The sequence below is a fragment of the Pavona decussata genome, unplaced genomic scaffold, assembly GCF_977016875.1.
Source record: "Pavona decussata unplaced genomic scaffold, jaPavDecu1.1 SCAFFOLD_175, whole genome shotgun sequence".
NCBI lineage: Eukaryota > Metazoa > Cnidaria > Anthozoa > Scleractinia > Agariciidae > Pavona > Pavona decussata.
Window position 1 is genome coordinate 2156646 of NW_028145586.1, and position 64799 is coordinate 2221444.

General features: G+C 38.4%; 1 protein-coding gene, 1 long non-coding RNA gene and 1 pseudogene across 26 annotated transcripts; 2 read left to right on the forward strand and 1 right to left on the reverse strand.

Annotated features, from left to right (window-relative positions):
- Nucleotides 1-1388: 1388 nt before the first annotated feature.
- LOC146463639 (uncharacterized) lies at nucleotides 1389-20558 on the forward strand. Of its 21 annotated transcripts, none has more exons than XR_014856843.1 (9): nucleotides 1815-2001; nucleotides 3594-3702; nucleotides 5256-5358; nucleotides 6683-6744; nucleotides 12586-12661; nucleotides 13006-13076; nucleotides 18411-19975; nucleotides 20051-20124; nucleotides 20190-20558. It is a non-coding gene; the product is annotated as an uncharacterized LOC146463639 (long non-coding RNA). The 21 variants fall into 21 exon arrangements; XR_014856844.1 differs by having other exon boundaries at nucleotides 18411-19939; nucleotides 20227-20558; XR_014856852.1 differs by having other exon boundaries at nucleotides 18411-19789; nucleotides 19904-19939; nucleotides 20051-20558.
- LOC146463640 (uncharacterized) lies at nucleotides 19396-36754 on the reverse strand. Of its 4 annotated transcripts, none has more exons than XM_085084159.1 (7): nucleotides 36394-36754; nucleotides 31198-31275; nucleotides 29393-29474; nucleotides 27321-27409; nucleotides 26486-26556; nucleotides 23709-23802; nucleotides 19396-21341 (listed from the first exon to the last, which is right to left on the reverse strand). In XM_085084159.1, the coding sequence occupies exons 3-6, from the start codon at nucleotides 29409-29411 to the stop codon at nucleotides 23787-23789; spliced, it is 195 nt and encodes a 64-aa protein (XP_084940285.1). In that variant the 5' UTR covers nucleotides 29412-29474; nucleotides 31198-31275; nucleotides 36394-36754; the 3' UTR covers nucleotides 19396-21341; nucleotides 23709-23786. The 4 variants fall into 4 exon arrangements, with proteins under 4 accessions (XP_084940285.1, XP_084940286.1, XP_084940283.1 ...); XM_085084160.1 differs by having other exon boundaries at nucleotides 23709-23799; nucleotides 36394-36749; XM_085084157.1 differs by lacking the exons at nucleotides 19396-21341; nucleotides 27321-27409 and having other exon boundaries at nucleotides 23741-23799; nucleotides 36394-36751.
- Nucleotides 36755-37818: 1064 nt separating this feature from the next.
- LOC146463641 (uncharacterized) lies at nucleotides 37819-53678 on the forward strand (annotated as a pseudogene). The gene is made up of 10 exons (XR_014856823.1): nucleotides 37819-37867; nucleotides 38576-40326; nucleotides 41817-42034; nucleotides 42464-42738; nucleotides 44153-44404; nucleotides 45314-45681; nucleotides 46713-46940; nucleotides 48639-49396; nucleotides 50443-50860; nucleotides 51428-53678. The product of XR_014856823.1 is annotated as an uncharacterized LOC146463641 (transcript).
- The last annotated feature ends 11121 nt before the right edge of the window (nucleotides 53679-64799 follow it).

Below are 64799 nucleotides of genomic sequence, written 5' to 3' on the forward strand. Positions count from 1 at the left end.
TCTCTCGGAGCAAGAAGTGACGGACCTTGGTCTTGCCTTGAAGGTGGGAGAGATTGAACAGCTTACTGCCTGAGCGCGTGAGGAGAAACACTCCATCTTCTGATACACTAAAGGCGAAAGACAGCAGCAGGGAGAAGATTATGTCGAAGAAGCTGGGGACTAGGACACAGACTTGCTTCACTCAGTTGTTGATGGAGATGTGGGCTGAAGATGAACCGTCGAACGGCACTGTGCCCTTCATTCTTCATGGAAAGAAGACATATGCCAGAATTGAGCAAAGAAATCTGAGGTACTTCAGTTGGCACAGTTTAAAGAAGGTAAGTTGCACTCCCTTCAAACCGGGACCAAGTGACGTCATCTTGTTAGCGGTCTTCCATCCCTCCCGTCATACCCTTACTGTTCCCTTTAGCCCTCACATGCATGTTCCTTCACATTCTTGTACCCAGAGTCCTCAGGCTCTTTTAATAATAACAATAATTGATATTTCAACAGGGTGATCCCTTCAGTCGTAGGACTGGTATCAACGGGGGCCCTGCATAACATAAAATAACCCGCGGTTGGTCGCCAGGACAGGCTCCGGAGAATTGGAGGAACAATAAATTTTTGATTGGTTGCCTCGTAACGGCTTGCGTTGTTTTACCGCGGAAATCCTGCGGTAATAAAATTCCAGTACCCCAGGGTCTCTCCTGCTCCTGGCGACCAACCGCTGGCCAAAGTGCCTGAGGACTCTGGGTATTGGTGTTTTCCTGGCTTTTTTGTTTTTTATTATTTTTTTTTTTTTTGTAAGGAAAGCCCTGGGAGCAAGGTTGGAAACCTGTAGTTCGTTGCCGCGCCGACTCTCTACATTCTATGAAAAAAACACCGAAAATTTCAATGTTTTAACTGCCCACATATTATCGGATTTCATCTAAACTGTGTCTGTGGTGGGTTGGCAAATGTCCTTATATACGATTTATTTTTGTAACTAAAACTGGATGTTAACTTTGTCCGAGTATTCATTTGGTAACTTTGTCTTCAGCGAATCATTTGCAATTATCCTCGGAGACCCATTGTAGGGGCAGTTAGTGGGGGACGAGAAAAGGTTGAAAAGGGCAGGGGTGTGGGGGCAAAAATTTCTATTTATTTTTCCTTGCCGAATTTTTTGCCGTCCGTTTCAACTTTATCCAGGGACTCTGAAGATGTTGAAAAAAAAGGAAAACTCGGATGATCATGTCAGCGTTTCCCAAGTTTTTTGCACAAGTAACTCATTGTAACAAATTTGAAATAATACATTAAAAAGAAAAAATAAATAAAATTTACTATCGTTATCCTTGCAGGCCTGAAGTGGATCTCTCTGAATCAAAGTGGCTACGTGGAAAACTTAGAAGAAAAAACAGTACTGCATCACTCTATTTAACGATACTTGTCTCCCTTCTTCAAATTTGTGCCAAAGTTAAAGCGCAAACAACCCAGGACGGTGATTCTAATTGTAGCTCTGGGACTGCTTGCGTTCGTCGTATCAATCTTATGACCTGGAGTGGGGTCCATAGAGCTTGTCGTAACTGGTAACAGCAAAGTAAAGTTCAGTCCATTCAAATCACTGTTTTCACCGTTTTCGTGAATCAGTGAATTGATCATCATCATCATAACCATCTTTATTTGCTATAAACACATTAGTTCTAATCTTATCTAAAAATGGTAAGGGATTTTCGCATGTTCCTGCGTCTTACGGGCCGCCGACCCGCGTGGATAACGCCCGGGTTGCGTGTAATTACCCATCAACCTTTGTAACCGGTTCGTCTTTCTTACTGCACATGTGAAAAGAAGGTAAGCAAACTAAACGCTGCAATTTTCGCGTTTATATTCTCTTTGTCAGCTCTCGTTTAGTAGTTTTGCATATACAGGTAAACCTAAATCACCTAGTTTGTCTTTCAGTTCTCAAGTTGCTTCACAATAGTGAGTTACTGAGCTAGCAGAACTGCACGAGAATGTAGCGGAGCTGAAGACAGCCAAGACAAACCGGTAAGCGTGAGTTTAAGACTCATTTAAGCTTTCTAAACGATCCTTTTCTCTCCTTTTTACTCTCAAGTGTTAATAGTTTTCTCTATCACGGGTAAAAAGTTGCGAAAATATAGTCAGAGTGTTTTCACATGACGTCACGGCGGCCATGTTGGTGTCCCAGAACAAAGAAATGGCCGCCATGTTGGTGTCCCAAACTTAACCTCTGGGAATTGAACTCTATTTTTATGCAAATACTTTATTTTGTTTCAGTAAACCAATATCGCTGGTAGTCACGTGAATGAAAACACTCTATATAGCTCTGACTATCATGTACATGTAACCAGGCCTAAGTATTAAAATATGTAAACATAACAAGACGCTTGGAGGCGTTCATGCGGGATGTTTTGGTCGATGCAAGCATTACCTTTGAATGGCTACCTACAGTCACAATTTGTTTACATGTACAGATAAATTATCAAAAGCATTCATTGGTGAGCTTGTGAACATAAACAGGTTTCACTTGGTTCCCTCTTGATGTCATTTAGTGTCAGTAATAGCGAGAGTCCGTTATAGCGGGGTGTGGGGATCAACTTCTGTCGACTTCTGTCAGCTGTTTATAGATAGATCTAGCTTGTCGGAAGATAGTAGATGTTAACTGCTATGCACGTAACACTGAAAATGGCGATAATTATGAAAGAAAAATGAAAACACCAGTCACTGCATGCACAAGTCTAATCTGCTGGTGTCAACCAGAGTCCTCAAGCTCTCTGGCCAGCGGTTGGTCACCAGGAGAGACTCTGGGAGTCTCGAGTGATGGCTTTGTATTGTTTTGCTGACGAAATCCCACAGAAAAAATTCCAGTACCTCAGAGTCTCCTGGATCATGACCAACCACTGGACAAAGAGCCTGAGGACTCTGGGTACAAGATTGGCTAGTACATGTATACTGTATGACTGAACCGCAGACTGTAGACTGTAGACCACAGACTACAGTCTACAGTCTCCATACTGCAGTCTGTAGACTGTAGACCACAGAATACAGTCTACAGTCTCCAGACTGCAGTCTGTAGACTGTAGACCACAGTCTACAGTCTACAGTCTGCAGACCGCAGATGGAAGACAACAGAATATGGTCTGCAGACAGAAGACTGTAGAGGCATGTTATTTTTAGCCAGTATACTGGCGTCCATTTACCCTGAACATTGTGTCTACCACTGTACCTGCCTTGGGAGAGATTTAACCCTTAAATCCCCAGTAGTGCCATATGGCACAAAATGCAATAAAGAGCTCAGTATTTGACCAATTTGTGAAAAATTTACACAACTAAAAGATCTTGGAAAGATCTGCGAATTGAAGGAATAACTTGAGACTTGATTTTCTACCGCTTCAACTTTCAGAACTTTTTCCCAACTGAGAGCTGCAAATTAAGCTATAGCCGATATACACAAGGAACAGGAAAATTTTAAATATCTTTCTCTTTTCGTTTTTGGACATTTCTCAATATAATCTATGATCTCATCCATCTTTGTGGGTGTAATTTGTAGCAAACTAATATCATTGTCTGGATTTGTGGTATTATTAACTTAGTAACAATTTTATTTATTTTTGTTGCAGGCGAGATCAACATGCTTAATTACAAACTACAAGAACAATAATGAGCTGCTGAGAGTACCTCATGTCAGTGGAATGAAGATGATCAGGGGAGCATGTGTGTTGTGCTGAAGTAAGATAATTTTATTCTTAAATTTAAATTAATGTACACTGGCCATTTTGTACAAATCCCTGGAGTGTTTGAGCCACAAGCTCACATAATCAGGAATCAATTTGTGTACATTATTATATGATGCAAAACACTGTCACAGGTCACACTTGTCTAGGAATTTAAATTAAACCATGTGTACTTATCATTGTCAAAATGGCTGAAGCATTCATTTTCTAAACAAAATGACAATCTTGACCTTTTGTAAGAATGGTTTCACAATTGAATGGCTGAGAGCAAAACCCACCCAAATGACTTTTCAGATCAATTTTTGTTGTTTTAGTCCAGATTCACCAGAGTTTTTGCCTGTGTCCTTGAATTCCTTCAGGAAACGTTGCTCCAATGTTTTAACTCTTGCTTTGTGCTTAGTTTGTGATAAAAAATGGAAAGCTTGGCGGGTATAAATTACTGCAAAGTAATACAACAACAACAGCTAAAAAGCAAATGACACTGAAACAGAAAAATAAGTAGAATGTGCAGTTCAAGAAAAAAATCCATACCCATCCCATGGAAGGTCACTGAAAATTCCTAGGGGAGGCGGGTCTTAGAGGCCAAAATTTTAGAAGCAACGTATGAAGCTAAACTGGAATTTCCTGGGGGGAGGGGGTACAAAACAAAGAACCTTCCGTGGGGGGAGTATGGATATTTTCTGGAACTGCACAATTACAGAGTATCGTGAAAAATTACAAATTTCAATTGGGAATTGGTATAGCTCTGGTTTGGTTATTTGAGTTTCCATGAAAATAAAAGAATATAAAATGAATCGGCTGCCATTTATGAAAAAAGGCCTATATGTTGATCGACAATCACTGATATCAAGTTTCAAACAAAGTAAAAGGTGTTTTAAAGTCTCACAATTTGATTTCTGTTCGCTTTGTTCTATTTTTGAACTGTCTTATAAACTCAAAACTAAGCAAAAATGATTGTGAAGTCCCCAACACAATTTTAGGGATCAATACCTGGTGCGCATCTTGCAACAACCAAATGCTTTTACAGTGTTCAAAGCAGCGCAGGTAATACATGTCTGTAGGTCTTGCAGGTCAACTTGTACTGTCTTGTAAAGGTGATCTTTTGTGGGTCTACATATAGTTTGATTTCCCACATTCCTCCATTTTATAATGCTTTATAATCATATATTTGTTTTGGTTACCTTGCTTTATAATACTGAGCTGAGTGACTTACACATCTTTTTGTGTAACAATTTTGGTCAAAAAGGTTTTAATTAGTGTAACTTTATTAAGCCCCCAGATTTCTCAAGGCTAATTCTGGGAGATGTCCATGTATCTGCAATTTTTTTGCCAGCACATAAATTCAAGACCACTTTCTATTCAAATAACTCCAAAACCCTCTTACAAGGGATTTTTAGTATTTCATCAGAACCAGAATATGGCCAATTGAATACACCGCTACTGTTAATTTATTGATTGTTTATATAAACATACTAGTATCTTAACTTTACTGGGTTGAACTTATCATGATGACAATAATAAATCTTGCATGATCTTTTTTTTTTTTAGGTAGGTGTCAGCTGTATATTTACTCACAAGGGTCCAATACTCAAGAATCTCGTGACTGGCAAGCATTACCCATGCCAGTAATCATGATTGGAGAATCAAGCAGGTAATGATCATTGGATGCATGTTAAAATCTACCGTCGAACCTGTATACATGTATAACGGCCACCCTTAGGACTTGAGGAACTGGCCACTTAATGCAGGTGGCCGCTTAATACAGGATCACTAAAAATACTCACTGGGCATGGTGTAATTTCAATTTTCATGGCGTATCATACAAAGCACTAAATGCGTGGAAACGATAGAACAAATAACACTCTTTCAAGCGATCAACACTTTAAACAAAGCTTAGTGCCAACTTGTAACTTAACAATAAATTGTCCTCTTCTCTTCTGCGGTATACACTACTGTATTTCTATGACTTACAGTTCACAATGAAAAGCATTTAACTATACTAAACTGCCGAGTATCAGCTTACAGTAGCTTTGTACATGCTATTTCTTTATAGTGATGGTGGATCGCATTTTAAACACAATAAAATACCGCATAAAATGACATTTGGCTTAGTTTCCATTCAAGGGTGGCCGCTTAATACAGGTAAAAATAACAAAAAAAGACAAACACAGGACTGCTATTGGGTGGCCGCGGCCGCTTAATAGAGGTGGTCGCCCAATACAGGTAACAAATACAGCATTTGTACGAGCGAAAAATCGGGACTTTGAAAACTGGCCACTTAATAGAGGGTGGTTGTTTAATACAGGGCCGTTATATACAGGTTCGACTGTATTTTGTTTATATAATGAGGAAATAGAACGATTTTCTATTGACTGTCTTGGAACCAAAACCAAAGTTATCTGAATATGCAACCAATTAACAACAATAATTAATACCTAAGTCGTAAATGGAGGTTGGGTGCCCAAGAGCTTGGGGGCTAAAAAACCTTTAGACAACCTAGCTAGGCCCACACAAGACAGCCAGCACAAACACAGCAACAGCTTACTGAGAGCATGTGTGATGGCGCACATACATTCATGTACATGCACTGCGACAGGCGCCTACTGACCATAACCCTGCCTGTGATACAAGCAGCCAGGATTGTGGCATACAGATGCTGATACGCTAATTAAATGCCAACGCTGATACACACCAATACACTGACAAATGCTAACATGCCAAGAACACTTAATCACCGAGAAAAACCACTATGCTAATGCTAAAACATGCTAGTAATGCCTATGATGCTGTTGTCTGCACAGACAAGAAAAACTCCTGCTCCTAGTGTTAACTAAGTTAAATTGCATTTAACTCCATTTAAATTAATGAAAGTTTATTTTATTTTAAGGTGCTTGAATCAGTGATAGTACATGTACTTCATTTGAAACGATAGCTACAGCTGTGCTTATTTAACAGTCTTTTATGTTTTGTTGAAGGTCAGCGCTGGTAAACACATTTGGGTGGAACCTCAGAAAGTTTTGTTTACCATTGACCCTTGGTAAGAATTTGAACTTTTATTAATAGCTTTATGATTTTAGCTTATTAAGAGCAATTCTCCAGGAAAGTGAAGCAAAGTTGGAAATGAAAATTTTTAACCCCCCTTCATTTTTTGTGTGGAGGTAGGTTACCTGGAGGGATGAACAAAAACAGCCATATTTGGATCGGCAGGTGTGACGTTGCCATGGTAACCGCACTTGATCACGTTGGCCTGAGGTCTATGTTTTGACCAAAAAATTCACTCTCAAATAGTAAAAATAAACGAGCCTGGTTCTCGAGTGCATGTGAACCAATTCAAATGAAATTCATACAGATGGTAGAGGCACTCTCCCAGTTTATAAAATTTGCCGTTAAAGTATTTTGGGTTTTATAATCAAGAAGACAATGTTCGTATTACCATGTTGCCTGTCAGCCATTTTGACAAGCAGGAAAAACAAGCACAACCATATTCGCAATTTCTCCGAAAGTACTAGTTCCCAAAAAACCAAAATAGCAGCAGAGCTTACATAAATATTGAAGTTTATAAATATCATAAAATCTATTTGGGGAAAATTATATTCTGACCATGGGTGTTGAAGACATCCGAGGCAAGTTGCAAAAAGTTGCAAAATTGGAAATGTTGAGGGCTCCAGTATTTGGCTCAAACAGGCTTTAGATAGAGAATATCAGCTTCAGAGGTTTTTTCATTCATCTTGTCTGTTATCTACATTTGATTGATTAGGTTTTGGCCAACGAATTTGATGAAATATAAATTGAAACAAAGCCTACCTTGCAACTGTTGGGAATTTCTTCAGGATGCTTTTGTCGTATAGGATGGATCTCTCCTCAGTTCGCTCGCTCCATTTTCTTGACCAAATCTTGCACAGACTCTAGCGGAAAGGACAAATATAACTGGCTAGCCTCGCCGAACATCTACTTTTAGACCAAAGGTGATGATGCATTAACCCGAATAAAGAACAGTCGAACTGGTCAAACACAGTCGTGCGTCGAGTATCGAAATAATTCATCAATACAATCCATCCAGGAAGTTAAATAGATGCATCAAGATCACAGCTAAGCAAATGTATGTCTGCGACGATTCTGAATGAAGTCTTTGGCTAAATCAAGCCGTACATTCGGTGATGCATGGTTGAGAAGCGAAGAAATCATTGTTTACGACCTGTTTACGACCAAACGTATGTAGACCAGAAATGCGAGGAGCAAAACTGCTGACCGGATGTACTTTATAATGCGATATATGCGCTTTTTGTTTGTTTGTTTTTGTAGCTTCAGATAAAGCGACATTGTCGCAATGGCATTGTCTCTTCTTTAGATATTTTTGGTACAATAAATCACTGATAGAGGGATAAAAGGACGACTTTTGATCCGCTTTTATGACTGTTTTAAAGTGGTGAATAAAGACGACAAAAAAAGCGCTTCATTGATCGTTTTACGCAACCACATAAGCCGCCCATGTTTCCTGGGTTTGTTTGGTTTTGCTTTTTAATTTATTGCTTATTGGATGTTAAGGATGGCCTGCATGTAAGATACGTCGCTGATCTGGGACATTAGCGTACACATTAGAAGTTACGAAGTTGGAATTTTTGACCCACCTTTCCTCCAGAAATAAATAAGTCTTCTCTAGGCCGATAAATTTTCATATTCAGTACCTAATACCTGCCCAAATTTTGGCATTCTTTCTGTTTGTTTATTTATTTGTTTGTTGTTTTTTTTTTATTTTTGGTGGGGGAAGGGGTGACCGGAAGTAAATTTGGCCGTCGATCAAAAACACTGTAAGGGAAATTTGCATATCATCGTGCGAAGGAAAATATCCTGGTCGGGACAATGGAAAGTAGTTCTTTTCAAATCCCAAAAGGAAGTGCAGTGGAAACAATTTAAAACTCAGTGAATGTCAAAGGGATATTTCCAAGCCTACGGACTTGGTATAAACCGTGATGAAATCAGCGACGAAATGGATCTTATTATTTGCCGTGCGGGTAAATAAATTTCACGTGCGAATTTTTCATTCTCTTGTCACGATTAGTTAATCATAACTGAAGTTGTAATTGCATTTTCACAGTCTAAAAAGCAATCTTTTTTTTGGGGGGGGGGGGGGGGTGCGGCTATTATGATCATGCATTCAATTTTCACCAAAGCTTCAGTTCAGCTTCATTTCCTTTGTTTTTGTTTTCATTCGGTTTTTCTGTTTTCGTTTTTTTTTTTCTTTTTTACTTTTTGTTGTTTTTTTTTTTTGTTGTTGTTTTGTTTTGTTTTGGCTTTCTTCACCATTGCCATTGTAAAACAACCCCATTATAAGAGGATATCATTACACTTACACCCGGTGTTACATCCCGTTGCATTGTGTTACATCCGGTCAGCAGTCGTGCTTCTTGGACTTCCGGCCTATGTGTACAGTTTATTCACCATTCTTGGCTTGTCGACTATCGCAATATCTGACTCGATTTTAGCCAAAAACGTTACTTTGGATTGTTCAAAGGCATGCATTTGCTTTGTACATTGATCTCGACACATGTACTTTACTTCCTGGTTGGATAATATTGCTAAATTTAGGTGCTCGACGGCAGAAATCGCAAGTATTACGACCATGTTTTGGACCTTGTTAACTATTCTTTGTCAAGTGTATGCGGGCTACTTGTATCGTCATCTCTGGTCTGAAACACGGCAAACTGGATATTTGATGGGAGTAACTGTTAGATTAGAGTCTGTGCTAGATTTGGTCAAAAAAATGGAGCGTGCGAAGGAGAGACACTGGAGAGAACCACGCGACGAAAGCATTCTGAAGAAATTCCCAAAACCTTCAAGGTAGGTTTTGTATCAATTTATATTTCATCACATTTGATGGCCAAAACCTTATTTACTAAATGTAGGTAGCAGACAAGATGATAAAAGATACTTTTGAAGCTGATTTTTTCTCTCTAAAGCCTGTTTGAGCCAAATACTAGAGCCCTCAAAATTACCAATTTTGCAATTTTTTGCAATTTGTCCCAGGTGTCTTCAGCACACATGGCCAGAATATAGTTTTCCCCAAATTGATTTTATAATATTTAGAAACATCGATATCTGTGTAATCTCTGCTGCTAATTTGGTTCATGTGGAAAGAGTACTTTCGGAGAAATTACGAATATGGTTGTGCTTGTTTTTCCTGCTTGTCTAAATGGCTAACAGGGAACATAGTAAGACGAGCATTTTCTTCTTGTTTATAACACCCAAATTATTTCAACGGCGAATTTTATAAACTGGGAGAGTGGCTCTACCATCTGTATGAATTTCATTTGAATTGGTTCACATGCACCCGAGAACCAGACTCGTTTACTTTTACTTGTTGAGAATGGAACTTTTGCTCAAAACATGGTCCTGAGGCTGACGTCATCTAGTGCAGTTACCATGACAACGATACATCTGCCGATCCAAATATGGTTGTTTTTGTTTATCCCCCAAGGTAACCTACCTTCACACAAGAATTGAAAGGGGGGTTAAAATTTTTCATTTCCAACTTTGCTTCACTTTCCTGGAGAATTGCTCTTAAAATACACTGTATATTTAATGAACGCCACGTATGCAGCCATGTTTCCCCTACATTTGTAGAGATCGACTCACAAGCGGAACGGTAGTCAGGGCAAAGACTTGCAGTGTCTGCCATTTTGAAAATGACATGAAAAGGAACCAAATGCAGTGTTTGTACTGTATGAGGATCTTGGCAATAAATACTTGAGATTTTTACAAAGCCTAAGGCTTGCATTCGCTTTTACGTCCTCCCTTGTTTTCTTATTTGTGAGCTCTTTTTCATTCTTGTTTTGTTTACATGTGCTTTGGAAAGGAACATAAAATGTGGGACACTAAGGGTAGAAATTAACTTACAGTGTACAGCACACAGATCAACAAAAGGTGTTCAAACCTGGCTAATCACTAATTAATAATATATCTACCTGAACTCCACTTGAATTATTTTGGCGGGCTCTTCAAAATTTATAACTTCCCTATCTAGTAGCCTGCAATGCAGGCGTATTTTTGGAGCGGGAGCGCTGAATAATCCTTCATTGCTGTCATCTTGGGCGAGGAAGCGCGAGAGGGCTGGAGCGAGTCAAAAGTGACCCTAAGGGAGAGGACGACTGGCTGAGAAATAAAGGAGGGTGGAGGGGGAGAGGAGGGAAAAATACACCTGCCCGCAATCATTGTTTGTTTGCAGAACCCGTACACTGGATAGACGGGGGCTCTGATTGGTGCGGTAGGTCACATATTGATTGATACCTGACAATCCACGGCAGATCGGTCCGCATGTCATTTCATTCCAGCTCCACTAGCACTGTGCTCAATGAAACCGTGTCTTTCAGAAATTGGAATATCACTTGAATTGAGCTCCGAACAAAAAGAAATAATTTTTTCACTGTTGTCGAGACAAGATGTATTGGCAGATTTTCCTACCGCCTTTGGAAAAAGCCTTACCTTTCCGTTGTCGGTTTGACTGGAGGGCATTTAAATTGATTTTATCGAGCAAAAGTGCTGATGCGATCCTTGTCCATCCTTGTCTGTCCGCTGAAAAGTGTTGTGAAGAAGCAACTTCAATGGGACTAACAAAATACGGATACCGACAAAAAGATATTGAGGATGCAAAAAACCGTTTATCATTGCTTCAGCGGAGGAGTACTGTCCGATTTTTCGATCGCAGAAAAAGGTTGATACACCAGTTGACCAGCAGCTTTGTGTGATAACTGTGGACGACTCGCATACTGTTCAGTTAGACCGGGTAAAGGTTTGTATTCGCATAGCCCCGAATAAAACTTTGAACTGATCTGTGCTTGATATTCTGCATTTGACCTTTGCGGCGCACAGCGTGACACTTGTAAATCTTCTGAAAGCGAACGCAGAAAATTAACTTTACTAAATCTTCTGAAAGCAAACGCAGAAAATTAACTTTACTAAATTTACTAATTTGACCGTCACACAGTAGTTTTATTCTTTCATGATTCTTTTTATTTTGCGACAGAGACAACTTTCACTTTATTACGCTTGATTTCAAAGTAGAAACTTAGATCACGCGAAGTACGTGACATGACTGCACAAGCTGTGGTGAATGAAGCCGGAAATGCACTGATCAAGCGCAACTATAAATAGGGGCGTTTGGCGATTACACAGGGTTTGCGGGCAGGCGTTTTTTTTTTCGCTCTCATTTCCTGCCCCCCCCCCCGTCCCCCTCTGCCTCCTTCAAATACGCGAACTAAATTTATTATTCAGTGCTCGCCCATGAAAACGCCTGCACTGCAGCCTACTATCTAGTTAATGTTCATTTTACTCATTGTGCATTTCCAGTGAGAAAAAAATCCATACCCACCCCATGGAAGGTCACCAGAAATTCCTAGGGGGAGGGCGGTCTTAGAAGCCAAAATTTTAGAAGCAAAGTATGTAGCAAAACTGGAATTTCTGGGGGGGAGGGAAAGTGCAAAACCAAAAAACCTTCTGTGGGAGGAGTATTGATGTTTTCTGGAACTGCACGTAAGACAGATTGTGTTGCAATGTACTTTCAGTTACTTATTTCTCAGCACACGATCACAAGATATATAGAATAGCGTATTGTTGTTAGAGTTAGCGCACATGTTCTTAGTTTTGTGACACTGTGATTACTCGTAGTATTTGTTACCCAGCCCTCCCACCCTGTGGTGGACAGAGATGGACTTTCATCTCATTTTCATTACAGTTATGGTGTGGAACTTTGTGTTTTCTCATCATGGTTGCCAGTAAATATTTTAGGGCCAGGATCAATTAACTAAGTGTTGTGTTGGTGTTGAGCTTGACAAACCTTTTTATGTTTAGCTTAAGTTTACACTTTGCAATAATTTTTTTTCAGGAATAGAAGAGCAAACAATACATGCAAGCATATGAGTAAGAATCGCCTCCCATGGCCATGACAGGATGCAATACAGGTATGCTCCTCATGTTTCTCTACCTCTAGACTATCCTGGAGAAAAATCAGGCACTACTGACATAGGACTTCTTGTTTAGCTTCTACTTGCCTTTTTTGATGACTTTTCAGAGGAACGAAAAATTTGTAGACAATAATTATTATTAATAGTGCCATGATTATGAAATCTCCTATAATATTTTCTAGCAAATACAGTGTATCTTTATGGGTGTAGCTTGGCTGCCATGTTGCATCTGCAAAGTTCAACTTTTATTCTGCATTTTGCTTGAACCAGTGATATTTTTTCATTTGAAACATTACCTACTGTACAGTTGTGTTTACAACTCTTACTTAATTTGTTTGTAGGTCAGATCCATGCCGGGAGACACATTCAGGAGGAACCTCAGAAAGTTTTGCTTGCCTCAGCCTGATCCTTGGTAAGAATTGAAATGTTTACTTTTTATTATTCATAATTTATTAAGCTTATTAGACTATGGTTTAATCAATAAAGCAAGGTTTTTGTCTGGGTTTGTGGAGGCCGGCAAACAAGCTGATAGATAGATCACTTGCAAATTCTGTTATTTTGAAAATTAGACCAAAAATATGAAACCAGTGTTTGTATAATATTATCGAAGACCTTCAGTTGACAATAAGTGCTCACGATTCTGACAAGGCCAAAGATCAGAAAAGCATGTCAAAGGAAATTGATAGCTGCAAGCAGGCCACAGTAGCAGCTGTAGGAGAAGTGCAGTACATTTGATGTTTAAGCACTCAATTTGAATTGGGGTAAATCTGCTCCTTCTATTTTCGTACTCGGCTGTTAAATTTGTTGCTTGAATTTCACAATTTTCCAAATCAAATCGAATCTTTAATGAAGAACTTTTAAAAGAAAAACTAACCAAAAAGAACACTTAAGGCATTGTGTGACCTGCAAGCATTAGTATTTTGACAAGCTAAGTACTGTAGTACAAATAAATGTAGGCTGTGTTTTTTATTGGTTATTCGTATTAGAATGGGATAATTCTTTGGCTCTGTCTCAGACATTAATTTGGGTAACATTGTATTGAACATGTCATCAAGTGCTTTGAAGTTTTTAAAGTCCTTGTTTAGATAACTTAGGTCAACATGTTTTTTTTCACGTCACCTATAGCTGTTTTGAATGAAATGTCTCACAAAACAAAAACAGAACTAGGGCATCTCATAACCTCATTTGGTTCAAGTTTGTTCAAAATCCTATCATCTAGGAATTTGTTTATTACATGTATCTTCATGATCAACTCTTTTTAATTCACAATAAATGACTGGGAAGTGAATTATTAGGCAAAAAAACAAAAAACAAAACAAACAACAAGGAGATATTGAAACACGTGGATGAAAACTCTGCTTTTCTGAAATTGCTTCAAACCAATCACCTTGGCATTGACAAATCTAAGTTACATTCATTTAAAAGTTAATGGCTCATACTGGGAGCTTCAATCAAGATACCAGCTATGGAAAACATTCAAATGTGGCATGGAAAACCTTTTTTTACAGCTGTCGGTCTGATGTTTTTAATACTCTGAGACAATTTATAGCAGATAGGGAATTAAGCGTGCATTTTAAATGCTAGTTGCAATAACTTAATAACTGCATAGTGCATTTGTACTTGGTCAAAAGAATACAAAAAGCACCTCATATATCTTCAGAGATGAATAGGTTTTTGTAGGGCTGATAATGTATTTAGAAGGAACTCAAACTATTTTTTAGAAAGATCTGAACTCAAACTGACACCAACTTCTTTAAATATTGCTAGGGGCCCTAAAGACCACCGTTTGTAAACCTTGTACAGGAATAGGATTAAAATTTAAGGACTGAAATGTTGAGGTATTTAACTGTTTCACTGAGTCCTCTGCTACATTTTTCAACGGTGGTTTGTGTCAAAAGCAAATCAAACCATTGAGTGACTTAAATAATTATTTCCTCACATTCTCTCAGTGTAATTTTTACATGACTATCTACAGTCAGTTCTTAAGTCTTTAATGGCCGGGCACAAAAAGATTCAAATGGAACAGAGAACTTTAGAAAACTATGAATACTGAGCGAATTTCATACAAGCAGGAAATCTTTTGAAAACCTGTCAATAGAGTAATTGTATTCGTATTCGTAGAGATATTTCAAAACTATTATATCAAATGGGAACCAGCCCAGGCATTTGGGGTTAAGGTGGGCCCGTAACCTAACTTTAGAAGTGAGACCATAAGTTCAATAAAAAAAGTTTATATAGCTGCTCCTTGCAAATTAACTGATTGGAGAAATGAATTCAAATCAAATTCATATCATTTACTAACCGATAGTATTTTTAAGGACTACTCTTATCCAGACAATCACACTAGAGATACTACTGATACTCCTGGGTTCAAACTATTTACTAACTGACAACATTAAACAGTATTTTCCAGGACAACTCTCACCCAGACAATCATGCTAGACAGACTACTGATACTCCTGGGCTCAATTCATTCACTAAACAACAGTATTTTTAAGGACCAATGTCACCCAGACAATCACACTAGACAGACTACTGATATTCCTGAGGATGGCACTGTAACCCGGCATAGGCACCTGACAAACATTTAAGATTTTGTGAATGATGGTGGAGTGGAGTCCCAAATTTTTGGTGTTACGGTCTGTCTGTAGATAGTAATGTAATTTTGAAATGAATACCTTCTGGTAGTCCTTACTACCAACAATGACAATGAAAGAAAATTAGGTCAGTGTCAGTTTTCAGTGAGGCGAGTTGCTGTGATGAGTGGAATGCTATCCCTGGTCTGCTTTTTGTCTGAATTGGGTACCATATTGGTACAACATAAATTTACAAAACTCCATTCCTTTGTACCAAAAATCTTAACTTAAGTATTGTCACCTGTCAGAGTCTATATTTTAGCTTCTGTTGAGTCTTATGAAAGTCAAAGACACAAAGACAAGATTTATCACATACATACATACACTGTTCATACATAATCTTTATTTAAACACGATGATAATCAAAGCTGTTAGCTTGTGGGGTCGTGTGTTTACTTCTAAACTAACCTAATCTACGTTACATTAGAATATTTCAGGTATAATAATAGTTTATAGTAGGTTAATAGTGGACAAAATTTTGTAGTTTATATCATGTGGTTGATGCAGATGTGCAGTTAAACTTAAAATCTTTAAAAAAGTGCTCAGCGGTGACCCCCTTTCTGAGATAGTTAAAGTTCGGGGACGCCGCTGCCTCCTTGTCGTTGTAATTAACAAAATTCCATAAGGATGAGCCTCTGTACGAGAGAGTCTTTCATATATCTTGACTCGCATATATATCATATATCTTGACTTGCACCTCACACCAATAATATTTGGGCTATTTGTTACCTGATAATTGCCAATGGCTCAGGCTTTCTATTATCAGAATGTCTGAATTAGTAAATACACGTAGTGGCACAATGCAACTTTTTCAGGTTACTTTCCTAGCTTGATAGTGCTGAAACCTTGTTCTTATTTTCTGTTACACTCCCAGCAGAGTTGCGGTACAAATTATGACCCATTTTGTTGAAGTTCTAGTCCATAATTGAAACTTTGTTTAATTGTTTCTGTAGTCAGAAAAGATTTCAGGCTGAGCAAACTGTCTTCAAAGTAAATTTTTAACATGTCCAACTTTTTCTCAAGCATTTGACTGTTTATTTTTTCCTAAAAACAGTGGGCTTTATTTTTCTCTTATTAGTAAGAATGCCTTTTCTGGTAAATATTCTTTCTAGAGTATTTATGCTTTTTCGGTGTTGCGTGGTGTTCAGGCTGTGTTGTCACGTTAAGACGTGAAGAATTAAAGCCGCTGCTAGCTTTCAGATTGATCAGTGCCAGTTAGAACATGAATTCTTAGTACTATTGTTAGGCTATTATTTCTCAAATCAAATCTAAGTCAATGGTGTGCCTTTAGTTTGGATATTCATTCATAAATGGAGGTACAGAAATGATTTGCCAGTCAAAATGTTTTTTTGTGCCAGTTCTCAAAACAATATTGACCCAGTCAGGAGATCCTATTGAAATAAAGAGGCAAGTTGTTTGTCAGATAATAGGACGATTTGTAATCTTGATTCAAATCATATTTGACTGATTGATTACAAGACTATGTAGCACTAAAGAAAGTGGGCCAACGGAGTTAATCACTAAAGATGTCACTTCAGGATTTCATCCATGGACTCAAAACATACAACCACATTGCACAACACCACAGGAAAGTACTGCTCAGAAGCTTTCATTTTGAATGGTCACACTTAACGATTTCATCAATGGACTCAATAGTTAGAACCACCTTGTACAGCATAATAAATAGCACCACAGGAAAGTACTGCTCAGTAGCTTTCATTTGAATGGTCACACTTTAGGATTTCATCCACAGACTCAAAAGTTAGAACCACCTTGTACAGCATAATAAATAGCACCACAGGAAAGTACTGCTTAGTAGCTTTCATTTCAATGGTCACACTTTAGGATTTCATCCACAGACTCGAAAGTAAAGCACGAAAGTAAAGCACCACCTTGTACAGCATAATAAACCCTACCACAGGAAAGTACTGCTCAGTAGCTTTCACTTGAATTTTTGCTCTCCAGAAAATCAAAAGTCCTAAAAGTAGGTGTTGATATCTTCTTGCATACACTGTTTTTGTTGACATTCTTTCTCACTTTGCAGTACAAGTTTGTTTTGGTTCAGTTAAGAGATAACGAATTTGATAATCGCAGTTGTTTTTTTTTAGTTTTGATGATCAATTACTCAGTACAAATGCCAAAATATTTAATGAAATTCCAGACGTTTTGGATTCAGTCCTTCATATCAGTGGAAGTTAAGTTGATGTTTGTTGAACCTTTATTCAGTTATTGTAGACCGTTTCATTATAAATTAATTGTTGTTTGTTGACTTAGACATGTGACTGTCGTGTTTCTGCCGTCGTTTAATTTAAGTTTTCTCCACGAAGCCTCTAGTGGATAAGTTTGCGCTTCTTGACTTAAGCACATGAGAGCCTATCTCTCTACCGTCGTTTAATTTAAGTTGTGTTATGACTTACGACGAATGGGGTGGAGGGGTTCCAACCACCAACCGGCCGTTTTACTTCTTTTTTTCTTAAACTTAGATTTGCTTTTTTCTTTTTTTTTTTTTCCGAAGATATGATTTTTAAACCAGGAATTAGTATTTTTTTCTTTAATTTTTTATTGGTGCACAATTTTTTTCTAAGGCACCAATTTAAAAATTAAAGTTAAAAAATTTCTTATTCCTTGGTAAAAAGTATCTTCGAAAAAAAGAAAAAGAAAAAAGAAAATTTAAGTTTAAGAAAAAAAGAAGTAAAACGGCCGGTTGGTGGTTGGAAGCCCCCCTCCCCATTCGTCTTAAGCCACAACACAACTTAAATTAAACGACGGCAGAGAGATAGGCCGTCATGTGTTTAAGTCAAGAAGTGCGCGCTTATCCACTAGGCCACGGAGGCTTTGTGTAATAAAGAGGGGTCAAATTTATCTAGTAGCTTGTGGGTCCGATATGCTGATTAGCGTTAATTAGTCATATTTTATTCATAGTCCGTGAGGAATTTTGCACGCTTTGTAACACAGAAAACAAACGGTCGAAACGAAAACAACATTTGCTACGGAAAATTATCCTTGAATGTCCAAGCAAATTTTTTCTGCAAAGCGCTAAACGTCAACATTTTCCTATTGAATGAGTTGTTTTTGAATCGTGTCATTTATTTGGAGTTAATTTCTTTCAGATGCGTGTCCATCTCAAGTTGGAGCTGAACACACTTACAAGAAGTGAAGAGGAAGGAATACTGCTTACATCGCCGTAAATACGTTACTGTTATTTAGATTGCGCGTAAATTAGAAGTTCCAGTATAGAAAGGATCAAGGCATTTTCGGGTCAAAAATTCAACTTTCATTTTAGGTTGAATATTCAAGAAAGTCATAGCGAATTTTTCTAAATGTTATGTTTCCGATAATAATTTAAGAACGCTAAATTTTTAGGGGACTAACTTTTTGGTGCAAGCATATATTGGACGAGACTTCAAAAATTTGAATTTCGCGCGCCGGCAAAATGTAGGCCCGATCTTTTTTAATTCTGGAACTTCTTTAGCTGTCTGTTAGATGAAAGAGACGGACTCGTTTAGAAACGCACGATGCGAATCTCGAAGCCAGTAATTTTCCACAAAGTTTCATGTTGTTTGTATTGTAAAGAGTCTTAATAATTTCGCCGGACTCATCTGACTACGTTCAGTGTTAATGTTTACGTTATCAGCTCGGTAGGTTTCTTGAAGATGTGTTTTGCTTACCTAAACCTTAGCGTTGAAAAGACTTGAAAATTAAAAGGTCGTGGACTAAACTTAACTTCACGAAACTTTAATTTTCAAGTCTTTTCCACGCTTTGGTTTCGGTAAGAAAAACCAAGTCTTCGTGAAACCTCCCGTGCTAATAATGTAAGTTTTAACACTGAGCTTAGTCAGTTGACTCTGGCGAAAGAATAAGACTCTTTGTAATACAAACAACATGGAAAATTACTGGTTGCGAGATTTGTATCAAACGTTGCTAACCGAGTCCGTTTCTTCCATTTAACAGACAACACTGCTAACTAATAGCTTCACGGGCTGAAGACGAAGATGAGAAAGGAAACAAGCTGCCAAATTCACCATAAAGTTAACTGTAAATTTCGTTTGGTCATGCTTTAAGATTTTATCCACAAACTCAAAAGGTAGAACAACCTTGTAGTATTCAATATACCTTTCATCTGGATGATTACACTATAGGATTTCGTGCACAGACTCGAAAGTTAGAACCCTAGGTTAGGGTTACAACTTTATAGTTTTGAACACGATACTATTATTGAACACTGTATTACAACTTAAGTTTTAAAACACTGTATTATTACAGTAGTTTTTGAACACTGTATTGCAACTTTCTAAAATAGTAGTTTTTGAACACTGTATTAAAACTGTACTATTACAGTAGTTTTTGAACACTGTATTGCAACTTTCTAAAATAGTAGTTTTTGAACACTGTATTGCAACTTTCTAAAATAGCAGTTTTTGATCACTGTATTAAAACTGTACTATTACAGTAGTTTTTGAACACTGTATTCCAACATTCTAAAATAGTAGTTTTTGATCACTGTATTAAAACTGTTCTATTACAGTAGTTTTTGAACACTGTATTCCAACATTCTAAAATAGTGGTTTTTGATCACTGTATTACAACTGTACTATTACAGTAGTTTTTGAACACTGTATTCCAACATTCGAAAATAGTAGTTTTGAACACTGTATTGCAACTTTCTAAAATAGTAGTTTTTGAACACTGTATGGCAACTTTCTAAAATAGTAGTTTTTGAACACTGTATTACAACTTTCTAAAATAGTAGTTTTTGAGCACTGTATTAAAACTGTACTATTACAGTAGTTTTTGAACACTGTATTCCAACTCTCTAAAATAGTAGTTTTTGAACACTGTACTATAACAGTAGCTTTTGAACACTGTATTACAACTTTCTAAAATAGTAGTTTTTGAACACTGTATTCCAACATTCTAAAATAGTAGTTTTTGAGCACTGTATTAAAACTTTACTATTACAGTAGTTTTTGAACACTATATTACAACTTTCAAAAATAGTAGTTTTGAACACTGTACTACAACTTTCTAAAGTAGTAGTTTTTGAACACTGTATTCCAACATTCGAAAATAGTAGTTTTTGATCACTGTATTAAAACTGTGCTATAACAGTAGTTTTTGAACACTATTACAACTTTCTAGTTTGTTTCTTACTAGAACACTTTCTAGAACAGAAGTTTGTTGTCACCAGTGAAGTCTGAAATCCAAATAAACTTTGTTCTTCTTAATTTTTGTTTACAATAAAGAATTTGGGAAAACCATCTACACTGTGTGCTGTCTGTTACATGGAAGAAACGGATTCGTTTACAAATGTTTGATACAAATCTCGCAGCCAGTAATTTTTCATGTTTGTATTACAAACAGTCTTATTCTTTCGCCAGACTCAACTGACTAAGCTCAGTGTTAAACTTGCATCATTAGCACGGGAGGTTTCACGAAAACTTCTTTTTCTTACCGAAATCAAAGCGTGGAAAAGACTTCCAAATTAAAGTTTCGTGAACATAGGCTGTTGTTTGAAGTTAAGTTTAGTCCACGACCTTCTAATTTTCAAGTCTTTTCAACGCTAAGGTTTAGGTAAGCAAAACACATCTTCAAGAAACCTCCCGAGCTAATAACGTAAACATTAACACTGAACGTAGTCAGATGAGTCCGGCGAAATTATTAAAGGCTGGTTTCCATATGATCGCAGATCGCAATAAGGTTTGCGATCATATGGAAACTACTTCTGCGATCTTGCGATCGATTTTTGAAGTCTCGCCCAATGTATACTTGCACCAAAAAGTTAGTCCCCTAAAAATTAAGCGTTCTCGAATTGTTATCGGAAACAAAACATTTGGAAAAATCCGCTATAACTTTCATGAATATTCAACCTAAAATGAAAGTTGAAATTTTTGACCCGAAAATGCCTTAATCCTTTCTATGCTGGAACTTCTTATTTACGCGCAATCTAAATAACAGTAACTTATTTACGGCGATGTAAGCAGCATTCCTTCCTCTTCACTTCTTGTAAGTGTGTTCAGCTCCAACTTGAGATGGACGCGCAACTGAAAGAAATTAACTCCAAATAAATCACACAATTCAAAAACAATTCATTCAATAGGAACATTTTGACGTTTAGCGCTTTCCAGAAAAAATTGCTTGGATAACCTGACATTCAAGAATAATTTTCCATAACAAATGTTGTTTTCGTTTCCTCCTTTTGTTTTCTCTGTGACAAAGCGTGCAAAATTCCTCACGGACTATGAATAAAATACGACTAATTAACGGTAATCAGCATATCGGAAACAATAGGACCGAAAAGAACAATAAACCCACAACCTACGTCTAGATAAATTTGACCCCTCTTTATTACACGAAGCCTCCGTGGCCCAGTGGATAAGCGCGCACTTCTTGACTTAAACACATGACGGCCTATCTCTCTGCCGTCGTTTAAATGGGGAGGGGGGCTTCCAACAACCAACCGCCCGTTTTACTTCTTTTTTTCTTAAACTTAGATTTTCTTTTTTCTTTTTCTTTTTTTCGAAGATCGTTTTTACCAAGGAATTAGCATTTTTTTTAACTTTAATTTTTAAATTGGTGCCTACAACACCAACAAAAAATTAAAGAAAAAATACTAATTCCTGGTTTAAAAAATCATATCTTCGAAAAACAGAAAAAGAAAAAAGCAAATCTAAGTTTAAGAAAAAAAGAAGTAAAACGGCCGGTTGGTGGTTGGAGCCCCTCCACCCCATTCGTCGTAAGTCATAACACAGCTTAAATTAAAGCACAGCAGAGAGATAGGCTGGCATGTGTTTAAGTCAAGAAGCGCAAGCATTTCACTAGGCCATGGAGAGTTCGTGTAGAAAACTTAAATTAAACGACGGCAGAAACACGACAGGTAATCGTGTTTTTTCTTTTCTACCCCCCAAAAAATCGTACAGGAAAAAAAATTGTCCCAAAATCGGCTTAATTTCACAGTACACAAAGAACAAAAAAATGAATTGATGCCCACAGCATAGATTGAATTTAAATGGACCTTTAAACATTTTAAATTCAATAACTGGTTTCTGAGTTAGCTGACTGAACGACTAATTCATCGAGAAATCCAAAACCCGAGATTGCCAAATTCAGTGTCCCTTAACCGATAGCAAGTGTGAACAAAAAAATACTACACAGTGAGAAAAAATGCCAAGAAAACCTATGCATGCTAAACGTTTCTTTGGTTCTATTTAAGATGTACAAGGTGGGTTTCACTTTCATATCGGTGATCTAACGTTTTGTTATACAAAGGAGTTCCAACTTTTGAGTCTGTGGATGAAATCGTAAAGTGTAACCATTGACAAAAAGGTTACTGAGCGGTTTTTTCCTGTGGTGCTGTTTATTATGCTGTACAACGTGGTTCTAACTTTTGAGTCCGTGGATGAAAACCTAAGCAGTACTTTCCTGTGGTGCTGTTTGTTACGTTGCTGGTTGTTACATTGAGTCTGTGGATGAAATCCTAAAGTGTGACCATTCAAATGAAAGCAATTGAGTAGTACTTTCCGGTTGTGCTGTTTGATAATTATGCTGTATGTACAAGGTGGTTCTAAATTTGGACTCTGCGGATAAATTCGTCCAGTCTGAGTGTTCAAATGAAAACTACGGAGCAGAACTTTCCTGTGGTGCTGTTTATCACGCTGTACAATGTGGTTCTAACTTTTGAGTCTCTGTATGAAATCCTGAAGTGTGACCATTCAAATGAAAGCTACTGAGCAGCACTTTCCTGTGGTGCTATTCATTATGCTGTACAAGGTGGTTCTAAATTTTGAGTCTGTGGATGAAATTCTGAATCCTTTCAAATGAAACCTTGACATCATTACCGACTAACTCTGTTGGCCGGCTTTAATTCTTAGTAATACTAGTCTTCTAATAACAATTGATAGATCATAGATCAAAATGATTATGGTCTGAACCTTACAGATCGCCCTATTATTTGACCGGCAACTTTCCATTTCATTTCAATATTGATTATTAATAGAAACTCACAGCTGCGTTAGTTATTGAGTGAACAGCTGACAGACAGCAAAAAGTGTGACTATCAGATGCTCTACCACTGAGCTACAGGAGACTCGTGGGAGCTAAGGTCATTAAACTAGTAGTTTTAGTTTTCTTGTTTGATTTGAGTAATGTACAACGCAGATGCGTAATCAAGTGCATGGCCACTGGCTGAAACCTAATAGGTTCCACGGGCTTTGACCCCCTGATTATGAGGCTTTCACATGCTTGAAAATTGTTCCAGTTGTTGTTTTATAGTTTTGCCTGATTTTATTTATTTTGTTTTTGTTTGTTTCGACAATAAAACACTCAGGTGAGACATGTACATAGAGATTTGTCAGAAACGTTTTGCTGTGCTTCATCAATAATTACATTTAATTTAATTAAAGTTTCCCTACCTCTGTTTTTCAATCCAGCTGATTGCCTTAAATTCTTGCTTGTTTGTTCCTGACAAGCCATCTAAAGGTTTCTGGCATTTATTTGGTGTACCTGCTTGAAATAAGATGAAATAAAAGAGAAACATACAAATTCAATAAATAGAAAAATAAATAAATAAATCTTTCAATAGATGAAATTTCAACAACAAAACATTTAAAAATATTCAATACACATCCTGCTACAAAAGTGGCCTATACAGTTGAGAATTGTGGTAACTCGAACCTCTTTGTAACTTGAATCAAATTAAAATTTTATTTATAGTTCCTTTCTTTTATCCATTTTACTCATTATTTTGACCGAGTGATTTACTCAAACTTCAGTGACTGTAATTAAATATTACAACCAATTTGCAGTTAGGCCTAGTTCATACGTTGCATTTCAGTCGAATATAATGCAGATGAAGTTAATAAAAGAAATTATATTCGTCGGTAAAGCGACGTATGAATTGAAGGGGTGCGCGGAAGAAGGCCCTAAGTGACTTTTGATGTAAGGTCAAATTCTCCTTTTATTTCACAAGCAGAAGTCACTTAGGGCTTTTTTCCAGGCACCCCTTCAATTGGTTCGTGGAATTAAATTTGTCTAGTACAGATAAAACGTCTGACATGCGTGTGAGTTCAGACGTCGAAGTTCAGAGGCATCAAATTAAAAGCATAAATTTGAAAATACATTAACTAAATATCAGTTCGTCTTTTTCTTGAATCTGGAATCATCGTAGTTCCAGCATCCTATGTTATTCAAGTCTGTTGGATTAAATTTGCCATCTAAATTGAATCTCTATTATAGTCGTCTTTCAGACGAAGTCAATTCGAATTAAATTCAACCGAATTATATTTGACATATAAACTAGGCCTTTTAAAAAACTTTCTTCTGACTGAGTTCATAGTTGCACTTGGAACAGTTGACTAATAGCTTTGGAAATTCAATTTATTAAGAACTAGTATTGCTTTGGTCATACCCCATCCCAAGCAGTACACAGTAATAACAATACTGCCCATCACTGTTTTGAAAGCCATTTTTTAAAACCATGTTCTCCCTCTGTCCTTCCAAACAAAACTAGACTGCAAAACAGTCATGATTTTTGCGCAAGTCTGTCATACAAATCCACGTGGTCTTCAAACATGGTACAGCGCAGTGTTGAATGGTTGACCATACATGTAGCTGCATCAAATGACATAGCATTGTGTGAAATAGCTCAATATGATGTCAAATGGCACAGTGTAACAACCTGTCTTGAAGCATAAAATTAATGTCTTTGGTACAGATCAACACAACATTGCTTAGTCCTGCATCAAATGTTTCAGTGTTACACCAAGCAGTTTAGTGTAGCATCAAATGGTTAAGTCTACCATGAAATAGTTCACAATGACCAGAAATGGTTGAGTGGCGATGAAACAGTGTAGCATGATGTCAACTAGGGTTGCCAAAACCACCAAAAAAAGACAAGAAAAGCAAATGGAACAGCGATCTGCAGGGGGCATGACATCACACATGCTACAATAACTAATAAAAATTCCCATGTGCTGATTGGCTCACAGGTATTGTCAATGAAAGTGCTGCGGCTCGTTGTTCCATTAACATGTAAGTTTTGAACATGATTTTATGGCCTATAAGAGTATAGATATGAGAGAATTAGAATTGCGCTTCATAACATAAACAGAGTCTTTTTTCCTTGCTGGAAAATATTTCACTGCACAAAATTCAGGCTTTCCAGATTGGTGACCACTCCAGCCCAGCTAGTTTAACTTTTTTTACCAATTTTTTTTCATGCATGCATGGCTCCCCTAAAATCCTACCAGCCCACTCTACACTGTACGTCACAAACAAAATAAACTGGCCCTTATTTTGGATGACAATAATAATATTTGACACAAAAATTTAGTATAATCCAGTATCAAAGGAAGGAATTGGCCTGGGACAAAAGTTATGTTTCACTTTGTACATCAGAAGACATATATCTTGGAGCCATCTGTTGCACAGAGTGGGTAAATTTGCTTTATCCAATAGCTGTTGATTAATCAAGATGTGTGTCCCTAAAGACAGCCCACAAAACCTGTTCTTGTAGCCTCTCTAATCTACAAGTGTCTGAGGCCCTGCAAAAGTGCCATACTACATGGCAGTAAGTGAGTTGGGGTCCGAAGAATTGCCGATTTATAGAGTTGCAACTTTGCCATGGTAGGTATCAGATTCCTTAACCAAACCATTTGATGCTACACTTATAAACTGCTTGTTGTAACACTGAAGTGTTTGATGCAGTACTAAGCAATTTTGTGTTAATCTGTACAATTATTAGATGTTACATCCTTGACCGGTTGTTACGCTGTGCCATTCGACATCATACTGAGCTATTTCACACAACACTGTACTGTCATTTGAAGCTACGGTCAACCATTCTTCACTGCACTAAGCCAATTCTCATGTATCATGAACGATGTGACACTGGATCATTTGCAATTACAATGTGTTGATTGAACGTTGGAAACTGGTCCATTCTCTGTTTGAATGTTAGATTGCAAATGAAGGCCTCAAAAGGGTGAGCTATTCACACTTTGACTTAATTGTTTAGCTATTTTATGTTCCACTTCCACATGAATTGCTGGTCTGTTTGTCTTTTGGCTACCTGACCATTTTGTTTTACACTTTTCTATTCCAGTAAAGAAAGTTGATCAGTTTGTACTAATGACTGGACATCCAACTTTTTTATTGTCTGTGCTATTTTTTAAAGGGTACTTTAACTTACCATCTCTTTTTTGTCTGTATCATTTGAAATTCTTGTATTTTTGTTGGTAATGGCAGCCACTGTTTTGCAGTCTAAAATTAAACAAAAGCAAAAAAATTAAAAAACTAAAGTTGGTACATGTACCTCAATCGAGAATCCCCCAATCATTGGAGTGGTTGATTTGCATTAAACAGCAACAACAACAACAAAATTGAATAAAATTTCAATCCTTGCCAAAAATTTCTTGGGACAGCTAACAAAATATAAACCCGTGCCTATTAGGCTATAGTCGATTTGTACTTAATTAACATTCTCAAGCTGAAGAAGGTTGTAGCAACAACCAAAATGTCCAGGGACATTTTATATTTTTAAAGCCAGTGCCAACATTTTATACAAATTTACAATTTGTACACTGGATGTACATGTATATTAACAGTCACCATAAGTGCTATAATTGAGAAATCTTTTGATCCCCTCCCCCTCCAATGCTGATGATGCAGCTTTAAGTCACCTGGGTCATGGAAGCACTCAGTCTGTGAGAAATCAACATTGTGTGGGGGATTAAGGTGGCACTTGGTGTAATGTTTTCATGAGACTGTCCCAAGATTTTTGGCCACCACGTTCACTATGATAATAATGATGATCATGATGATGACGCCAATATTGATTATGATCAATATTTTGTTGCAAAAAATTCCCTTAATTTGCTCCTCTTACACCGAGAACAGATCCCATGCCCTGATGACATGAAAATTTTTTGAATCACAATTTTATCACCTTATGCCTATGTGGACACCACATAACCACCAAAATAAACAAGCTAAAAATTAAAGCAACATTAACTACAAGTTCTCACCTCAATATTAAACAATGCCCTTTTGACGTTGATGGACTCCATGATGGATGATGGAGTGTGTCTCCATATTATCCCCATGCAGCATTTACCTGGAGAGATCAAAATTACAACTATGTTTAACTTAAGACATGCTAACTAGTGTTTCTAAATCAAAACTACAAGTCAACTATCACCTTAAGGGACATTTGAATGGTTCATGGTTCATTTATTTTACACTATTTACACAACATTAACATAGAAAGAAAAGTATCACAACAGATGATTACAAGATAAAAATAAATACAGTACAAATTATGAAATGTGTGTGGTGGTCAAAGTAGCAAAGGCTTTCTAGTTGACCACCACCTACTTTTAAGTAAACAAAGATGAAGATGGGGTTAAGTAACATGGTACTACTCTGGATAATTTGTGGGACTGGCATGCAGTTATATACTATCTAACTGAAAGCTCCGTTGAATAAAACAATCCAGAAATCATCAGATTTTTGCAGATTTTTACACCGAAAGGTCGTTCCGTTTTTTCGCTCATTTTTATAGTTAACTGTATTTCTAAATTTAATCCTATTAAATCCAAATTTCTTCCAAATATTGGAAAACAAAATTAGCTTTCAGGATCTGACACATTTTAAAGTGTTACCAGCTTTCAAATCCTTCCTCCGACTTCCTCCTTCATTCAATTCTTTTGTTGAAAAATCCCTTCTTGAAAATGATTTTGTGAAGGAATTGAAAGCTTGTAACACTTTCAAAACTTTTAGATCCTGAAAGCTAAATTGTTGACCAATCTTAAATGACGGGATCAGGCAACAAATTATTTATTTTCTCAAATTCTTTCAAGTAAGTTTTACACTATTTTTGTACCTTTTCACCCAAGTAGGATGTAATTTAATGTTTACGTTATGGCTGAAAGACTTACATTCATCTTCAAAGCTGAACCCACACAAATTAATTCTGAATCATTTCTTTTTTAAATCTAGTGCTCTCTGTTAGAAATTAGAACTTAAATTAACCTAAAGCAGTGCATAGTCTTTTGTCTAACTTTTCTTCTATGAGTTACTAGCAAAAGTCATAAGTTACTTATAAATTATAATTATTCACTGAATCTGCTGAGTTTGACAGCTTTAATTCACAAAATTATGTAAAATGTAAACCCACATTATAAAGATAATAATATTATAATTATCATGGCCATTTTCTGTGTCACTCTAGGCCTATCATCGCATGCTTTTCCAGTGAGCTCTTCAAAAGTCTGAAACATCATGTCCGGGCACAGGGTGAGCTTTAGCATGCAGTTATCAAACAATGAACCAAATCAAAACCAAATTATACAATATTAATTTTTTAACTGCAGACAGTACTGTTTCGGCCTTTTGGGCCTCATCAGTGCAGTACTGATGCTAGGATGGAGGTGAGGCTATAAAGCCACCCCAAGTGATCCCACACTTGTGGTATCAGCTAAGTCATACCAGAGCGCTCGAACTAGTATAAAACTAATTTTTTATATATATATGGTGTTTTGAAACTTCTTTTCAGACCTGCTTCAGGGAAATCTGCATCCAATTTCACACCAAAACATGACCGGCTTCCATTCTGACCATAATTATACTTAATACCATCAACTGAATCTAAATGTGACTGCATGATGTGGTGAAAACATTTTACAAAATGGTGTTTGAAACATTGTCATCCAACGTTTGAATTTGAATGAATGTTAGGCCAACTATTGCACTTGAACATAACTTAATGTAAGTACTTACTGGAAGCAAATTTGTTTTTACAAATTAATATGTTTTCCAATGAGTGAAATTTACATGTATCTGTCAATGAATGCTGAACATATTTTATCTTACTCAAAATGAAGTATAGTTTCATTCAAATTTCTGTCACAAAAACCACTAGCACACCAAAGCCGTTGCATGACAGCTTCTTTCAGCCAGTCAAACTTGTTTGGTGACAAAACATGGCATGTTTTAAACCTAGTTACTGTAGGTCAAGTTTTTTTTCCCACCATGTGGTCACTCTTAGATACAACTGATAGACCATATAATAAGGCATTGGAGTCCTTTGTCAACTCACCTCTTAAAAATGATGTCATGTGGAGACTTATAACTGCGTCTTGGTTTATACAGTTTCCATTCCACACCTGACTTTATTTTACCTTGAGGGAGACACGAGAACATTGTTATGATAAGCAACATAATGTGGGTAAAGAGTCCACCAGTTGCACGTAAAGGTAAATAACAGATTTTTTCTTTAATTTGTAAAATAAATGGTTTGAACCCAGGAGTGACAGTCATGTCATAAGTTCACGTATAAGTCTTCATAAATTATGATCATCCAGGTGAGTGTAGTCCTGAGAACAACTGTTTGAGGTGACATTGACTTATGTTTCGACAAGTTCTTCAGAGTCAAGTAAATTGTGGAACATTGGCAGATGGTATAAAATGTCTCTGGTTGTTGACATGATTGGTTAACGAAGTCTAGATATATGTTATTGGTCATTTATCAGTTCAGCTTTGATATTATTGGCTGTGAAGATTGTTAAAAGTGATTGGTGCATTTCGATCCATCTTTCGTTAGCCAAAAGTCTGTTGATCTATTGTTAAAGTTAAGTTGTCTGTAGTTTGTCTGTTTTGTTGATGTTATAAATTATTCGTTTGTAATGTGCAGGTCATTGTAGGCAATGGTTGAGTGGCATTTCTTCTAAGTTAGTAAAACAGCTTTCCAGAGTGAGTAATTGATAGTAATTTGTACTGTAGGTATTGCACTCGGCAGAGTCCCATTCGATTCAGAGTGTGGTTATTTTGTGAATGGTGTTCAGCAATGTGATTGCTGATATCACTATTTGTTGCTCATTTGTGTTCAGTCAGTCGTATATTCAAATTTCTGCCTGTTTTACCAAGTTAAGTGGCCTGGCAGTTGCGCCATTTGATCTTGTAAACTGCTCCCTGTCTGTGGCTCAGTTTGTCTCTGTCCTTTACGTTCATCAGTAGTTGTCGTTAAGTAGTGATAGGTTTGTGAGCTACACAGATGTTGTAGGTTTGTAGGATCCATGCGATAGTTTCAGAAGTGCCTTTGATGTACATGTAAGGTATAGTCACAGTAATAGTCATTGCTTTGTGAGAAGTAGGGTTGTAGGATGATTGCTCCAGTAGTCTGTCAGCATATGTTGGTTTTATGTAAACTATCGTACGTAATTTTTGTTGTTGTGATGGGTGACAAAGCAGACTAGAAATAAAGGTATTTTATCATTTTCTATAATCTCCTTAGAAAACTGTATGTCAGCACTCTGTCCATTAAGGTGCTCATGAAAATTGCCGATTTCAACTTTGTGCACAGCTGTAAAGTTTTTTTTACTTGCTTACTAAGACAGACTACATCTATGTACCATAACAAGTCAAGGGCAATAGTGTGTGTTCGAAAGTTGCTAAGGACTTGTTCCTCGATGTTTGGTAAAACAGACAGTTTCTGCTACTAACAACAATGGAAACTGGTGAGCCCATAGCTGCTCCGTGTACTAACTGCTTGTAGTGTTTGCTGTTGTACTGAAAGTAATTAGCAATAAGCCAGAGGTTCAGTAAGTCCATTAAGTCATCTGTAGGCAGTGTCGGTTTTGTTGTAGAGTTCTTGATGGCAGTGCCAGTACAGTCTAGAGCCAGTTGAAGTGGAATGCTGATAAACAGTGCTTTCAATGAAACGCCTTCAATAACACCCTTAAAAAATTAAACAATCCAAATAATACACTAATTGGTTAGAAGCCTCAACATCCCCATTGACATGTTAATGTATGCAACCCGTTGGGAATTGGAAGATCTTTCAAACTGGAAATATTACTGAGTATGAATAATCACAGTTCATAATATGAATTTATTATAACAAACCTCTTAGATAGTATTGTGAAGAGACTGGTGGATTTCGTGAGGAGTTCTTGACACCATTATATTATGCACAAGATTCACCTAGAGAGAGAGAAAGAGATGACAGATCTGTTAAGACTTGTGTCCTGACTTCAAACAAGTCATCTCAAAAGAAACTTTTCAATAGACATGTATGACATGTTCGCTTAGAACTCACAAAAAAATGAAGATCAACTGTTTGAGGGCTGAAAGTGATCACAATCAATGCAATCTCGTACCCAGAGTCCTCAGGACTCTGGGTGTGAGATTACAATTAATGTTTCCAGAGAAGCCCCCTACTACAACCCCCATCCCCCCACCACCTCACATTTAGTATAGCACAAAACTTGGATCGTTTATAGATTAAAGGGGTGTGCAGAAAAAGGCTGTAACTGACTTTTGTTGTAAGGTCAAATTCTCCTTTTGTTTCACAAGCAAATATAAGGCAATCTAGAAGGAGAATCTGACAATTTCTCAGAAGTCACGTTGGGCTTTTTTCTTGGCACCCCTTCAATTTAAACTGAGTGCATTCTGTTAAGAGTTAATGATGCTGAATAACGAAACAGTACCTTCATTATTGCACCCTTGAAAAAACTGCAATTGACCTATTAAATGACTTGCTCTTCTAATCCCTTAGGAATTGGAGCTTCTTTAATCAAAGGCTCCTGTGAGCCAACTCGTGAATGCAGATGACACATAGTAATTGAAATTTAGACGGCTACGGAAACTTCCTCGAAAGCTAAAAGAAATTAGCATACCTCAGTGACCGACTATCACGTAACGCGCAATCTGATTGGCTACACAGGTGCCGTCTATCGATCGATAGACGGCAGTTTGTCAGAGCTCGCACGATTTAGCATGCATCATTGCACAAATATATCAAAATTTATGAAATGTAAAGATTTTTTTGCTTCATAGATCGATCACTGAGGTATGCTAAAACAATGAGACGGCTCGCTCTCGGTTTCTATTGCCTTTGATAGTTGGCTCGGGGCTTCGCCCCTCGCCAACTATCAGCCGATAGAAACCTCGAGCTCGCCGTCTAATTGTTAATTATATCTTCGCCCGATTATGTAACGAAAAATAACCATTCTTGTACTATAAAAATGATGGCCAAATTATTCTGTACAGATTGAATAAGCCGATTATTCTGATGCGCCGATTAAAAAAAATCACGTGTTTTTTTATTCAAAGTTCATAGAAGCACGCCATGTGCAGCTACGTCATGCAAATTCGTGTCCCCGATAGTCCGGGGCTACTGGATTTCGCGATCGGGCTGGTGGATTCTAACCATCACTTGCCCAATGGGCAAGTGAAGTTTTTTTGGGAATTAAAATTACAAAATTACTGTAGGGCAAGCCGATCTCACAAAGGGAAATCTGTTCAACAAAGTATCGCATTACATTTCATGCCTGATATAAATGCGTGATATTTTTCCTTTGGAGTTCAGTCCACGCAATCCTTAAGTAAAAATAATGAACTATATATGACAAGCTCTTGCTAAATAAGAATTATTTATCGACCGCGTCCTTTTGCTTTCCCATAAATTACCAGTTGTAAATTTCGAAAATGAAACATTTTTTCCCTTTGAAACCTCTATGAAAGCTGGCAAGGTCTTAAAGTGTTCATTTCACCAGAAATTTGCATAATTTTGTTTACGACGTCAATGATGCGTGACATGGCACGTTCCGCTTTCGCGTGAAAACTGACAAAAATTAAAATTAAAAATCCTATAACTTTGCTCAGATTCAACGAAAAATCTCCATTCTTACACTAAAATGATTGTCAAATTATTCTCTACAAAATGAATGAGAGAATTCTGACGCGTCGTGAAAAAAGTTTTTTTTTCCACTAATTGAGTTTACGACCCCGGACTTTCTGAAAAACTGAAAAAACTTGTAACTTTGCTCAGATTGAACGAAAAATCTCCATTCTTGCACTAAATGATCGTCAAATTTTTCTCTACATATTGAATAAGAATTTCCTGATGCGCCGTGAACAATAAATGTTCGCGTGTTTTTTCCACTGATTGAATTTAAAACTCATTCACTGCGCACGCCCGAAAGTTAACGACAAAGCCGACCGACCAACCAACCAACCAACCAAGTCAACAGTCAGCTTTCGCTATAACTCGTTCATTGCGCTATGCGCATTCACGAGTTAAAAATGGAGTTACTGGGTGAATATTTCATGGTTTACATGAAATTAAATCAGACAAACCTCTCAGATAGTATCATGAAGAGAATGATGGCCCATGAAGAGTTTCCTTGTCATAAAATTATATACATGTGATTCACCTACAGAAAGAGATGAGATTATGTCTGTATGATGTCATGACTTTAAGCAAGTCAATTTCTAATAACTTATTAAATTAGCATAATTATGTTTATCAGCTGCGAACTACCCATTAGCTGTGAACTACCCATTTTCATCAAAAAATTTAGTCGCAGGAACCAAAATTTTTGTCCCGCGAATTCAAACATGGTTTGAAATTATTTGTGGGACAAGTCCCCGGGACTTGACAACTCAAATTATGCTGGTCCCTGCGTGTGAACTGTTTCTGGGACAAGTCCCTCCGACCAAATGAAAATAAACCAACCGCTGATCAGTATTTTCGCTCCCATAACCCCTTACGAACTCCGTTTCAAGATGGCAGCCGACGGTGATGTTGAAAAAGTATTTTAGTTTTGTTTGTTTTTAAGGCGTTGTTTGAATAGCTGCTGTTTTTCTGTTCTGAATCAGTAGTATACTGAACTCTAAAAAAGAAAAAAACCTTTTGTAAATGACCAGGGTTGTCGCTAAGCGCCGGCTGCCGTCGAAATTTGCCGGCTGGGAAAGAGGTCATTGCCGGCTGAATTTTGGGTGGCAAGCACTCGGTTAAAAGGGCAATGAACAGTTCTTTAGTTACCCACAATCAATTGTTCGATTTAGAATAATATATTTTAAGTGAAAAGGTTGAATAAACTCCTGACTACCTTGAGTATCGCTGCCATAAAGTAATTAAAATAAAGTCTTGTTTTGAGAACTTGTTTACCGTGTCCTCTTTCCGTTTTCTGCGTCCGCCATCTTGTCAACACAAAGCTTGGTAGCCCCCGCATTCAAGGCGTTGCGAAAGATTGGGAACGAGTTTGTTACCAGGTATTTGTGTCAGATCGGAGAAAGAAGAAGTCTTTCTCTGTAGCATGACAGAGAAAAAAAAACATGAAGGAAATCTTCGTAATGTTTTAATACAGCTTTTAATTGGTTAAATTTTATTGCTTATAACATGTTTATGCTCATGAATAGCAAGAGGAACTGGGCAAACGGAGGAACAACTGAACAAACCAGAAACCAAAAACCAGAAACGTAAATGGTCTGCCGAGTGCTCGCCGGCGAAAACAAACGAACGAGAAACCGAGTGAATGAACCCGCGAAACTGGATGAACAGCTGAACGACCGAGTGGACAGCTCTTTTGTTTGCAGTTCTAAGCGTTTACAAGAATCGATTTTCTGATATTCTAGTGCAAACTTAAAAGCACTTATCTTTTCGGAACGAATGGAAAGCGATGTAGCTTTTGTTCTCATTACTTTAATGTTAAGTAAATGTTGAAAATCTTACGCACGTATTTTCATTTTTAATGTTAGAGTTAAGTATACACGGCATTCATGAAAAACGAGTTTTAGTTAGATTAGATTAGTTGTAGTTAGGTTATTTCTAATTTTTATACTTCTGATGGATTTTACCGTGTTTAAATAAAGAACTATTCCTCTAGTGAGCTCACCAAAAAGAGAATTAAGACAACAGCATAGATTGATGAACTGAAGTAAAACAAAGCGCTGTCTGTTCAGAAGCCAGGTCTGTCATTCTCCTTAGGGGCACAGTGAACAGACTTGGTAGAGAGTTCAAGGAACGCCAAACAACGAAAACTACATGAAAGAAAAATGGAAACATCAAAGCGAGGGAGAAAATTTTGAGTAAATTCAGGGTGAATCTCTGTACAACACGTTTCAAACTGCGGCACCACAGCTGACCTTCTCTTTAATGGTTGTTTCTTTTTGCATAAAAGAACCCCTAGATTTCACCAGAGTGCACCAAATTAAAATTTTCAAAATTTCCTGGGGAGGTCCCCCAGACCCCCCGAATGGGAGGGGGCGACCCCCTCCCATACCTACCCCTCCATCAGCTACGCCGACGGCAGAAGCCACTTCACGCGTTCTTTAGCCGGCTCAATTTCTCAGCTAACCCGCAGACAAATTTCTTAGCTACAACCCTGAATGACTGACTAATTTCATAGATCGACAATGTGCTGTTTTATTAATGTGTACGTGTAGTTCTGGTTTCAAAGGGCAGTTCAAATCCCCCAAGCATAATATTTAATTCAGAATCTAAATTTTCGTTCGGTAACAAAGTTAGTGGATTTGTGAAAAAATGTGTAAGCTCCATATTAATTTTTTTTTTTTTTACTTGACTCCAGAGCAGAGGTGGTGGTGGTGGTAGAGGGGGAAGGGGGGGGGGGGGTTACTGTATAGATTTTGGGGTGGGAGTGTGCTGCAAGGACTCTGAAAGCCTTAGCCTATACCAGACCACATTCAGCCACATTTTGCCACCCTAATCTAGACTAGACACCAGAAGTCCCTACCTTATCCAGTGACCTGTTCCAGACTAATCTCAACACTCCATCAAAAGCCTAGGTAATTTTTTTCTCAGGCCATTAAGCCTATGAAGTAGTCTAAAGCCAGGCATTACTATCTTATGCCGCTTTACGCCAACGACAACGATCTGGATCGTCTGCCAGTACACCAAGCAATTTGGAAACTCAAAGATCCTCAGGGTAACCTACATAAAATGCAGCCTGGCTCAATGCTCCTGCCTTCAATTCAGCAGACAGCAGTCATTTAATCGAACTCCCCTGCTTTAAATCCCGGATCCACCCCCACCTCATGCACTATTTGGTCAAAGGTGGCTCTGTTTCTGTTTTCCATTACTTCTCGCCTTTACAAAATATTCATGTTAAAGAAATGCAACTTAGCAATAGAAAAAATTTCTGAGCTCATAAACTTTGTCTGACTGACAAAGGAATATAAACCTGTTTGTAGAAGGAATGCTAAACTGAGCAACGCAACTTTCTTGCAATGAAAAAATCACTTTAGTAACATTATATTAGCATTACCGCTTTGTGAAAATGGAAATTAAACACTTACCTTCCGCCAGCTAGTCCGTGTACAACTTTGGAAGCTTATCTCAATCCGCCATGTTGTCACATTACGACCAGCAGAATAAGAAACCCCGGTGGAAATAAAGCCGCAAGCAGCTAAAAGGGCTTCCTCTTTCATCCAACCTCGTGTATCCGAATTAAGCAAATTTCCAAAGGAGTTTTGTACATCCTGAAGTAGACCTTTAAACATACAAAAGGTCACAAAAAGCCATGCTTGTCGAATGCTTGCTTTTAAACCTTTCGCCATCTTCCCGCCAGGTCTTCCCATGAGTCCACTCGGGCTAAAAGACCGGGGTCGGGGTCCTGGGAAGGGATAGATAAATTAGGGACTTGTCCCTTCGTGTGTGCCGACCAAGTCCTACCCATTTCATCGAAAAATTTAGTTGCAGGGACCACAGGGCGCAGAGGACTCAAATTTGTTGTAAATGAGCGGCTATTTGTTGATTTAAGGTCTTTCCCCTAAAATAGAACCTACACTCAGATTTTTTCCAAACTTTGCCCATGTGTGGCTCACTACATGTAAACTGCAAAAATGAAATAAAAAGAGGGGGTCCCCATGCTTGTTCTTCAGCAACGAAGCATTGAAATATGGTAATTTCTGCATGTTTGGACAAAAAGGACTATAATAAAGCATTTGCCAAAAACAGGAATTATTTAATGAAGGGAACAGTTAACGGCTCATTTCATAGATTTTTTTCCCTGTTCATAAATCATTTTCAATGTGAAATCTGTTTGAAAACTATCCCTAACCAGTACTACTGAGATATTCAACAAAATAATCTAATTCGTTACCTCTGAAGGTAGGCCAAAATGTCCATTGGCTAGATATTAGGCGCAAAATTTGATATTTCTAACACTAGGATTTTCCTTAAATTTTCACGGTAGTTGGCAAACGATATTGTGGTTAGAAATCTGAAAAGAGAAAATAGGTTCACCGGGTTGGTTTTACAGATATTTCACAAGGCAGTGGTAAATCAATCTTCAAAACTGGTTTCTCCGCGAAGGGACTGGGGCGAGTCTTATGAAAACACCTTTATTTCCGCGCAAAATGCAAATTAAGAATTTTTTTGTCAGAAGCAAGTCAGATTGAGTGATACTCAGTAGTTAGCTAGAAATGAGCGTAAATTTTTATTTTGCCATTGTGCGCAGTAGAGTTGCGCACTGCAAAACAGGGGAATGACCTTAAATACAAGAACGTGATCTAACAAAGCGTCATGTGATCTTATTACGCGTCTGTTGAAACGCGTAATAAAATTGGTTTGCGCCGGAGAATTTAGCCGCTCAATTACAACAAATTTGACTCCTCTGCGCCCTGTGACTACTTGTCCCGGACAAGTCCCTGCGACCAAATGAAAATAAACCAATTGCTGATCAGTATTTTCGCTCCCATAACCCCTTACGAACTCCGTTTTAAGATGGCGGCCGGCGGTGAGGTTGAAAAAGTTTTGTTTGTATTTACAGTCAATCCAGGTCACGCGTGAACAGTAATTCCAAGAATGAAATGAACATTCGAATTTCTCTTTGTAATGTCCGGCGTGTGAATGAAATGTTGGACATCTCTCTGGAAATCGTTCCGAAAAAAACGCATTACAGTCAACCCAGGTCACGCGTGAACAGTATTTCCAAGACTGAAATGAACATTCGAATTTCTCTTTGTAATGTCCGACGTGTGAATGGAATGTTGGACATTTCTCTGGAAATCGTTCCGAAAAAGACGCATTAACTGAAAAAAAGATTCAAAATACTTGGGAAACAATTGTTATTCTTGAAATATTCAATTTTGCAATGTAAAGAAAAATTGATAGCTTTATACCGTCAATAAGCTAGGGAAATTTATACGGGAACTCTGAGATCTCGTTGGCGATTTTCAAAACTGACATGTAAATTTCAAAACTCCGTTCAAATTTCAAAAATATCGTTCACGCGTGACCTGGGTTGACTGTAACTGAAAAAAAGATTCAAAATACTTGGGAAACAATTGTTATTCTTGAAATATTCAATTTTGCAATATAAAGATAAATTCATAGCTTTATACTGTCAATAAGCTAGGGAAATTTATACGGGAACTCTGAAATCTTGTTGGCGATTTTGAAAACTGACATGTAAATTTCAAAACTCCGTTCAAATTTCAAAAATATCGTTCACGCGTGACCTGGGTTGACTGTAAGCATTTAAGGCCTTGTTTGAATAGCTGTTGTTTTTCTGTTCTGAATTAGTAATGTACCGAAATCTAAAAAAAAAAAGACCTTTTGGAAATTGTAAGTGACTGACTAATTTTATAGATCGACAATGTGCTGTTTTATTGATGTGTACGTGTATTTCAATGTTTTGCGGTTTTAAAATTTAGTACCTTCGGTTTCACTATTTAGGACCGCTCCTTTTTCGTTTCTACGCTACCCTGAATTTCAGTGACGGAAAGCGCCCTAAAATTTTGCTATTTCAATGTGTAACAGGTCCCCGCGTGTAAACCCTTCAAGAGACTTGTCCCCACGACTCGTCCCATCGTGTAAACCCTACAGCGGACTTAAGTCCCTGAAACAAGTCCCTGAGACCAGTCCCTTCGTGTGTGCCGACCTTTACTGAAAAATCAGCGTTTCTTTTGCCACTATTATGGATTCTTTTATAGATTGTTCTGTTCTTGTTGTATCTTCCTGACTCACATGACTCGCCGGCTCGCACATTAGGTAGTCACGAGTGAGAGTGTGATCCCTGAAACAGAAACCTTTTGCAGTTAAGGCTAGTTCCGCTCGATCATAGTAAGTTGATAGATCCCATGCTTTATGACTGCATCAACGATGAGAAGCTACAGCTTATATGCGACTCTTTTCCTGCTCAATTTGTTACGGACGGAGTTTTTATCGACCGCCCTTGTGATCAGAATTTCCCAAACAGGAAATGATACTTCGTCCTGCCTGGAGTCGAATGGAACGATGCCTTGCAAATCTGTAGGATACGCGCTGGGCTCTCTGTGGAACCCGCAAAACTACAATGAAACAGAGTTCATCTTTTCAATAGAGTATCACAATTATTCGTTGGAAGAACGCGTCATTATTAATCAGACTAGCGCAGCCAGAAGCCTATATCTGATCGGCGCCAACCCAGACCGTAGTCGATCTCTGATTACCTGCAGCCACACATCCGCCGGTATTGAGGTCGGAACTCGAGCGCAAAACGGAACAAACAGCCACACAACAAGAAACGTATTCTTGCAGAACCTCGAATTCCAAAATTGCGGACCTGACCTCGCGGCTGTTGTTGTCATCTGGAATTCTGTTGATGTCAACTTCACTAACTGTGTGTTCAGACATAATTCGCAAGCGGGAATTAACGCGTTCGATAGCGGAGTAACAATTGAAAATTGCCATTTCGTGAACAACACTTCTAATGTACATAATTCAAGCGAGCCGTACAGAGAGGGGACTACTTCGGCCGGTGGAGGTGCGGGATTTATATTCCATGATGCGAAAAATCTGTCTTTCTTAATCAGAGATTCTACCTTCGAAAATAACGGTGCGGCGATGGATGACTCAAAATACTATGTCACGCGGCCTCCATATGATCTTTTCATTACCCATGGTGGGGGCGTCCTTGTAGTCTTAAGAGGAAACACGAAGCATTGTCAAGTTGCGATAGAAAATACAAGATTTTCCCACAATAATGCAACCGTCGGAGGTGGGATTTACTTAGAGCAAGGTAACAAGGCCTCAGGAAACAAGTACATGGTAACAAATTCAAATTTTACGAGGAATTTTGCCGCACAAACCGGCGGGGGATTGACATTCGCCCAATGGAGCAACGACTCTAGCTTTATTACCGTGTTCAAGAATTGCATCATCACCGAAAGCAGGTCAAAACGAGGAGCTGGGATGAGTGTGTTTCTCACGAACTTTGATTCAAAGCCGGATGACTCTGTCATGAGGTTAGTCACTCTTTCTAGAAAACTACAAAAACTAGTGGTAGCAGTACAATCTCACCACCCCCCCCCCCCCCTTTATTTTCAAAATCATCAAAAAAGAAAAAGTTCTTGCCATTTTATCTACGGAATACCATAAAAAAAAACAGTAAAAGAAAAGGATAAACAGCACGAAAAAGGAGTGCTGTTTAAAAGCTCGTAGCATAGTAAACAATAGACTGCGAAAAGTTCCTAATTACTTTCTTTAGGGAAAGTAAAGCAAGCAAACTACGCGAATGCGCGCGGAGACGCGACGCGTGGAGGGTCCCAATATATAACGTTTTCCGGAATTTTAACTGACCGAAAATAGGGCTTAGTCGCTGGTTATTTTTAATTTTTTCATAAACAACACAAAAGGTGGTTTGTTGCTATTTAAGACCTGTATAGCTTGGAACTCAGTTGGTAGAGCACTACACCGGCATCGCAGAGGTCATGGGTTCGAATCCTGTTGAAGTCTGCATCTGATTTTTTTTTTTTCAGGCTCTCTTTTCGCAACTGCTGTGAATAGCTACGAGGGTCTTTCTTCTATATATGTTTCAAATTTATCTGTCATCTTGTATTGACTCCTGTCAGGAGCCATAATCAGGGATGGAGACCGTAACGAGATGCCATTTTGACTTGTGGGCGTGTCGCAATGTGTTGTACCAAAAAATCTATTTTTAAAAAAGATTGCGCCATATGCGCGTGCTTGCACGCGTGTAAACGGCCAGGATCGCGCGTGGAGAAATATAATTTTTTTTTCTACCAGTTCAAAATGGCGTCCAAGTTTTTAAATTCTGCCAGGGCATATCTCCTTGGTGCCCACATTTTAAGATTTAGACTCTCACAACGAAAAGGTAACAATTGAAAGAAGACGGGGAAAGTCGGAATAAGCGGCATATTGATCACATGACTTTCACAGTAAAGTAAAAAAGGCGCCAAAACGGTGGCGCTGCATGCGTTGCTACAGTTGAATGAATGAAAAAAGCTTACACTTTACGGATATGTACTCAGACACGAAAGTACTTTTTTAATGTTTTCTACTCAGCCAGGAGAATTTCTTGGAGTTGTCCCCAATGTTTTAGTTTACAGCTGTAGTTTAGTAAGGTACAGGGTAATAAAATGTTATTTTCACATTCAAAGTATTTACAAATTATGTAATTTTGTCGAAACCAATCTGGACTTTCTCTTCCATTTTTGATATAAGGTAGCAGTCCCACGCAAATTTGCGTGTATCCGCGCGGGTTTATGACGTGAAGGGTGGCGCTATTTTTTCTAAAAATAGATTTTTTGGTACAACACATGGGGACGCGTGGAGTCCGCTCTTACGGTCTCCATCCCTGATTATGGCTCCTGCTCCTGCCCATTTACGCGAAGAAATTACTGTGTTGTCAGCTGTGAATAGAAACGTTGCTTACCCCCTTTCTTTTTCCATCCTTATTTTCATTGCCATTTTCTCTTCGTTTCTTCTGTTCCAGGTTTGAAAGTGTAATATTTAGTAATAACACAGGACGTGCAAGCACAGCAATCCGATTCACAAATACGCTACCATACGGGATTCCAGTTACACCAGAATTCATAAACTGCACCATTAAAGACCACGACATGTCAAATTTTTCCCACACAAGTCCTTTAACAAGTTGGCGAGTCAACCTAGACTTTACTGGTACAAATGTTTTTCAGCGGAATAATGGAGGTAAAGAATTTTAAATCTTTTAAAAAAGATGACCCTGCCTGCGATGCCTGAAAGCTTCAAGATGAGTTGTTAGCAATCTCGTACACAAAGTCCTCAGGCCCTTTGACAAGCAGTTGGTCACCAGGAGAGACCCTGGAGAATTCGATCTTACATCTCTTACATCCAAGTAGACCTTAAGAGTATGCTTAAATCCAGAAGTTTCATTTCCCTCGAAGTTCTTCAGGGTATCGCCAATTCGCACTCGAAATGAATAAACGCTAAAAAATCTTAACAAATCGCTCATGTAAAGCCTTTTTTTATAAACAGATCACTTAAGTACTGGTGTTGAACTTATCATAGGCAAACCTTACTTGAACAAACACAAAACCAACGTCGATAAACAATTTGTTTACGCTCTATAAACTTGATGATGTTGTTGTTTTTGTTAAGGTGGGGCAGCTACCTTCCAGGATTGCGTCGTTTACGTCCACGGAAAGCTGAAATTTGCCAATAACACAGGGACTAATGGCGGAGCGCTGTTCATTCGATCAAGTCAAATCAAGCTGTTCCCGGGCAGTGAGCTAGTGTTCTTAGGCAATAAAGCCAGGGGAATGGGCGGCGCTATTTTTGTGTTGGAACATGTATTGGATGAGTTCACAAGCACGTACAACCCAGACTGTTTTCTGGCGTATCACAAACCACTTTTGCCTCCGTCAAAATGGAAGGTATGTGTCTTTTACATTTTCCCAAAGTGGGTAGTCTAAAAAAATAACCATCAGTAGTGACTTCAAATCAAACCTGAAGGAAAAGAGCAAATTTCGTTTTGAGAAATACAGAAAACGCACAGCCAAATAAAGAAGTACTCTCCGAGATCAGAAGCTCATGTTTAAATTGGTCACATTTTGGAATTTTTCTCCACGGAGTATGCAAAAAGTATGACCACCTTGTACAGCATAATAAGCAACACCACAGGAGAGTACTGCTCAGTAGCTTTCATTTGAATGGTCACACTTTAGGATTTCATCCACAGACTCAAAGGTTAGAACCACCTTGTACAGCATAATAAACAACACTACAGGAAAGTACTGCTCGGTAGCTTTGATTTGAATGGTCACACTTTAGGATTTCATCCACAGACTCAAAAGTTAGAACCACCTTGTACAGCATAACAAAAAGTACCACAAACACAAAGCTACAAGTAACATAAAGATGGCATTTAACATGCACTAAAATCTGTAGCCAGCTTTTCTGATACAACACGTTACAATACAATGCAATACAATAACATACAGAATATGATCAACTTTAAAAGTACGTGGTACATACCGAGTAGGAGAGATCAGAGAAGCTAGAACAAAGCGAGAAGAAAACAACCAATTCAACCGACAGGACATATACCGTAGATGACTCTAATTTAGGGCTCAAGACTAACGCCGTTGCCAACAAGTAAAAATTTAGCTTTGGCCAGAAGGATTTGCGTTTTCATGAGCGATGAAGTACCGAACGGAAAACAAAAATAAACATTATTTCATAAAAATCTCAAAAGCAAATTGAGGGAAGAGAAAATAAAACAAACGTCCCATTCACACCAAGGCCTTAACACATTTAAAAGCTGTTTAGATTTTCATTTTGTTGTTAAACCTGGTTTAATTAAACATGTTTTGTTGGTGTGAATGGAGCTAAAGACTATTAGCGGATTCCATATTGTACTTTATTTTAACGATAAGCTGAAATGGAACAAAAGAGAATTACGTACCTTCAGCTTTGTATGCTATCAGCAGGTGGCTTGACCTTGGGAGAAAGCAGTACGGCCAAGCTACAACTTCGATTAACTTTGGCTTTAAATGCTATGCGTGGAAGTAACTCTGGATAAATACTGTGCGAGACAAAACTGGCTAGTAGAAATGTTAGTTTGGATAGTAAAATCTGACCTCTCAGTAGCCACTGAGCTATTAAGCCAAAAAGCTAGTCTCGAGCCCTGCCGAGTCCAAGCTAGACCATGCCTGTCTTTATTAGCAGAAAGTGAGGCCTATGGCCAATGCGCCACGTATTCCTACTCCCAGGTTCTTAGTATTGCAATGTTCCTTTCTAAGTGGAGTCACCTAAGGCCGTTGTAAACTGTACCTTTGTCTTTTTTAGACCAATGTCTCATTCATTGAGAACAGCAGTAAGGTGAAAGGAGGTGCCATCTACATCTCTTCTCTTCAGCGCTGTGTGTGGGATGAAGACCCTCCTCATTATAATCCACAGAAGGCTCTCCGCTGGTCCAGTAACTTCGTATACGAAAGCAACTCGCTTATTTTGGATGAACGTCTGGATGCTTTAGATAACGACATCTCGACTGACACTAAAAGTTTCCGGTCGAACGTAACAGATAATACAACTATTAAGGTATAGCCGCCAGGTCAAGCGCTGCATGTTCGTCTATTTGTCTGCTCGTTAGCTTATCCATAATTTGATCCTTCCTTCCTTCCTTCCTTCCTTCCTTCCTTCCTTCCTTCCTTCCTTCCTTCCTTCCTTCCTTCCTTCCTTCCTTCCTTCCTTCCTTCCTTCCTTCCTTCCTTCCTTCCTTCGTCCATCTGTTTCTTTCTCCCTACTTGTTTCCTTCCTTCCTTCCTTCCTTCCTTCCTTCCTTCCTTCGTCCATCTGTTTCTTTCTCCCTACTTGTTTCCTTCCTTCCTTCCTTCCTTCGTCCATCTGTTTCTTTCTCCCTACTTGTTTCCTTTCTTCCTTCCTTCCTTCCTTCGTCCATCTGTTTCTTTCTCCCTACTTGTTTCCTTTCTTCCTTCCTTCCTTCCTTCGTCCATCTGTTTCTTTCTCCCTACTTGTTTCCTTTCTTCCTTCCTTCGTCCATCTGTTTCTTTCTCCCTACTTGTTTCCTTTCTTCCTTCCTTCCTTCCTTCCTTCCTTCCTTCCTTCCTTCCTTCCTTCCTTCCTTCCTTCCTTCCTTCATTCCTTCCTTCCTTCGTCCATCTGTTTCTTTCTCCCTACTTGTTTCCTTTCTTCCTTCCTTACTTCCTTCCTTCCTTCCTTCGTCCATCTGTTTCTTTCTCCCTACTTGTTTCCTTTCTTCCTTCCTTCCTTCCTTCCTTCCTTCCTTCCTTCCTTCCTTCCTTCCTTCCCTCCTTCCTTCCTTCCTTCCTTCCTTCCTTCCTTCCTTCCTTCCTTCCTTCCTTCCTTCCTCCCTCCCTTCCTTCCTCCCTCGCTTTTTTCCTTCCTTCCTTTCTTCAATCTGCCTTCCCTTCTGTCCATCTTTGAAAATTTTACCATTAATGATTCTTTCTTATCATTCTACTTCAGCTCATGCCTGGCGAACACCTCCCACTAAGTCTGCAAGCACTTGACGAGCTAGGACAAGATGTAATTACCACAGTGTTCGTTTCAGAGGACGACCAAGGAAACAGTTCATCGAAAATTGTACTTAACGATGTCTTGTACGTGCTTTTTCTTAATGGAACTGTGCCGTTATCATTTAGCGCACCTGCAGCGTTATACAGTGAAATAGAAGCCAAAGAAGTGAAACGAACTCTGCAGTTTGTAGATCAATATTCCACTTTGATAAATGGTCATCGTTTTTATTTGGAACTCCAGCCGTGCTACCCTGGGTTTACTTTCTCAAAAGATCGTCGAAAATGTGTTTGCGATACGAAAATAGATGCTATTCAGAGGTAAGCACTGCAATTAGCGTTGAAGATCTTTACAATTTTCTCAAGAAAAACTTGCTTACATCTCGGTAAAACTCTCGGTGGGCGGTGGGGCGGGGATGTTTAGGTATAGGGGTGCCGCTGGGGGTTGAACCCTGAACCTGTTTAGGACAAAAATAACCCTAAATACCTACCCTGTGCAGGACAAGGCCATCTAATAAAAGACCCTATTTAGATACTGAAAACAATAGCGCCAGTATCTAGTCCAAATAAACGTCTCCGATTGCTAAATACTCGACGACAGTCTTGCAGGTATACCCTGATTAGAACAGACTCGCTTGAAATTATATACCCTGTTCAGGGCAGAGGGGCCAAAACACATACCCTAGCCAGCGGTAGTTTTTGCAATTTGTAAATACGTCAAAAATATTTCCGTCTTTGGTCTTCTCAATTTTAAATCCCCAGGCAAAACACACGAACGACTTTACATGTAAAATAATGATATGAAATAATACATAGGAACTATGAAATTTGTGTTCAGCAATGTTACTGAATTAGCTCGCTTGCCTGCTATCTAGAATAGGCCTCTTCCAAGTTGCTGTCATCCTCGTTTTGAAAGCGAGGCTAAGTGCAAAGTTTTTATTATGAAAATAAGTTTTCATTCATATGAAAACAAAACTAATTTTCATTTGAAAAGCTTTGCACTTAGCCTTGCTTTCATAACGAGGTTTATATCAACTCGGAATTATTTTCACACGACCCCACAAGCTCTGAGCTTTAAACCCCATCGTGTTTAAATAAGGGATATGTATGTATGTATGTATGTATGTATGTATGTATGTATGTATGTATGTATGTATGTATGTATGTATGTATGTATGTATGTATGTATGTATGTATGTATGTATGTATGTATGTATGTATGTATGTATGTATGTATGTATGTATGTATGTATGTATGTATGTATGTATGTATGTATGTATGTATGTATGTATGGAATTGCCCTATTATTTTCGAATTTAAACATTGATTACTTCTATTCTTTCAACAACAGATGCAATAATAATGGTACCCTTTATCTGAAAGAGGGTTACTGGGCTAACATCTCGGAAACCAAAACCTTGGTAACATACTATTGTCCATTCAAGTACTGCAAGTGCAATCGCCAATCTGGGTATAAAGGGTGTTTATTTGATCCAAAAAACAGAAATGGCCAGTGTTCTAAAAACCGGGAGGGATGGATGTGTGGAAAATGTAAAGGAGATACCAGTGTTGGATTAAGGTAATGAACAGTTAGGGAGTTTTTCCATTTATCAGAATATGCCTGCCAAACCAGGCAGTTCGCAGAGGGAATACGCAAATTTGAGAACCTGGTTATACGTTAGACCTTTTAATTTTTCAAATAACGCGTAACATTTTCGCAACGTCCAAGTTTAAAAATTTTGTGGAATGATGCCAGCTTCAAAATGACCCATTCCATTACCCGACTAACCGGTTTGACCGGCTTGTTATGACAAATGGAGTGCGCCCTTAGACTCTGCTTCTCACGTGGCTCACATTACTATCTGATGGTCGCTGTATTCAACTCAACCAACTGGCTAGCGGTTTAATGAAGCTCTCTAATTTCCTGCCGGGAGCAAACACACGGTAAACTGAGATACTGAGGTCAGTAGAATAGTGCTTGTTCATGTCGACCTCCTGAAAAGTAGCAGAAAGGAAGTCCAATCTCCCTTGGGTGGCATTGAGATCTGGGTGTTCGAGAAGTAGGTACTACCACCTCGAATTGATGATGATAAGGTGACGGCGATGATGATGATGATGATGGCAATGATGATGATGATGATGATGATGATGATGATGATGATGATGATGATGATGACGGCGATGATGATGATGATGATGATGATGACGACTGTGACACTCCACCCATCTCAAAGCATTAGACACGGAAATAGAATAGAACAGCTTTACAGACTGGACATTAGAAAAACACAACACACTTGACAATAGAACAACAAAGTACAATAAGCATTTATTATTAACAACATCACAATTGACTGGACTACAGAACGACACAAAAGACTTGTAAATAGAACAACAAATCAGAATTTGTGTATGGAGCCTCAACTTTTCAAGTGTCCACAAAAGTCAGTTTTTTGGTGTTTTATCTTACCAACTCTGAGTGAGCATCATCTTTTCAGGCTTGGCACCCCAAAAAAGGAAACTTTTCAAAGCAGGGGACCACACGACGCACAAATAAACTGTTGTGAAGACGTTTCGTTGCTGGATCTCTTGTAGTAGAAATGCAGGTGCCAGACGTCACTTTACGTGTGAATGAACCAAACTGCTTGTGGGGCTGACGATGTTTGAATTCTTTGAGACATTGAGACTACCCCCTTGCGGAGAACTTTGCGCGCGCGTGATAACGTGACACGCGCGCGATATTTCAAATTTTTCAGGGTACAAAACTATATCGTTGAAAAGAACTTTTCAACGGTTTAGTTTTGTACCCTGAAGAAGGCAACATTGCCGAAACGTCGGTTTGAAATATCTTACAGCGTCTATTTTATAACATGTTGAATTCACATTTATTAATTACGCTGCGCAGTATTACAATCTATATTTCAAATTTTATGGTGCGTACGATTTGTTGACGCGTACAAGGTTTTAGTTTTTTTTGCAAGAGTTTGTAGTTTTCTTTTCACACTTTGTTGTTTCCCATTTTCCCGTTTATTTATTGGGATTCAATTTGGAGTTTGAGCCTACCATTCAAGGAGAACTTTTTCTTAACAGACACTACGGTAAAGGGCTTATTTATTTGGGCCAATATTTCAACTTGTACAACTTGTCTTCTTCAGGGCCAGGTTTGCAATGAGAAAAAATAACGGCTCACCCCCAAAGGCCGCAGTCTGTGTTGACTTTTTGTAAGTAATGATGCACCTTTAACATTGCTTCACCTTCATTTACCATCTTTCAACAGATGGAGCGAGTGTATAGAATGTGACAAATCTGGTTGGATCCTGGTCGCGGTCATTCCAGTTGTGATTGGCCTGTGCGTGCTTATCATCTGGCTCAATCCCGGCATCTCTAGCGAACTACGAGGACCACTGTTTTTCTTCCAAGTACTCCGATTTATTTTCGACCCCACCAGTGACGTAGGAGGACCCGTGTTTCAGATAACAGACATATTCAACTTCGGAGGACCATTCATCTACATGTTCAATACCTGCATTTTCCAAAAAAATATGTGATTTACATGCAATCGCGTTCGGCTACACAATCCCTCTGTTAGCCCTCCTCGTCTTTTTAATTGCTTACTTGCTCAGCGTCAATTACTGTTTAAAGTTTAAATTTCGTAGGCGCTCCATGCTGCAGTCGTTTTGGCTTCTCCTTCTCTTCGTTTACAACTATCTCGTCGAAACCTCGTGCCTGATCCTGTTTTGTCCAAAAGTTGGCGGGAAACACATTTTCTTCTATGACGGCACGGTTGAATGTTTCCATGGCATCCATCTTCCTCTAGGAATCATCGCTATAATAGTGTTGGTCTTACTGGTCATTCCTCCGCCCATACTGGTTGTTCTATTAACCAAAGGCTACTGGAGACTCAGCCCTCAGTATATGAATACGCTGATTAATAGCTTGCGCCCCGAGTGCCGTTGGTGGTGGTCAGTGGATTTGGGTCGTAGAGTACTCGTGGTTGCTACCTATGCCTTTATCCCTGATTGGCAGGTTAAAAAGGTGAGAAACTAGAGTCTCTTTTTGTGCATGAAAGTCGACTTTTCCATTCCCAACTTGCGATTTGGCTTCAGTGGTACAGATTATGAAAAGAGAAAGGTCAAAACTGGGAGGGGTAATCAGATTAAAGGTTTACGGCAAAAGGCAAACGTGATCGAGATTCCCGTTTGTGCTTTCTTGAAAAAATCAGTACACAGATAAGAATAGTGCAAAACGTTCTGACTTTTGATGCTAACGCAAAACACTCAATTTTTTCAATTTTTTTTTTCTGGCTACGTTTAGAACCTTTAGAACCTTTGTCCTTTTGTTTTATGTAGTGTTGCTTTGTCCGACATCCGCTCTTTCTGGAGGGATAGCTATTGTTTAGAAACCCCTCCTTCAACTGATAGAACAATAGCTGAACTAATTTAATTTATTTTTTATGTCAATACGTGATAAAATCACATCATCTCAACTTTTCATTTGTATCGTCTTTATATATTGTAACCGTTTATTTCCAATTTTTACTTAGCTTTTTACCGCCCCTGAAGAAGGTTAGTATTGTCTAACCGAAATTTTGGGCAATAAAATTATTTTAGCTGTCCGATCAGCCTTGCATTTAATTTTACGTTTTATTCAACATTGCTGATCCTGATCTACACAAAGATCCGGCTACACTTTGCTGCTGTTTGTACAAGTGGTCCCTGCACTTTTCAAGAGTTACCTTATTCAATACGTGATGCCTCTCTTCCTCTTTTTTTTTAATTTATTTATTTATTTATTTATTTTTTTTAGTCCGGTGTAGTGTATTTTCTTTGTGTAATAGAGTAGTGTAATGCATATTTATGCAGGTATAATCTGTGATGTATTATGCGTATTTGTAAAAACTGTAAAAACCCAAAAACAAATAAAATACAAAAAAAAACCAGTCAATTTTACTGAGAAACTGAAAACAGCGAGCGGCAAATATAGGTTAAACAATCCTGGTAAACATGGTCACGTGGTCTTTTCTGCCGTTTGCCGAACAGGTAATTCAAAGTCTATCCAACGCTTGCCTTCTGTTTTTCTAGATTGTCATGATCGTTGTCTCCATGGTGATCCTGACTGTTCACAGCAACTGTCAACCTTACATGCGATCGCGGGCAAACTGGACCGAGTCTCTGTACCTTCTGGTTTTATGTGTGTTGGCGGTGATGCAAATCGTCCCGGAAATTGTGGAGGATAAACATCAAACGAGTGTAAAGAGTTCCATGGTTCTACTGGTTATTGTGTTCATTCACACAATTGTGGTCTTCTTTTATAAGGCCACGCGCTTCTTCCGCGGGCGTTTTAGGTGTTGCGAATGCGCAGAAGACACAGTTGTGGATCGGAGAACTTATGAGGAGTTAGAAAACACGGAAAATACGCAGAGCTTGGATGCAGAGATTGAAAGACGAAGGAGCGTTATGGATACGATCTTTAGGACCCCAGCAAGACAACAGAAGAGTGGTTAGTTCTTGCTAAATTTTTAGTGTCTCCTAATATCATTAAAGCATAATTTTCTACAATTTATATGCCGAAAATTTGACTTTTACTCCGTCTTTGTTTTGCTCTATTTGCTGAGTCGGTTCTGTACATGCCATTTCCATTGGGCCCAGTCACAGAACTCCAGGAGGGCTGAGGGTAGCCGCACTGCGTAATGTCTTGCGTGACAGCTAGTTATACACAATAGGCCATTTCCGGGCATACACTTCATGGTAAGGTGAGGGTGACTATATGGGGGGTTAGGGTTAGGGTTAGGGTTAGGTTTATGTGGGTGACTATATGGTACCTTACCATGAATAACTTGCCAATTTCCGAGTTAAAATCGTTTTACAATTTCGTGTGATGACGCTGATGCTGAAGATGGCAGCCGTTTATAACGATAGCGATGTTGAAACCTACTGTGTCTCGCTTTGTTTTGTGATGTTGAACGCGAACCACTTTTCCCGTCTCTCCCTCTTTTGCACTCGCTCTAAAAGTTAAAGCATCGTCGTCATTATCGGCTCAACATTGATTTCGCCTTATGTTTTTTAGGTGCCAAATCATAATAGCAGATTGCAACTGGTGTTTTGGTGCACAAAATGGTACAAAGCCCTTCTGTGAGCCATAAACGACAGACCCCGCAAATAAGGAGAAGATAAATTTGATAAAAAAAACTTTTGACATTTATTTGCCTTTTTTCCCAATATATTAACAATGAAATCCATAGTTTAATGTATGGCGAGGTGAAACCACCAGGAAACCACCAAGCTTATAGTTGAGGCCACCTCGTACGTAACAATATGCTTACATAGATAGTGCTACAAGTGTGTGGCTTTGCCAATTCAGTAATTTTTTTACTAAAAACTCTAGCAGTTTTTTCTTAAAGTTGGGAAAACTTGACAGAGAAGTGATTGTAACAGGAAGGCAATTCCAGATCTTTGGACCTTGGTAAGGAATTGTGAATTTTTTCAGATTAGTTCGGCAATGATGCACCCCATAAATGTTGGCTGTTCTGGTGCTATAGCCATGAATTTGACTGTTTGTAAAAAACAAGTTGAAAAACAATGGAGGCAAAAGGTTGTTATGATAACAGCACATAAATTTCGCTATTTGAAACGTGTTGATTTGATAAATGTCTAAAATTTTTAATTTGGAGAACAAAGGAGCAGAAATGTGCTCTATAGTCTGAATTGGTAATAGCTCGCACAGCCCGTTCTTGCAAACAATTAATTCTATTTAAGTCAGTTACGTATGCAGACGACTATGTAGAGTTACAATAGGTGATATAAGGATAAATTAGCGAGTAGTACAAAATGAGTTTAGTTTTTGAGGATAGATAGAAGCGGGACCTGAATAACATTCCAATTGATTTAGAGATTTGTTTACATAAATAGCTGATATGATCTTTCCAAGTAAGGTGCTCATCAATATATACCCCAAGAAATTTATTAGCGTTGATTTGTGTTAAAAGTTGGCCACCAAGGGAGAAGGAAAAGTTCTGGTTACATTTCTTCTGCCAAGGTTTGAAAATGAGATGAGTCGTTTTCTTTACACTCACGGATAATTTGTTACATCGTAGCCAAGCTTCAATATTTCTTAGTTCGTTATTTAGTACAGATTCTAAGGTATTAGGGTTGGAGTGAGAACAAAAAAAAATTGTATCGTCAGCAAAGTGGAGAGGCTCTATCAATTCTGAGGCATTTGGGAGAACGTTTATGTAAATTATGAAAAATAAAGGGCCAAGAATGGAACCTTGCGGTACACCACATTTTATGGCCTGCATCGGAGAACAAGTTTGATTGAATTGAACAAATTGATAGTAATAGTCATAGTCATAGTTATAGTCATAGTCATAGTCATAGTCATAGTCATAGTCATAGTCATAGTCATAGTCATAGTCATAGTCATAGTCATAGTCATAGTCATAGTCATAGTCATAGTCATTGTCATAGTAATAGTAATAAAGAGATGTATTTCAGACATAGTTTATTGCAGAACGTTTTCATGACGGCTTAATTTTCGAGCTTTTCAGGAAGTATGTCGTTATTAAATTTTCGCAAATGTGTTAAATTAATGTATCTGATCAAGTGAAAGACAGATGAAATCAGAGATAGAGATAGGCCACCACACCGGGGACTACGTCCCCCACTCTTTTCGAACAGTGTGTGAATTATTAGGAACAAGTGCTGTAAGACGGGACCTACGGTTTATCATCCTTATCCGAGTTGACTAGAAAGTCTAACCATTTGCAGATGTCATTACAAAGGCAGTACTTTAGGATAAAGACCCTGAGTGTTGGTCCGGCCGGGGTTTGAACCCGCGACCTCCCGACCATAGTGGGGTGCTTACCATTTACGCAAACCACCCGGATGGAAATTTTCGGCATAAAAACGAAATGATTTAGCTTTAGATGGAAAACATGAAAAATGTATGAACATCAGCTGTAAATCCCAAAAGGAGCAATAAAAATGCACCACTTTGACCAGAAGCCCATTATTTCAGAAGAACTCCAAATGGAATGATGCGTACCATTTGATTTTCCAACTGGAATTTCCGGGTTTTCCATGTAAATGGTAAGCACCCCTTCAGTGCTCTCCTAACTAAGCTAACTGGTCAATCCAGTTATAGTGAGAGAGAGTTTAACTTTAGTGTGCATGTGGTAATAAAAAGGGAAAATTACAAAGATATTCAGTCTTGTGTGAAAAATACTCAGTTCCCTCTGTGAAACTTACGTGCCTGCGATACATTCTGATAGTTGTATGCTTAAAGGTCACCCAACGAGAACATTTACGTATCCTGTATTCCCGGGTCATTTTCTGCCCTTTTAAAAGCCAATTTGTGTTAGCCGCCTAACACAGTATAATCTGTTCAAAATCTTCAGCTAAGAATTTACATCACAGAAATTGTTTAGGGGAATGACGGAATCATGTCCCCGATCTCCGCGTGGATTTCCTTCTGCTGTTGCAAATGTTTGCGGGCCTTATTTCGCAGTTTGTGCAACACATTTGCCACAAAAGCGGTTAGTTTTAAGTGTTCCAAAAGTTTTAGGTGACGACATGCATTCGTAAAAGAAAACGGTGCTAGCCTTTCTCCGCAATTTATCCGAATTCCTCAGGCGCGTAATGCCTACAAAACAAATATTCCGCCGAAACGAAGAGTTGGGTGTCCATGTGTGCTTGCCGCTGTCTGATCAACCATAAAGGCGAGACAGGTGCGATTCTTTTTAGAAGTTTGTTTTACAGATGAAATCCCTTGAATTTTTCCTAGGTTTTGCTCTTGAGACACTTCCTTTCATACATTTTAAGGTCAGAACTGAATGGCAAGAAGCATGTTATTTTGATTCCCTTGCATTTTCAAGTGCAGGACACAAGTCTACACAGGGCCGTCAAGTAAATAGGGTGGTTCTATGGTTACATCTTGTTCAACAACGCTACAATGTGAATTACGTCGTACTGAGCATGTTTGGAATCGATATTTCAATACGTTTCAATTACAGAAGACGGCATTATTTTCATTCCGAAGGATCTGTGAATCGCACACGTTCGTTCTATAGGTCTAAAATATGACAAAAATTTTAGTTGTTTCTCTCACAGTTGGGTTTCCTGTCTTAATGAAGCAGTAACTCATACAGTTTATGCCATCTAACCTTTGTTATCAGCGAGACAGGAACACCACAAACAGCTGACTTCCAAGAAACAGTAAGTTATGGAATCTTTGGATATTTTCAATTATGTTTTCATCCTTCCGGGCCCGCGGGATATTTTCATTTCAATTAGTTACGTCATGTACATCAACTCTTGAGGACTTTGTTTACGAAAATACCGTTTGCGCTTTTCATCTCTTTGTTATTGATTATCAATTCTAAGTTTGAAGCTCACGTTTAAAGAAAATAAGTTAAAAATAAACCTATAGCTTCTTTTAAGATTTATTTATGTAAGCCTCGCATTACCGGAGAAGAAATCACTGCCACGCCGTCACCGTCAATAGACCCTTCTTCAAAATGGCGGCAACAGATTTGAATGAGTTTAAATTGAACTGAATGAAAGACTGATACCAGTACTGGAAAGAGCACCTTCACTTTAGTAACCTTGCAAAGTTTCAGCATATTAGGTGTTATACCAGCTTAGGAAATGTAAAATGAAATTTGACGAATTTACAGTCGTTCCTATGACTGGGGGTATACGTCATACCCCCAGTCATACAAACTTCTTTAAATTTTTCATTTTTCAACTTACATTTTCGCAGCTGATATTACACCTGATATGCTGAAAATTTGCAGGGTTACTAAAGTAACAGTGCTCTTTCTAGCGCTGATATATTTTTTTAACTTTAAATTATTTGAATTTCCGGCCGCCATTTTGTAGAGGTGCCGCCTGATTCAAGGCTTCTGTAGTACTGCCACAGAATTCTATAAATCCAGGCCGAGTTTAAGCCGCTCATTTATTATCTCTCCCTCATGTAGTTTTTTTCTGTTTCAAAGAACGGCGGGTTTTATATAGGTAATAGAGAGTGACTCGTGGCATACGATCAGTATCTTTTTAAAGGTATTAATATTAAAGGTCAAATATGCTAAATTTATATATCATTGTCAATAGGAAACAGTTACTGGAGCGACAGATGTTATCAGTAGAACAGGATGTCTTCGGTGAAAGCATATTAAAATTCTACAAAGCTCACGGTTAAGAAGAATATGTCAAAATTAAAGCTATATATATATATATTACTTCTTTTAGTTTCTTTCTTTTTATGATCCTCACGATAAAGAAATCAATAGTACTTAGTCGCTAAAATGATCTTTCCAAACTGTTCTTTAAAGAGCCACCCAGCATTTCACTTCCATGGATATCTAGGAAGCTTGCTAAAAAGCCTAAGAAATTCGGACTGAATTCTGAAGAAAAGGTAGCGATTCTGGCAACACTAACACGAGCCATTCAATGTCAAATAGTTTATTGAAGAATGGCAACAACAATGTGTCCTAACATATACTTATTACAACATACAATATGCTATTAAGTCTAACTTGAAAAGTTTGAAAAATTAAGTGTACCACGCCAGATACGAAAAACCACTAAAAAACCACCCTTTAGAGGTGGCTACAAATTATGTGGAAACGTATTCCCCATCTAATGCAGCAGCACGGAACCTCGAGGAATAGGTACAAATAAACCCAAAACTCCACAGAAAAAATTTAACTAAATTTGACAACAGCGAACAGGAAGACCGGCTGACTGAGCTTGAATGATTAATATTTCCGGCTAAAACGTACATTTAAAAATACTCAAAACTGTCCTTTGAGAATACTAAAACCTCTCAATCGTGCCATCAGAATAGTAATTTCTGACTAATCCATTGCTTATTCACTCAACCGTCAGAAAATACATTTTTCTTCGGTGTTTTATTTGTCACCTACGTCTGTTATAACATGGGCAAATTAAGTCCTTTCCTTTTCCAAGGCACGAGAATTGTGTTGAAGCGAACGAAATAAGGTTAGCTAGGATCAGTTTTCGGAAAGCCAATGATACCAGCTCGCATATTAAGGAGACAGGAGTCTGCTCCCTCCTTTCTGGGACTTAAAAAATTCAGCTAAAGAATCCAAAAAGACCAACCCGTGTTAGCGTACACAAATATCTCATTTTAAGTCCTCGAAACCAGAACTGTAGTGCGTAAGTAGAAGATGGGGCTTGTGCCATGAGGGTAGTGATTTTTTTTTTTTTTTGTTTGTTTGCTTTCGCTTTTAAGGAACATGGTCAAATGTGATAAATATATATCATCCGGTATGCAAACGCAAAATCCGTTATGGGGGCGACTGATCTTATCAACATAACCGGATATCTTTAGTAAAAGCATACTTAAGTTGAAGCCCACGGAGTTCCTGGGTTATTAACCTTCATAAAAGCCAAAAAAAAAAGGAATAAAAATGGAGGCGTTTGTGCGAATTTCCATGAAGGAATGATTTTCATGGCTTTGCTATTTAGCCCGTTATCTCATCCACTCCCAGTTGTGGGTAGAAAATTAAGTATTTCACCCACAGATTCGAGAAAGGTTAAAGTTATCATTTCTGTTATGACGAAGCACGTACATACGACCCGTTAATCCAACTCCAAAACGTCATCTCTACTTAATAGGTATCATAACTGTCATAACTATCATCTGACACGATATTAGCTGTTGTATACCGAGACATCCCCCCCTCCCCCTAAGTTGATACACTACCTTTCGTTATCTCTTCAATAACATCACCAGAAAGCTTGGCAACGAACTTCTTTGTGCTACGCTTACAACTCACTCCCATTTGCTTTTCAAAATAATTACAGACTCAATTAATCCTATTGTCAGCTTTATTCATGTACAAACTAATTAAATCTTAATTAGTTTTCGCCTTTTTATGAAATGTAGCAAGGATTGTGAAATCCCTAAAACGTCAGTTCTCGATCACATTTCTTGAGAACTAATATATTAAGATCTTCATACTTTCTTCAGTCTGCAGAAGCTAAAAGTCTTTTCAATACGACGATGAACAAATGCATATTGATTAAGAAAAAGTAAACTCGAAGCGGTTTGAATACTTATCCGAACAAACAATAAATACACACGAAATTTATTACATGTATTATTTAAATTTAAGGACAGAGTGTTATTTATGAGGCGTTTCTTGTCAGCTCAACAAGTTCTTCACAAAGAGCAGTCCGGTTTTTTTTTTTTACGTCAAAGTCAGATTATTTATTCTTTAACTTGATCTTTCCGGCGTATACTTTCCATTTTCCACTGCAATTGTTAATTTCTCGATCTACAGACTCTATAGACTGTCGGTTAAGTTTGTAAAGCCCATCCAATTTGAACACCTTGGCAAGAACGGACTGGAGAAACCCAGGAACATCTTTTGTTACAACAATAACATTATGCAGCATGAGAACGCAGCCGGGATAGGCGGGCACTACCACGAATCTTCAGATTGTTTTGAATACGCAAAAAAATCTCTACTTAAATCAAGCCACCCAAAAAAATACTTGCCAAATTTTCCTACCCAAAAAAATCCCAGAATCGATAATTTCAAACCCCCAAAAAATACCTTTGATCATCCCCGTCACTTGAAATCCGAAGTATCCCTTCTGGGACACAGATGTTTTAGGTTTGTAGGATCCATGCGATAGTTTCAGAAGTGCCTTTGATGTACATGTAAGGTATAGTCACAGTAAGTCGCAGACTCGTACCCAGTCGCTATTTATGTGTTTCGTGGGGTGAGAAGACTGGATACGAGGATGGATTGAGACGCGCGGGGTGTCATGGGAAGAGGCGAAGGAAAAATAACGACTGGCTGATTTCGATCCAATATGGCGCTTGTCCGAAGAGTGATTTCTTTTTTGTTGGCTTGTAATGTCGTGCTGCCGTAATGGCTTCTTCGCTGGAATATTCGCGGGAAGACGAAATATGACTGTGATACTAATTTTTGATCCACAATTCACTGAAAGAACTGTCCAAATCACCGACATCGTCTTCCCGCGAATGTTCCCGCAAAGAAGCCATTAAGGCAGCACAATATTACAAGCCAACAAAAAAGAAATCACTCATCAGACGAACGCTTTAATTAGCTCGTTAAATACCAAACTGAATTTTGACAGCAAGAAATGTCTAAAATTACTCTGCCTTCTTGAAAAAGAGCACTGCACGGTTCCACGCACGATTGCACAGATCTGTCAATCGAAATTTGCCAGTCGCTATTTTTCCTTCGCCTCTTCCCATGACACCCCGCGCGTCTCAATCCATCCTCGTATCCAATCTTCTCACTCCACAAAACAAGTAAATAGCGACTGGGTACGAGTCTGAGTTAGTCGTTGCTTTGTGAGAAGTAGGGTTGTAGGATTCATGATTGATCTAGTAGTCTGTCAGCATGTGTTGGTTTATGTAAACTGTAGTATGTAATTTTTGTTGTTGTCACGGGTAACTAAGCAGTCAAGAAATTAAAGGTATTTTATCATTTTCTTCAATCTCCTTAGTAAACTGTATGTCAGCGTTCTGTCCACTAAGGTGTTTGTGAAAATTGCTGATTTCGACTTTGTGTACTGCTGTAAAAATTTTTTTAAAATAATTTTTACTTGCTTACTAAGACAGATTACATTGCTGTAACAGCATCGCATCTATGTACCATAACAAGTCAAGAGCAGTAGTGTGTGTTTGTGAGGTGTTAAGGGTTTGTTCCATAGCTGCTCCATGTACTAACTGCTTTTAGTATTTGCCGTTGTACTGAAAGTAATTAGCAATAAGCCAGAGGTTCAGTAAGTCCATTAAGTCATCTGTAGGCAGTGGCAGTTTTGTTGTAGAGTTCTTGATGACAGTGCCAGTACAGTCTAGAGCCAGTTGAAGTGGAATGCTGATTAACAGTGCTTTCAATGAAACGCCTTCAATAACACCCTTAAAAAATTAAACAATCCAAATATTTCAAGCTTGTAAATAAAACACTAATCAGTAAGAAACCCCAACATCCCTATTGACATGTTAATGTATACAATCCCTTGGGAATTGGAAGATCTTTCAAACTGGAAATATTACTGTATGAATAATCACAGTTCATAATAAAGACAATTATGAATTATAACAAACCTCTTAGAGAGTATTATGAAGAGACTGGTGGATTTCATGAGGAGTTTTTGACACCATTATATTATGCACAAGATTCACCTAGAGAGAGAGAAAGAGATGACAGATCTGTTAAGACTTGTGTCCTGACTTCAAACAAGTCATCTCAAAAGAAACTTCAATATACATGTATGACATGTTCGCTTAGAACTCACAAAAAAATTGAAGATCAACTGTTTGAGGGCTGAAAGTGATCATAATCAATACAACTCGTACCCAGAGTCCTCAGGCTCTTTGGCCAGCGGTCGGTCGCCAGGAGAGACTCTGGGGTATTGGAATTTTATTAGTAGGATTTCTGTGGTAAAACAATGGAAGCGGTTAAGGAGCAGCAAATCAAAAACAGTAATTTTTTTCAAATTTTCCAGAGTCTCTCCTGGCGAAGAAACCACTGGCCAAAGAGCCTGAGGACTCTGGGTATGAGGTTGCAATCAATGTTTCCAGAGAAGCCTCCCCCCCCATCCCCCTACCACCTCACATTTAGTGTAACACAAAACTTAGATCAGTTATAAATTGAAGGGGTGCGTGGAAAAAGGCCGTAACTGATTTTTGTTGTAAGGTCAAATTCTCCTTTTGTTTCACAAGCGAATATAAGGCAATTTAGAAGGAGAATCTGACAATTTGTCAGAAGTCACATTGGGCTTTTTTCTTGGCACCCCTTCAATTTAAACTGAGTGCATTCTGTTGAGAGTTAATGATGCTGAAAAACGAAACAGTACCTTCATTATTGCACCCTTGAAAAAACTGCAATTGACCTATTAAATGACTTGCTCTTCTAATCCCTTAGGAATTGGAGCTTCTTCAAAAATGGAGTTACTGTGTGAATATTTCATGGCTTACATGAAATTAAATCAGACAAACCTCTCAGATAGTATCGCGAAGAGAATGATGGCCCATGAAGAGTTTCCTTGTCATAAAATTAAATGCATGTGATTCACGTACAGAAAGAGATGAGATTATGTCTGTATGATGTCATGACTTTAAGCAAGTCATTTTCTAATAACTTATTAAATTAGTATAATTATGTTTTATCAGCTGCGAACTACCCATCAGCTGTGAACTACCCATTTTCATCAAAAAATTTAGTCGCAGGAACCAAAATTTGGTCCCTGCTAGGGGGACTTGTCCCGCGAATTCAAACATGGTTTGAAATTATTTGTGGGACAAGTCCCCGGGACTTGACAACTCAAATTATGCTGGTCCCTGCGTGTGAACTGTTTCTGGGACAAGTCTCTGCGACCAAATGAAAATAAACCAACCGCTGATCAGTATTTTCGCTCCCATAACCCCTTACGAACTCCGTTTCAAGATGGCAGCCGACGGTGATGTTGAAAAAGTATTTTAGTTTTGTTTGTTTTTAAGGCGTTGTTTGAATAGCTGCTGTTTTTCTGTTCTGAATCAGTAGTATACTGAACTCTAAAAAAGAAAAAAACCTTTTGTAAATGACCAGGGTTGTCGCTAAGCGCCGGCTGCCGTCGAAATTTGCCGGCTGGGAAAGAGGTCATCGCCGGCTGAATTTTGGGTGGCAAGCACTCGGTTAAAAGGGCAATGAACAGTTCTTTAGTTACCCACAATCAATTGTTCGATTTAGAATAATATATTTTAAGTGAAAAGGTTGAATAAACTCCTGACTACCTTGAGTATCGCTGCCATAGAGTAATTAAAATAAAGTCTTGTTTTGAGAACTTGTTTACCGTGTCCTCTTTCCGTTTTCTGCGTCCGCCATCTTGTCAACACAAAGCTTGGTAGCCCCCGCATTCAAGGCGTTGCGAAAGATTGGGAACGAGTTTGTTACCAGGTATTTGTGTCAGATCGGAGAAAGAAGAAGTCTTTCTCTGTAGCATGACAGAGAAAAAAAAACATGAAGGAAATCTTCGTAATGTTTTAATACAGCTTTTAATTGGTTAAATTTTATTGCTTATAACATGTTTATGCTCATGAATAGCAAGAGGAACTGGGCAAACGGAGGAACAACTGAACAAACCAGAAACCAAAAACCAGAACATAAAAATGGTCTGCCGAGTGCTCGCCGGCGAAAACAAACGAACGAGAAACCGAGTGAATGAACCCGCGAAACTGGATGAACAGCTGAACGACCGAGTGGACAGCTCTTTTGTTTGCAGTTCTAAGCGTTTACAAGAATCGATTTTCTGATATTCTAGTGCAAACTTAAAAGCACTTATCTTTTCGGAACGAATGGAAAGCGATGTAGCTTTTGTTCTCATTACTTTAATGTTAAGTAAATGTTGAAAATCTTACGCACGTATTTTCATTTTTAATGTTAGAGTTAAGTATACACGGCATTCATGAAAAACGAGTTTTAGTTAGATTAGATTAGTTGTAGTTAGGTTATTTCTAATTTTTATACTTCTGATGGATTTTACCGTGTTTAAATAAAGAACTATTCCCCTAGTGAGCTCACCAAAAAGAGAATTAAGACAACAGCATAGATTGATGAACTGAAGTAAAACAAAGCGCTGTCTGTTCAGAAGCCAGGTCTGTCATTCTCCTTAGGGGCACAGTGAACAGACTTGGTAGAGAGTTCAAGGAACGCCAAACAACGAAAATTACATGAAAGAAAAATGGAAACATCAAAGCGAGGGAGAAAATTTTGAGTAAATTCAGGGTGAATCTCTGTACAACACGTTTCAAACTGCGGCACCACAGCTGACCTTCTCTTTAATGGTTGTTTCTTTTTGCATAAAAGAGCCCCTAGATTTCACCAGAGTGCAACAAATTAAAATTTTCAAAATTTCCTGGGGAGGTCCCCCAGACCCCCCGAATGGGAGGGGGCGACCCCCTCCCATACCTACCCCTCCATCGGCTACGCCGACGGCAGAAGCCACTTCACGCGTTCTTTAGCCGGCTCAATTTCTCAGCTAACCGGCAGACAAATTTCTTAGCTACAACCCTGAATGACTGACTAATTTTATAGATCGACAATGTGCTGTTTTATTAATGTGTACGTGTAGTTCTGGTTTCAAATGGCAGTTCAAATCCCCCAAGCATAATATTTAATTCAGAATCTAAATTTTCGTTCGGTAACAAAGTTAGTGGATTTGTGAAAAAATGTGTAAGCTCCATATTAAATATTTTTTTTTTTTACTTGACTCCAGAGCAGAGGTGGTGGTGGTGGTAGAGGGGGAAGGGGGGGGGGGGGGGTTACTGTATAGATTTTGGGGTGGGAGTGTGCTGCAAGGACTCTGAAAGCCTTAGCCTATACCAGACCACATTCAGCCACATTTTGCCACCCTAATCTAGACTAGACACCAGAAGTCCCTACCTTATCCAGTGACCTGTTCCAGACTAATCTCAACACTCCATCAAAAGCCTAGGTAATTTTTTTCTCAGGCCATTAAGCCTATGAAGTAGTCTAAAGCCAGGCATTACTATCTTATGCCGCTTTACGCCAACGACAACGATCTGGATCGTCTGCCAGTACACCAAGAAATTTGGAAACTCAAAGATCCTCAGGGTAACCTACATAAAATGCAGCCTGGCTCAATGCTCCTGCCTTCAATTCAGCAGACAGCAGTCATTTAATTGAACTCCCCTGCTTTAAATCCCGGATCCACCCCCACCTCATGCACTATTTGGTCAAAGGTGGCTCTGTTTCTGTTTTCCATTACTTCTCGCCTTTACAAAATATTCATGTTAAGAAATGCAACTTAGCAATAGAAAAAATTTCTGAGCTCATAAACTTTGTCTGACTGACAAAGGAATATAAACCTGTTTGTAGAAGGAATGCTAAACTGAGCAACGCAACTTTCTTACAATGAAAAAATCACTTTAGTAACATTATATTAGCATTACCGCTTTGTGAAAATGGAAATTAAACACTTACCTTCCGCCAGCTAGTCCGTGTACAACTTTGGAAGCTTATCTCAATCCGCCATGTTGTCACATTACGACCAGCAGAATAAGAAACCCCGGTGGAAATAAAGCCGCAAGCAGCTAAAAGGGCTTCCTCTTTCATCCAACCTCGTGTATCCGAATTAAGCAAATTTCCAAAGGAGTTTTGTACATCCTGAAGTAGACCTTTAAACATACAAAAGGTCACAAATAGCCATGCTTGTCGAATGCTTGCTTTTAAACCTTTCGCCATCTTGCCGCCAGGTCTTCCCATGAGTCCACTCGGGCTAAAAGGTCCTGGGAAGGGATAGATAAATTAGGGACTTGTCCCTTCGTGTGTGCCGACCAAGTCCTACCCATTTCATCGAAAAATTTAGTTGCAGGGACCACAGGGCGCAGAGGACTCAAATTTGTTGTAAATGAGCGGCTATTTGTTGATTTAAATACAAGAACGTGATCTAACAAAGCGTCATGTGATCTTATTACGCGTCTGTTGAAACGCGTAATAAAATTGGTTTGCGCCGGAGAATTTAGCCGCTCAATTACAACAAATTTGACTCCTCTGCGCCCTGTGACTACTTGTCCCGGACAAGTCCCTGCGACCAAATGAAAATAAACCAATTGCTGATCAGTATTTTCGCTCCCATAACCCCTTACGAACTCCGTTTTAAGATGGCGGCCGGCGGTGAGGTTGAAAAAGTTTTGTTTGTATTTACAGTCAATCCAGGTCACGCGTGAACAGTAATTCCAAGAATGAAATGAACATTCGAATTTCTCTTTGTAATGTCCGGCGTGTGAATGAAATGTTGGACATCTCTCTGGAAATCGTTCCGAAAAAAACGCATTACAGTCAACCCAGGTCACGCGTGAACAGTATTTCCAAGACTGAAATGAACATTCGAATTTCTCTTTGTAATGTCCGACGTGTGAATGGAATGTTGGACATTTCTCTGGAAATCGTTCCGAAAAAGACGCATTAACTGAAAAAAAGATTCAAAATACTTGGGAAACAATTGTTATTCTTGAAATATTCAATTTTGCAATGTAAAGAAAAATTGATAGCTTTATACCGTCAATAAGCTAGGGAAATTTATACGGGAACTCTGAGATCTCGTTGCAATTGGCGATTTTCAAAACTGACATGTAAATTTCAAAACTCCGTTCAAATTTCAAAAATATCGTTCACGCGTGACCTGGGTTGACTGTAACTGAAAAAAAGATTCAAAATACTTGGGAAACAATTGTTATTCTTGAAATATTCAATTTTGCAATATAAAGATAAATTCATAGCTTTATACTGTCAATAAGCTAGGGAAATTTATACGGGAACTCTGAAATCTCGTTGGCGATTTTGAAAACTGACATGTAAATTTCAAAACTCCGTTCAAATTTCAAAAATATCGTTCACGCGTGACCTGGGTTGACTGTAAGCGTTTAAGGC

Excerpts from the sequence above, each read along its gene's own strand:
- LOC146463640 (XM_085084157.1), bottom strand. The coding sequence starts at position 36,675 with ATGGGAAGACCTGGCGGGAAGATGGCGAAAGGTTTAAAAGCAAGCATT. Across the intron at positions 31,276-36,393 it reads CACGGACTAGCTGGCGGAAG|GTGAATCTTGTGCATAATAT; the intron begins GTAAGTGTTTAA and ends CTCTCTCTCTAG.